Here is a 66086-nt window from a genome sequence, read left to right on the forward strand (position 1 = left end):
GAGCACAACTCAGGATCGCCGTGGTCGCTTGTTCCTAGCATTAAAATGTCTCTATGGGAGCAGCTTCACTAGTGAGCTGAAGCCACCACCGGGAAGCTCTATGTCCTACACCAAACAAAGAAGTGCCCAGGGCTTGAGCCCTCAGGACTTCCGAGGTGCTAGAGCTGATTTCCAGCGCTGCACCTTATTGACCTCCAGGGGTCGCTGTTCTTCTAACAACTCAAGGCCCCGCCCTTGAACCAAGGGCATCTCTCAGAAGACAGAGAACACACAGTACAAGCGGAGGAAGAACGCCAGGAGGTTGGCCCTGGCTGAATGCTACTTCGCGGCAGCACTTCTGGTGTTACACCTTGGGCAGTTCCAGCCTTACTCAGTAACCATCTTTGTCCCCCGACTCAGGAATCTGTCTTATTGAGACAGACCCTTCCCGACGTAGCCCATAAGAGATATTAAATGTTCTCACATCCTGACTACCACTGAGGGTCCACCTCCTCCTTACCAGCCTCTGTCTAGAAGGGGGACAGGATGGCCCTACCCACAGGTAGACACAACCACACAGCAAGCGGTGGAAAGGTGATGAGGGAGGGTTTTCTTTGCCCGCTGGTCCCCTATTTCACTCCTGCTCTTTTCTCTCCCAGTTCTTAAACAGCTTCCTCATTCTGTTGGTCTGCCAGCCTTTCATTCAACAGATGTTGCAGCTGCTCTCTGACACTTCACTTCCTGTACTGACATCTTTTTAACCCTCTATTATCAAACGCTGCCTGGGATCTCATTCTTCCTCATCTGCTCTCCAAGAGCCCAGGCTCCTTCTACGGCTCCACAATGCCCTGCCTCGAGGAGCAGAGTCAGCGAATGTGCCACGTGAAGTGGACAACAGTCTGTGGAAGGGAGGCACTAAGTATAGGCCTGGGAAGGCAGTCTCGGCAGTACCACTTAGAAACTTTCTTGGTGAGCCGGGCGTTGGTGGAGCTCGCCTTTAATCCCAGCACTCGGGAGGCAGAGGTAGGGGGATCTCTGTGAGTTCGAGACCCGCCTGGTCTACAAGAGCTAGTTCCAGGACAGCCTCCAAAGCCACAGAGAAACCCTATCTCGAAAAACCAAAGGAAAAAAAAAGAAAGAAAGAAACTCTCTTTGTGAGTCCCAGGGCCCTAGGGCCCCAGACCTTACTGGGATTAGACAGGAGGGAAGGCTGTTATTAAAATGGCTTCTTGTAGGCAGGGCATGCGTACTGGGGCTGGGGAGGGCATAGCCACTGTATTTCTTAGATCTTCTTGGTTATAAGGACTGATCAAAGTCAGTGTGAGGCCTGTCTGTGTAATCCTCAGACTCCAAGCCAGTGATTAAGGCATTGGATGGGGCGGGCATGTACGTTGGCTATCCATGCACTGTGTCTATGTGAAGATCGGGTGAGAAAGCCCAGGCTCTCTGCCAGTGTTGGGGATGGCAGCTTTTCTCTAGCCCATGGCCACCATGAGGAGTTCAGTGGGCATGGCCTTATGCGGGTGGCTTACAGTCCTCTATTTCTCAAGATTCCATGCTGCCTTCAGAGAGGGCAGGGGGATAAGAATAGGGACACTGGGATGTTGTTATTGTCATGAACTCTCTGAGGAAGGTGACAGCTGGAGGCACTGAGAACCAGAAGCCTCACTGCCCAGAGGGAAACAGAGCCTCACTGGAAGAGACTTGCTCGGTGTCATTTCTGCAGTCCTTCTCAAAAACAAACACACATTTTGGAGACAGAAGTTTGGATTGTAGTGCTGCAACTCAACTAGCTATAAGAGCTTGAAAAAAATCCCAAACCCAGATTTTGTGCAACTGTTGGGGGAAGATTGCAGTTGATGCTTCTTTGCTGTAAGGGTCAGAAGAAGGAATGGACACCATGCGTCTGTCGCTGAGTGGCAGTTCAGGCATCCAGCACCATGTCCCTGCACAAAGTGATGGTGCAGCCTCTCCCAGACAGCCTGATTGCTTAGAGGAAGTGCATGGCCATGACCCAGGTAGTAAGGCCAGTAAAGGCTTTAGGAGAGAAAGGAGGGTGGATTGTGAGGAGAAGTGGTTTAAAAAGAACGGAGATGGCAAGCTCAAAAGATCTTATTGGTCAAGGAAGTTCTTGGGCCAGGATACAGCTCAGTTGTTAGAGTGTTTGCCTTGTGTGCACAAAGCCGTGGGTTCCACCCTTGGTACTGTATAGATCAGGAGTGGTGGTGCATGCCTGCATTCTCAGAACTTAGGAGGTTAAGGCACGATTGCCAGTTCTAGTGTAAGCCTGGATTACAGAGTAATCACATAGTGAGTTCCAGAACAACCAGGGCTATGTAAAGAGTTCCTGTCCCAAAAAATCAATCAGCCAATAAATAAATGAAATAATAAAAATAAATTTAAAAATCAAACTACCTAATAATAGTAAAGTTTTTTAAAAGATCCAAAAGAGGCTCTGAATCCAAGAAAATTAATGGCTTAGGGCCTGGACCACATCTGTGTAGCTTTGGAGCCTATCCTGGCACTCGCTCTGGAGACCAGGCTGGCCTCGAACTCACAGAGATCCGTCTGCCTCTGCCTCCTGAGTGCTGGGATTAAAGGCGCATTCCCTGGTCCTTTTCATTCATTTTCTCATTTATTCCACAGAGATGGACTGAGCATCCCACACAGGGTCACATGGTGTCTTCTGGATGCCGCTTGGAGAGGACTCAGTCCCAGTTGTCACAGTAATCAGGGAAACAACACAAAAGACACCATCAGAGTGAAAAAGGCTTTGAGTGTTTGGCTGTGCTGGTCATGCTGGAGGGACCCTGAGAAGGTAGGTCTACTGAAGACATGCTTCCTTTTTATTTTTAACTGCAGACTGTGTGTTTATGGCTGAGATCAACATGCACCACACACACACACACACACACACACACACACACACACACACACACACACACACACGCGCGCGCTTTTATTTAGTGGGATGTTATGAACATCTGCACTGCACTGTCATCTTTTCATCGGCTATGATGTATTTTTGGTAGAGTGATGTCCTATCTCATTGGGTTTGCACATTTAGGTTATTTTCACCTTTTCCCCTTGTGATAAGCAATGCTGTTATGAATATAGTTGTACTTCATTGTTTCTGATCTTTCTTGCTACTTTCTTCATATAGATTGCTAGTCACAGGGCTCTAGGTCATAGTATGCTGACGTTTAAAACTTTCTCAATAATTCAGCAATACTAGATGCCCCAGGTGACTTTCTGAGATAATCTTTGGGGGTGTCTACAATAGCTGTGGCATTGTGAGTCCTTAAGTCTGTGTGGAAGTCTAGGGAAGCAAGACCAGGGTAGAATGCTTTGAATCATAAGCCTTGGGTAACCAGTCTCAGCCCCTTCAATTGTTAATCATAGCTGTGGCCGTATCAGCTTGGAGTCAGTATTTTTCTTTGGGCTGCCAGTTCACAAGTAACAACATGGAGACTTCTTATTAATTATGAAAGCTCAGACTTAGCTTAGGCTTGTTCCTAACTAGCTCTTATAACTTAAATTAACCAATTTTCTTGTCTTCTCATTCATTTTATTTTTTCATTTAAATTAAAAACAATTTTATTTTACATATCAATCCTAGTTCCCCCTCTCTCCCATTCCCCCCACCATTTCCTCATCCCACCCCCCCATCCATTCCTCAGAGAAGGTGAGGTCTCCCATGGGAAATCATCAAAGTCTGTCACATTATTTGGGGCAGGACAGAGGCCCTCCCCCTGTATCTAGGCTGAGCAAGGTATCCCTCCATAGGAAATGGGCTCCAAAAAGCCAGTTCATGCACTAGGGATAAACACTAGTTCCACTGTCAGCAGCCCCATAGACTGCTCAAACCCCCAAGCTGACACCCATGTTCAGGGGCCTCGTTCTTATGTAGGTTCTCCAGCTGTCAGTCTGGAGTTCCTGAGCTCTCACTTGCTCAGGTCAGCTGTTTCTGTGGGTTTCCCCAGCATGGTCTTGACCCCTTTGCTCAGCACTCCTCCCTCTTTACAACTGGATTCTGGGAGTTCCACTCAGTGCTTAGCTGTGATCTCTGCTTCTACTTCTGCTTCCATCAACTACTGGGTGAAGGTCTATGATGTCACTTAAGGTAGTCATCAATCTCATTATAAGGGAAGGGCACTTAAAGTACCCTCTCCTTAACCAATATTTTTAAATCTAAGTTCTGTTGCATGGCTCATTACCTCATCTCTCCATACTGCCCATGCTGCTTCCTCTGCATCTAGCTGGTGACTCCACCTCTCTTCTTCCCAGAATCCTCTCTGTGCCTGGAAGTCCCGCATATATCTCCTGCCTAGCTATTGGCCATTCAGCATTTTACTACACCAATCATAGCAATACATTTTCACACAATGTACAAATATCCTACAACATCAGCTCCCATCTTTGAAACCCAGCACTTTTCCTCCCTGATCACTCTTGTGAGGACCCAAGGCAGGGAATGTAAAGCACATACCCCACCTAGAATACAGTAGAAGCGTAATGATTGTGTGCTGTCGCAGGTGACAGCTCCTTTGTTGGCACTGGCATAGATCCCTGCCCTCTAGAAGCTGATGCTTTAAGGTGAAGCCTTAGTTTGTCTGACCCAACACTGGAACAGCAGAGACCCCAAGGAGCTCTGTAAATGATGGGGCAAAGGGCCGAGGTCACGTCCCAAAGGCAGAGAAGATAGCAGATGGTTCTGGGTGCAGAGACATGAAGAAGTGATTGCCAAGCTGTATGGGACATGGAGGAGGAGAGTGTGGAGGAAAGGGAAGATGAGGCAGAGCTGAGGATGAGAGCTAGAAGAAATGGCTGTTTCTGTAAGTATCAGAACGGAAGGTAGAGCCAGTTAGCACAGACTAGCTGGAAGTCTTCTGGTAGTTGTCCCAGCATCTGGATCTGAGACTAACTCACTGTCTGCTCCTGGACAAAAACCTCACCCTTGCTGGACACTAGTATACCCATCTGCAGAAGAGCTGGCTATATGTCCATCATAGGTGCCCGCTGGTCCGGCAATGCTCTGAAGAAATTGAATGGCTTTCTAGGCTGTTCCCCAGGGAAGTGAAAATACCTACCCAAATGGTTTCTCTTCTGGAGACATAAGACAAGATCTGCCCTGGGGTGCTTCAAATAATGGAAAACCATTTCTAGGACTTAGGGGAACAATAAATTCAGAGGGAAGGGACTTGCTTAAGGAGAGTGACCATGGGCAATGCAGGAGACAGGGGAGTGCAGAGGTGGCAGAAGTGACTTGCTTAAAGAAACTGACCATGGACCATGACCATGGGGACATGGGAGCACAGAATTGGCAAGTCCAGGACTGCTCACACTGGACCTCATCAAAAGACCAGAAAGTGTTACCTGCTCCAGCAGTTGAAATTCCTCTCACATGACTTAATGAGTAGGATCTGGTTTTCAGACCTTGTTCATCCCCATGGTTAGATGTCCTGATGTCCAGACTGGGTTCTGTAGGACCAACACTGGCAATGTTGGGAGCAGGTGATGTCTGTGAGGGGAGCATGATGTTGGCAACGCATATCTGTGAAGGGAGGATGGTGTTGGGAGGACCAGGTGCCTGTGAAGAGAGGCTGCCTTTGTAGCAAAGAAGTTCCCCATCAGCTGGTTCCTGGTTTTCTGGCCTGGTGGTTTTGAAATGCCTGTTCTCATCACTTCCCTCCCCTACTCCTGCTTCTGGTAATATGCTCTCTGCTGGGTCACAGTGACGTCTAGATTTAGTTCTATTTAAAGAAAAGGAACATAATTTCCCTTTACCACTATTTCTGTGTGATTTGGCCATAAGGCCTTTAAGTCCGGGCATAGGGAGGGAGCCCTAAAAAAGAGACATGGGCTGAGTCCTTGTAAGAAGGACCCTCTGGCCTCAGGGACTCCAGTGCCTTGCAGATGTGCAGATGCTCATCCTGCCCTTGAAGTCTGGGCTCAGCCTGGCATGACACCCAAATGACCTGTCCTTGCTCCGTGTCAGCAAACAGAAGTAAATGTATTATTATCAATAATGAAATAGCAATAGGAGTCATGCCTCTCTGGATTCTGCAAACCTTGGACCTCACAGAGGCTTGGTGTGAGGAATAGCTTAAAGATTCTTAGCTATCTTCTCACACAAACCCTTGACTCTGTCCTCAAAGTATACTCTGAACAGTTCTGGAGACAACAGACAACAGTTGGTGACTTAAGAGCAGAAGTTCTGGACTTACCCTGGAAGGAAACAAGGCTTGGTCCTCAGAGAAAGGTGATTGCAGAGCGGGGATGTGGTCAATTTACAAGATAGCTCAGAAACATCTTGGTCCAGAAAATAAACAATGGGACCAAAGCAGAAAGAAGTAGAAGTCACCCTGTGGGCCTCATAATGGCCAAATGTGTGTGTTGGGGGGAATGTGCACCACAACAAACAGTAGTAGCACTGGAACTCCCTGAGCAGGGAATGGAGATGTCGCATGTCATGCAAACGTGGGAACTGGAGTTTAGATTCTCAGCTCCCACACATGCCTGTAGCCCTGTATGGGGCAGCAGGGGTGCAGAGACAGGCAGTCCCCTGTATGGAGCAGCAGGGGTGCAGAGACAGGCAGTCCCCTGTATGGGGCAGCAGGGGTGCAGAGACAGGCAGATCTCTGGCTCATTGGCCAGCTAGTCCAGCTAGATTAATGAGGTTCAAGTTCAGTGAGACCCTGTCCCGAAAAATGTGATGGAGAGTTATTGAGGAAGGTGCCCAGTGTCGACCTCTGACCTCCACACACATGAGCACACTCATGTACCTCCACATCCCCACAGAACACACACACACACACACACACACACACACACACACACAACACACACACACACAACACACACACACACACACACACACACACACACACACACACACACACACACAGGAAACCCACCAAAGGAAATAGAAATTCCTGAGTCTACAGTAATATAGGTAAATGAGTAAACACAATGAAAGGAATAGTCTTCCTTGCCCTATCACAAATGCAGGTGGAGTGATGGAATCAGAAAAATCACTGTCTTGTGCAGAAGAAGCTGTTGTGAGGAAGAAGATCTGCATATAAGCTTCAAGGACTCTTTCTCTAAGACACTTTTTAACCACAAAGGATAGAGTAAAACTTGGTGTAAAGAAACTGATAGACATCACCTTTCTCAGCTGATCAAAGTTAACACCCGCCCCCCTCCCCCAAGTTGAAATGAGTTGACGCCATGTGTCTTGTGATCTGATGCACAGAGAAGGGCGGCTTCCTGGATGTGGTGTGCCTCCCCAAACCCACCAGCAGAGTCTAATCACAAGGAAAATACTAGACATGAATCTACAAAATAACTGACCTGCAATCTTCCAAATTATCACTGCTGTGATGTCAAAGAAGCATGGGGAGGGACTGTTGCATACTCAAGGAGACCAGAAGAAAAAAAGTATCACTAAAGACTAGAATGCTGGTAGAAATAAATTTGGCTGCAGGTTAGACACACTATAAGACTGATCTTAAACTTCTCTTAAACTTCTCTCTCTCTCTCTCTCTCTCTCTCTCTCTCTCTCTCTCTCTCCTCTCTCTTTCTGTCTCTCTCTCTCATACACACAGAGAGAGAGGAGAGAGAGAGAGAGAGAGAGAGAGAGAGAGAGAGAGAGAGAGAGAGATTTACTTGTTTCTTCTTCTCAATTTTTTTTTTTGATTACTGGGCCCTTTACATGTTAGACAAGTATTCTAACACTGAACTACAATCCTAGCTCAACAGTGAATTCCTTGATTTTGAATGTGGTTGTGTAAGAAAATGCTCTTATCTTTATAAAATGCACAACTGAAGAAATGAAGGGTGAATAGTTACTCTGTATCTAACTTATCAAATAATATAACAAGCTAATATGCATAGACAAAAACAAAGAAACAGTGATAAAGCAATAGGAGAGAATAAAACATTAATTTGGGGTAGACAGCAAAGGACTTCTTGTGTTCTTTTCTCTAGGTTTAAAGTTATATTTTTATGTAATTAAATTTACAATTACAGGGGATCTGAAGCCCTCTTCTGGCCATTGCAGACACTACATGCACATGGTGCACATACAATCAGGCATACACACACACATAAATGCAGGCAGAAGAGGCTGAAGTTACACGCAATAAAAATAAACCAAAATCTTAAAATAATTCCAAAGTAAAAATTTGCAAAGAGAACATGAAACAATGAAGCCCCTTCAAGAGCCTTGAAAAGGCTGCTGTAGGTCTGGGCTTTGAGAGGGACTGGATAGTCTGATACCAGCGTTCTTGAAGGGTGGAGTATTATGGGCCTAAATTGAGCTACTTCTGCTCTGGTTTATAGCTGCTGTCAGGGGCCTGCTATTTGGAATCCTGTAAATGAAGCTTTTCCAGAGCCTGCCTGGATGAGGCTAGTGATATTAACATTGTCATGTCTAAGGCACAGTCATGACTGTGAGCTGCCAGCCTACTGTCTGGGTTCATGTTATCAAACACGGGTATGGGCACCTTATACACTTCTTGCCTAGGTTTTGGGAAAACAAATACATGGTTGAATCACCCCATTTTCTCCATGTGAAAGTCCAGTCTCAGTCGGGTGAGGCTGGAGTTCTTTGGTTCAGTCTAGGGCTGGTCCCACTCCCAAGTTCTACCCTGATGGGCAGGCCTGGGTCTGCCCGCTCTCTCCTCTATGCTCTCCCCTTTGCCTGCCCCTATTTGGTTCTCAGCTTATTGATCTTGGGACTCAGTCAGGACTGAAGTAAAGATCTCCTGCCTCTGAATCTTGGGTTTCACTGACAACTGGACAACAGCTGGGCTGAATCCAGCTTTGCCTTACTGCGAACTGACTATTTTCTAACAAAATTAAAATGGATCCAACTGAAGAGCTGAACAATGCTCTCCCAAGAAACAGGCTTGGAGAATGGAGAACGTAAAATGGAACAGACTAGAAAGGGTGGTAGTGGCAACCAGTTATCCTTTCCTTCCCTGTCAATCAGGTCAGATCAGCTGGTATGTCTCAGTACTGGACCTCAGTTCCCCCATCTATGAAATGGATCAGTAAGGAAAGGACTGGAATTCTGACCTGAGGTCAAACATCTGAAACCTAACCTCAGTGGTTCTAGGCTGGGACATGGTCTCTTAATGTTCCACCATCTGAGAACCTTCTGTTGGTCCCCGCTGGAGCAGGTGAGTCCCGGGATTCACATTCCTCACTCCTGCCTGCATTCTAGGGCTCTGTTCCATCACCTTGCCAGCTACCAACAGTACACTTTACACATCTCTGGTGGCTTTCAAGAGCCCTAATGACAGACAATGTTTAGAAATTGAGCCATGGTCTCTGCAGATGCAAGTGGGTGGATCTGAAGGCTCCAGAGGGCTAGGGGAGAGGAAAGAAACCTTAGTTTTACAACTGGTATCCTCAAGGCAAACTGAAATCCAGTACTGATATCACAGCCTGAGGACCAAGGGTCACAGCCCACTGAGGACCCTGGGGGAGAATCTCCATCTAAGACCCCACCCCCTCACCAAAACTGTTGGCCTCCTCCCTCACTTGCTTCTCAGCTAGGGACTCCCTTACTCCTCATTGTGCCCTGCCTGGGTCCTGGCTCCTCAACACCAACCAGCTCACAACAGGGATGAAAGACCACACCTGACAAAGTGACTCAACAAGCTGACCAACCTCTCTAAGCCTTCTCTGTGGAGTAGGTGATCAGGCCTCCCAGAGTATGTGACGTGCTTAGCTCCAGGCCTGATGCAGTGAGAACTTAGCCAGCCGTCTGTTGCTGCTGAACTTCCGTCTCACCTGGTCTTGTTAGTCAAGGCCCTGCTCTCAGTCTTAGGCTTCTGCCTCTGTGCCTGTGCATTCAGCTGTCTGACACTCAGCATCGTTTCAGTCGTTCATGTCCCCAGACAGGGAGGCTCCATTATTTTCACTGGGTACACGGCAGTGGGTCTTCTTTCATTCTGGGGCAGGGCAGAGGGTTCCCCAGAACATAGAATGTAGGTCCTGCACTACCCAGAATACCACAGGCATCTCCCCAGGAACAGTGGACCACCTTGGCCAGGTACTGGAATGTTCCAGATCAGCCATTGGCAACATACCCATCTGCAGACTAAATAGCCTGCCAGAAACGCCCTGCTGGCCACAGCCTACTGGCATTTGAGGGATGCTCCACCAGAGCAGAGGGCCCCTCCTTCCAGGAGATCCATTATCAAGGCAGCATATAAGCCCTGAAAGGAATAAAAAGAATGACATTATCAATGAGGGCAGGGCAGGGACCTCCTTACTCCCTGGATGTCACTAAGGAGTTTTCAGGGGCTCCTTAGCTCTAGTCTCCTCCCCTCTTCAGGGTTCCAAGCCCTTGCTTCAGATTCTTCCACCAGCTTGGCATCAGCTCCACCACTGAGTATTGTCTCCATGACAACACCCCCTCCTCCAGCCTCTGAGCTCCTTCACACCAATACATGCCTTGTCTGCATTTTGTCTATCCAGTCCAACTCTTGGCTTTCCTGAAGAGGTGACAAGAGTAACATCTGAAGAGTAATAGTAAGTTGGGCCAAGGCAGAGGCCAGGGTGAGGAGGAAGAATCTGTCAAGAAAAGGAGAAGGCTTAGAAAAGGGACCTGGGATAGAAGAGAATGAAGCAAGATAACAAACTAAAAGAAAGTGCAGGGAAGGCGTAGTGTGAGCAAAGTTTGGAAAAGTAGGCTGAGGTTAGGTTGTGCAGGGTCTGTAGGCTATGTAATGACAATGACCACGGACCTGAGAACAACATTCCTTCATCATAGAGAAGTAACGGCCAGGGGAGGTCAGATTTCAGTGTGAAGGCATTACTCTGTTATACGGAGAGCAGACAGCAGTGAGCAGGGACAGCCTCAGGAATGCACAAACACCGCTGCATGCAGAGCTGATGCTCAGAAATGAGTTTGTCCAGGGTCTGGTGCTCTGACTCTGCTATCGTGAAATTCCAAATAATATCATATTATCTTTGTATGTATGTTTTCAGATAAATTAATTAATCATGTATAATAGTGTGTGTGTGTGTGTGTATGTGTGTGTGTGTGTGTGTGTGTGTGTGTGTGTGTGTGTGTGTGTGTGTGTATGAAGAATGTGGGCACATGCCACAGAAGACATGTGGAAGTCAGTACAGTTTGTGACAGAGGAGAGTCTCTCCTTTTACCATCCGTGTCCCAGGGATTGAGCTTAGGTTCTCAGGCTTGGTGGCACACATCTTTACCAGCTGGGCCATCTTGCTGGTCTTTGTGATTTTTCAAGAGCAGTCTGGTGTGACAGCGATGTGTGTTTCAAGGGCTGGCTTCATGTGTGGCAGCCTCCCATTGCTTCACTTCGGCTGATCCTACACCCTCCACTCCCTAGTTCTCCCTAGATTCCTTCTGCCTACAGCAGGGATCCAGCTGCAGGTTTCTAGAGAGTCAGGGTTAGGAGTATGCCCAATAGCAACTCAGGGTGGGGCATGGAAACCATCCCCGGTCCAGACTGACAACGTATGGCATATTCAACAGAAATACTTTTGTTCCATGTACCTTATGCATCCTTGTGCATTTGCAACACCCTTGGGAACTGCCTCTCCACCGCAGACTGAGGAGTCAGGTCATAATAAATGGAGATGTCTGGCTCAACTTCCCTGTCCTCAGCAGAGCACAGGCCACTCTGGTACCTGGCAGAGAACCCCTGAACTTGGTAGATTTCAGCATGCATTCTATAGATATTCATATCCAAGGCAGTGCATCTTTAAATAGTACATTAAAGCAGCACAGATATTGAGACTCCCCAAATGTCTACCAGTGGCATTGTTTTTGTTGCTTACATGGCTCAAAAATAGACAAAGTGGCTTTAAGAGCTGAATCCTGCTAGGCAGTTGACCGTGGCAATCAATGCTGTAACAACTGACTTTGTGATTTATTTTTAGTCCTTGGACCTATGACTTCTTGAAGTCTTCAAACACACACGTTCAAAATGCTATGTCTAAAAGTCTGGACTGGCCTGGGGCACAGCTGCCTAGACTTCAAGGCCAATTATGTTTGAAGCAGCAGGAATAGTGATTAAAGAGCTGTGATTTTTTTTTTCAAGCCCAGATCCCTCCCTAAGGACTGGGTTTGGTGCGGGCGGTGGCTGGTGAGGGAGGGAACCATGTTACCATACAGTACCATTTTCTGAAGGCTTCTTGCTTATCTCTGTCCTAGTCTTAACATTCCTCCACCTCCTCTATTTCAGCAGTTTCCTCGTCATCCTCCATGGTGGCACCATCCAGCCGTTACTGTCCTAGCAAATCCCCTCTCTCCTTATCACCCACCTCCTCATCACAACACTGTCTTCTGATTCCACCTAAAAGGAGACATCTTTCTGGAACCTGTCTGTTATTCCCTTAGGGGAGAAACCAGGTCTGCTTCCCCTCCTGGCAGACATGTCCCAGCAGGGTCTGATAGGAGATGGTGACCAGGAGCCTTTGTGGATCTAAGCTGAGGAGAAAATCTCATGGTCACTGTGACTTTCTCCAGCATCTGTAACAACCCCAAGGGGTCTGTTCTCATGGCAACAATGCTGAAGTACTAGCAACTCTTAACCAATGAGACACCCAGGAGATCTCCCAGGAGGCTGAGGAGCAGGACTTTGGAGAAGAAAAGAGAGTATAGGCTTCTCTTTTCTTAGTTTGATGCGGCTGCATCTGGAGGGGTAGACTAGAGGTGCTACAGCTCACAGACAGCAAGACAGACAATCAGCAGAAGAATTCAAAGAAGCAGAGCCATAACCTCAATGCACAACAGCCTGAGAACTCCCTGCTACCACACCCCAGTGCAGCTGACTGTCACGTACTCTTATTCATAGTTTGTACGGTGAAAAGCTGCCCCAGTTGACATGTATAACACTGTGAACCACGTGCTAAGCCCAACAGCCTCTTTCGGCTCAGGTTTTCCACCTATCTGCTGGGGAGAGAGGGTCTGGAGGCAGAACTGGCATAGGCATTTAAGTTGGTGTCATTCATATAGGCCTGGGATCAGACTGGCACTCAGCTTCTTGGTCCTTAGAACTTGAAGGAGTTAAGGATGAGTGTGCCAGGGATAAGGACTTAGAGACTGATTACACACCTGGCACTTAGTAAATGCCCCAGAGCCAAACTGCCTGCCCTGGCTGTTCTGTTCTGGAGCTAAAAAGGGGAAAGGGTGAAGGAAGGTCTTGTATATATGGAGGTTTGAAGGATCGAAGGATTTGCCTCAGGACTGAAGACCAAGAGAGGCAGTCCAGAAAGAGGGCTTGGATGCCAGGCCATGTTGGCACATACCACCTGCCCTCCCAGAGCTTAGGACTCCTTGTTTGCTGCTGTGTGCACCTGGCTGCCCATCTGTTCTTCTGAAGGATCAGGGTTCAATTCCCAGCACCTACATCAGGCAGCTCACAACTGCCTGTAAGCCCAGCACCAGAGGATCTGATGCCCTCTTCTGGCCTCTACAGGCATCTGTACACACATAGGAAACACAACATATACATACAAATAAAAATAAAAAATGAATCTTTTTAAAAAGATGCTTATTAGCTCAAGTCCCAGGAGTCTAGAATTAAAGGCTTCCAGCACCAGGCCCACTGTGTTTCTTCTTGGGGGGTTGTCTTAGGAAACCTGGGTGTGCCTCTCTCTAAGCCCTGGCGTGTGTAACCCATACTTGAGAGCGTAGCTGCCTGATCAAACCAGTCAGTCCTAAGGTAGGCCTGAGTGAGGGTGGTAATTTATGGACAATCCCTGACTCCCCATTTTCATCAGCCCACCCTGGGCTCAGGACTCCCAGAAGCCTCTTCTGCTGAGCGGGCAAACTCTGTCTCGGGATTATGTTCTCCAAGACCTGCCCTACAAAGAGAAATTCCAGAAATATTCTTGATACGGGATACTCTCCCACAGACTGGAGGTGGCAGATAGGGGAGGCTGAGGCTCTGAAGGTCAGTCAAGGTCCTTTAGCTACTGATGAGAAGGGCCCAAATGAAACAAGCTGAGTCAGAGCCTGGGGCTCCAGACTCCTGTCTCTCTCTGTCTCTCACAGTCATGGACTGAAGACAGAATGGGTGAAGATTTGCACAAGTACCAGGAGCCATGCCACATCAGGCTGAGCTCCCTTAGCTGGTTACCTGCTCACTTCACCGCTGAGTTCTCATAGCCTCTGGACCACAGCTGAGTGTGCCCCATACTGTGAGCAACTTAAAGGTGGGGCCTCGTCATGAACAGCTCTAAGGTTGGAATGAATTGGGGGTGTCCTAGACAAGAATCTGTCCTCCTTGGACAGATGGGCAACAGCCCCAGGATTCCTAACGTGATGGTTCTAAGACTGAACTGGGCCAGGACCTGAGCAGGCATCAGGGTGGCAGGTGGCAGGCGTGGCTACACAGGAGAACTCAGCAGCTCTACTTCCTGTGGCTTAGAGCCCTGCGCCTTCCCCGGGGGGAGGTTGCACAAATCTTCCTGTGCAGGCCCCAGGCTGCCTGCCTGCCTTCCTGGCCTGTGCACATCCTGCCTCTCTCCCACTCTCTGCCTGCCACCTGGGCTGCCTGCCCTGGGCCTCAGCCTGTGTCCTCCATCACCGGGGCTGGCGAGGGCCTGGGCTGGACATCGTGGCCCACCCTCCCATCGCTGGGCAGGGCTCCTTCCTCATTTTGCTGCTGATTCTAGCCCCAACCAAAACAGGTTGAGCCTTTTTTCCCTCTCTCCAGCAGTTGTCTCTGACTAGTGGCTGCCTTCTGAGCTTGCAGACGGCGCCGGCTGGAAGCAGGAGGGAGGGCTTGGGCCAGCCGTGCTAGGACTGGGACGAACTCCTGGCTCCTGGCCCATGTTCAGCCCTGCTTGAGACAGGAGTGCTAGCATTTGACACAACAGACGCCTGAGGATGATGGCCCAGCTGCAGTTCCGAGATGCCTTCTGGGTGAGTGGAGTCGGCTGGGGTGGTGAGCTTGTAGAACAGGTCCAGTCAGCAGAATAGGAAGGAGACATAGGGGTGCAGCTCTGTGTCATAAAAATTGTGCCTTGACTTTGGTCTTAATTATCATAGAGGTGGCCTGAGCCACAGCCTCTACTGACTTGGAAGGCAAAAAAGGGGCCCTAGCTGAGATAATGATTTCCCTACAGACACCATCCTGACAGCCCACAGAGGGATAGCCGCTGTGTTTACAGGCTGGTTCTCCTCTGGGACATGCAGTCCCAACAGCAGAGCTTACCAGGACAGCCTAATGGAGGATTTAAGGAGGACACAATGATAGGGGAGGGGGCCACAGGGAGACGTCAGCAGGCCCAGCACTATGCCACCTTCTGTTCAGTTTGGTTCTGGGCTTTGTATGGGCTATGTAGGTCACTTTTTCTCTCGGGAACTCAGTTTCCACATCTATATGATGGGCAAATAAACGTTGGACAACTGAAGGTGATCCAATGCGGTAAAGCCCTGGAGCTTTGCCAGTGTCATTTCTTTTGCTCCCTCCTCGGGTCCTTGAAGGAGGCTGCTGGACTAGGCAGCACCTTCCTAGCCTTTTCAGATTCAGCACAGGTGTAAATCAAATCTTTTTGCCCATAAAATAAGGGAACCTGGCCAGTGATAGTGGTAAAGAGGCTTGGCCTAGGTCACAGAGTTTGCTCACCCCTCTTGTTTTTCCACACCTTCAGTTTTTCCTCTACTTCTCACCCCCCCCCCGTTCCCCCCAACCACCCCCACCCCCTGACTGTCCTCTGTGGCTCTTAGAGACAAGTTGAGACCTTTTGGTTAAAAGCTAGGGGATGGGTTTCTCCTGAGGGTGACACAGCCAACCCCACAGGGCACTCTCTGGATTTCTCACTCATGTGTTTCCACCAAGCCTCAGCCTGGGCCCTTTCCTGGGGCTGCAGCCAGGAGGATGGGAGTTAAGAAGCCACCGCTTCCTTCCTTTCTGGCCAGTTTTGCTTGGGGCCCATGCTAGAGTGTGAGTGGCCTTCCTCCCTTGAAACTGACTGCGCAGAGGAGAGGGCACCTGGTGCTGCCTGGGCTTCAGTTTCCCTCTTTACAAAGAGAGGAGGACCAGTTTAGAGCCACAGATGAAGGCAGCTGCCTTGCCCGTCTCATTCTCCAGGGTGTTCATTGCTGGAGCTGACAGCTAGAATCCAGCTACTGCTTTGACTAGGAGCTCTGCAGCCAGGGAAGACCAGGGACCCTCACCATTTCACCCCTGCTATCTCTATCCCAACCCCGCATTCCTGGGTTTAGCATCCCTAGATCAAAGCTGAGGGGAGCAGCAGCCCCAGGGCAGGGTCCAGGCAAAACCGTATATATAGCATCAGGGTGTGGCTCAGTGGCAGCGGCAGCACCCAGTTCACCCAGGGCTGCTTCCTGGGTGGTGGCACACCCACCCTCTGTTCTTGCCACACCTCTGGGCTGCTGCAAGCCTCAGGGACTTCGGGTACCTTCCCATCTCCATGGCTGGCTTCCTGGACCTGGATCAGGAGAAGCCTTCCAGGGAAGGCAGAGCAGGGACAAGGAGGAAAGTGGACAGTGGGGGCCTTTCACACCGTCCTTGAAGCCTGCAGCTCAGCAGCACACTCCTTGAAAATAGTCTTAGGCCTAGAGCAGTGGGATATGCCTGTACTCTCGGCTCAGGGAGGCAGAGACAAGAGGGTCAAAGCAAGTTCAAAGCAAGCCTGGTCTCATAGCAAGAGCATGTCTCAAATAAGAGGGAGACACCAAGGCAGTGGGTGTGGTGAGGAATAAAGAAAGAAAAGAAAAAAACATTTTTTAAAGTGAAATTTTATTTTTATGTGTATGGGTGTTTTGCCTGCAAGCATGTCTATGTACCAAGTGTGCCATGCTGGTGGAGGCCAGAAGAGGGCGTCAGATCCTCTGGAACTGCAGTTAAAGATAGTTATGAGCCAGCTTATGAGAGTAGGAATTAAACAAAGGTTCTCTGGGAGAGCAGCTAATGCTCTTAGCTGTTGAGCCATCTCTCTAGCCCCAACATCTAGTTTTTAAGTAGTGGAAGGAAACCTCTGAGCTGGATGGAACGTACGTAATCTCAGAACACATCATTCATCTGGCAACTTTGTCTATCCTGACCACAGGTGGCAACCAGCCGTATTTTTTTTTAACTTTCTTATTTATTTATTCTTTGTGTCTTTCATACCATGTCTCCAGATCTTACCCACCCACCCCCACCAATAAAACAAATTAAAATTTAAGAGAAGAAGGTGGGGAGGAAGGGAGAATCTCCTCATGGAAGCTGCAGTGTGACACAGTGGGTCACAAACCCCTTCATCCTTACATTTTCACATGCAGGTGTGCATTCCAAAGAATCACTGGTCTGGTTCAAAGCCCCTGGTCTCTGCTACACCACTGATGCTGGGCCTTCACTGTGACTTTTCCTGGACATCCAGTTGTTGCCCTGAGTCCGAAGGATTGACCCCACACCCACCCCCGTGCTCCAGGAGATCACGGATGGGTGGATGTTGGGGTGGGCAAACATATTAACCTCTGGGCAGTTGCAGGATTGATCAGCCCTCCGGCTCTCCCCTGTCTTCACCACCAGGGTGAGCTCTCCAGCATTGCCCTGGCTACTTCACCTCTTGCAAAGATGAACAAGGGGTGGGGGTCATTTTTTCCACTTTACATCCTCAGGGTCAGCTCTCCCACACCTACACCTTCAGGGCCAGCTCTACTGTGTTGCCCAGGCCAGGTGTAGGGGCCACTTTCCCAAGTGCTGCAGCTGGCACAGGGCAGGGACAGCTCTCCTGCTCTTAGGACCTCAGGGCCAGCTTTCTCACCTGCCTCAGGCATTGATGGGGAGCATCTCTCCCCTCATCCATGCCACCATATGGCAGATGAGGGGTGGGGTTAGGTCTCCTGCTCACATTCTCAGAGTTGGTTCACCTGTGGCTTCACCAATAGGGTCAGCTCCACTGTGCTGCCCAGACGAGGTGCGGGGCCCACTTTCCCAAGTGTTGCATCTGGTAAAAGGGTCAGTTCCTTCGACAGCTGGAGATGATAAGGGCAAGAGGGGAGAGCATCTTTCCCTCATCCCCACCACTACACTGCAGACGAGGGAGGCGGTACCAACCAGCTGTATTTCTAACATCCATTGGTAATGTTTCCCAAGAATTAAAGATGTCATTACTAAGAGCTATCACCAGAGCCCATATACTTTACTCATAGGAGATGCCCCCAAAGCTGTGTGTGTGTGTGTGTGTGTGTGTGTGTAAGCATTTGTATGTATAATTATGGATACACATGTGCCATGGTGTGTGTGGATCAGATGATGATCTCTGGTGTTAATACCTGCTTTCACCTGTTGAGGACAGGGTCTCCTTGTTTGTTGCTGTATGCACCTGGCTACCCATCAGGCCTTTGAGCTTCCAGGAATTCTCCTGTCTCTCATTCCTATCTTGCCTTAGGCATTCTGGGATTACAGACATGAGCTGCACCTGATTTTATGTGAGTTCTGGGATTCAAACTTGAGCCTTCATACTTACATGCAAAGCAAAGCACCCCTGCTCCACCCTGAAGATTTTAACAAGTCCCACAAAGTCTATTTACCCACAATTTGAGCAAGTGGAATAGAGGACTATCCTCCCAGACAAACCGCCACAATCGTTATGAGCTCAGCTGAGGCTGTTTGCCAAAGATCATCTTTGCTGGGCTTGTTGCTATTGGTTCTCTCTTGGAAGGAAGGGCCTGGAGAGTCATGACACCCTCACCTGAATATCCAGCTGCCCCTCCCACACAGTTGCTGCAATTTTGCCCAAATTGCACGTGTGCTTGCCTCAGGTTCTGGGGAAAGGGCTAGAGCATATACGCAGGGAAGGACTAAGGGAGAGGTTCTCTCTGTGAAGCTGTAGGGAAGTTGTCATTCCTGCGGGGTGCAAATCTTCTATGGGCTGCTTTATGATCATCTATGTTCCTGCCTGTAACTTCTCACCCATTGCTCAGTAAGTAAACTCATTGGTTGCCTACTGTGGACGTCAGTGGAGTTGCGTATAAGTTGTCATTGGGACAATGACATGGGAGGTGAGGATAGACATTGTTTATGCCTCCATCTAGGGAAGGAATTTTAGCAACAAGTGTGTCCATGGGGTCCTATTTGTAGATACAGTCATTAGTAGAGGTCTGTCTGGGGCCTGATTCATAGTTGGTGGTAGATTAATGTTGGTGGACCTGAGCCGGTAGAGGCATTCTCATCTGGTAGCAATAGAGACAGAAAAATTATAGAAAACAGATATAATAGGTTGGGCATGATGGCACACATCTGTAACCTAGTATTTGGGAGGTGGAGGTGGGAGGATAGCAAGTTTAAGGACAGCCTGGCTACAAAGGAAGCTATAGGCTAGCCTGAGATACACAGCAAGGCCCTATCTCAAGTTCTTTCTCCCAGCAAAATCAGATATAATGACTTAGAAGTGGTGGGACATTTAGCATGGGAATAGCTATCCTGTCTGTCAGTAACCGTGCATTGCAGTCCATCCATAGAGCCCTACAGCACTGATGGCCTGCATTCCAAGTCTATGACGTTCTTTAAGGCAAGATAGTCTTATTCAGGTAGATGTGGAAATAAAACTCAAAAGTCTATCTTAGATTATCTAGCACAGAAGTCTACTGAGCTTGAGAGCCCTAAGTGATTGGGTTAGGCAGGGTATGTCCTCAAACAGCAGTGTCCAAGCAGTGCCTTCCGCACCCGGGCCTCTCTGCTCACTGGGACCTGTACAGCCAATGGCCTTTGCAAAGGAATTCTTGGGTATTATTTGAAGAAGGAATATCTATTTCGGAGTCAGATTTTCAAGAGCTCCATCTGATCTCTTCAGGGATAGTTGGAAAATAGTGCTGAAAGAGGTTAAGGCTCACATGCTGGCATGGGCCCTCACCAAGGGGCACGGCTGAGCTTTTCCCTTTAGTACATGGTCACATCTTATCCTTCGAGGCTGGGCCTGTCCCTTCCCCGCTGTCCCCTGAACTTCTGGCGCCTCTTCCCCTTCCCAGTCCCGAGATTCTGAGTTTCCCCATTTAGGCTGAGAGAAGAAAACCGAGGAGCCCACATCAGCATGTCCTAACGCCATCTGTCCTCTCTAGGGCCTGTCTACCAAGGTGCCAAGATAGTTTGCCACCTGCCATGCTGTTGACAGTCTTCTCTGGACTGTTGAGGACAATTAATATAAGAACCAAAAAGTAAATCAGGAATTGAGAAAAAAAAATAGGGAATAGTACCTTTACGCCTTACCGTACTATTTTGCTATATATGATTAATTTACATAGTCACAGGCATACTATGTGCATAATTTTGTATTCCCTCTTTTTTATGTTTCTACTATTTAAATTTTTATTTTAAATTGTGGTAAAATACACATATAAAATACCTCAATTGAGCCGGGCGTTGGTGGCGCATGCCTTTAGTCCCAGCAGAGGCAGGTGGATCTCTGTAAGTTCGAGACCAGCCTGGTCTACAAGAGCTAGTTCCAGGACAGCCTCCAAAACCACAGCGAAACCCTGTCTCAAAAAAAAACCTCAATTGGATACTCACCTCTCAGATATAGTCAGCTGAAGAATTTGCCCTTGGATATTTATATAAAACCACTGAAACAAAAACTCAAAACGTTGTGTTACTTAACAGGAAATTGTTCTGATATTCACAATAAAGGGAACTGAAAAGCATTATTTCCCAATCTACTGTGCCACATAGTTGGCCAAATATGAATGAAACATATCACAATCTGCTCATCTAAGAGTCTGACGTGCTCTTCACAGTGATGTACTTGGGAGGTAGAGGCAGGAGGATTGTGAGTTTGACTACTGTGGACTACAGAGTCTGGACTACATAGTGAGACCTAGCTCCAAGCTACAAAAATAAGAGGACATAAAGCAAAGACTGAGATTGCTACAACTAATCTGAACGTGTAGGAGCCAGTGGAAGGCTGAATGCTATTATACACCGCCCAGGAGCGACAGGGAATGGTAGAACCAGGCTACCAGCAGCTGGCTGAAAGGAGATAGCCATGATACCCAAAGGCTGCATTTCCCTCTAGGGATTTGACTGGCAGGGCAAGGAAAAATTCAACTGAGCCCATGTATTTGTCGTCCTAACTCTCCTTCCCCCACTTCTGTAGCCCTGGCTGTCCTGGAAGTCGCTCTGGAGACCAGGCTGGCTTCAAACTCAGAGATTGGCCTGCCTCTGCCTCCTCAGTGCTGGGATTAAAGGCATGTGCCACCACCGCCTGGATCTTCTTAACCATATTTAAATTGTACAGTTCAGTTGTGTTAGGAATATTCACACTGTGGTATGACCCTCAACTTTTTAGCATAAACCTGTGGGCACAACTGACCCTTCTTCATATTCCATAGTACCGTGGTGAATGGCAACACAGTTGTCCAGCTTTCAAATTTGGTAGACATGCTATAATTTACTTATCCAATCTGCTAGTGTTGAATTTAGGTTGCTTCGAGTTGTTATTCTGGCCACTGATACGAGGGATTGCTCTTTGAATATAAGGATTTTTCACTTGGGGATTATTTCCTGGGGATAGATGTCTGAGAGAAACCTACCTCTGCTGTAAAGAGTGGGTCAAGTACTCCTCATACTGGGTTGCCTTGCCCAGGCTTAATACATGGGGGGGGGGTGCTTAGTCTAAGTGCAAATTGATATGCCATGTTTTGTTGATATCCATGGGAGACCTGCCCTTTCCTAAATAGAAACAGAGGGGGAGTGGATTGGGGAGTGGGAACAAAGGGGGGGGGTAGAGGGTCTGGGAGGAGAGGAGTGTGGGAAAAGTGCAGCCCATAGTGTAAAAACATATAAGTATATTTAAAATAAAATAATGAGTGCATCACCCCTTGCTTTTTGGGTCAGCAGCTGCTCTTGGACCTTGTAGGACCCTCTGGCTAAGGATCTTTTTTTTTTTTTTTTTACAGTGGCAGGAGAGATCCAAGTGACTTGTAAGGGTATGGGCCCATGGGGGACAAACCAGAGCCAACAAAGCTTTGAGGAAGGACTTGGAGCAGGGCAGGACTTCATTACCTTAGTGCCAGTGGCTTCATGTGAGCCAGGGGCTGGGAAGCCACTGGGGCATGTAGAGAGTGCAGATGAACCAGAAGGCTCTAGGTGTATTAGCCTTGGCTGCCACTAGCCACCTCCCACACCTCCCTGCAGTGGCTGTAGGAAACAATGGGACAGACACTCTGAACAGGCCCATAAGATGTGATAGACACACATGCCCACACATATAACTGCATATATAGAACTATATGATATGCATATGTGTGTATACTAAATGCAGGATTCTGTGGGCCTCGTATGCAACCTGTTGGGAAAAGTTGGAGACCAGCAAACACCAGCATAAGCTTGTCTTTACAGCAAGACTCTCTGGAGGGCTACACGGGTGGTGAGTGAACGTGGTTAGCTGCTGAGAGCACAAGAGAAAAGAAACTGATGAGGGACAAGGCTAGGTGGCTGTGAGCATTTTTGTAATTTAAATGTATCTACCGCTGAGTTTCGAACCATGCTAATTTAACACTCAATGAGTTAAATAAACCAAAAGGAAAAAGAGAACATTTGTTTCTTGTTCCAAGAAGATTTTTCTTAGTCTTGGCTGCTGAAGTCAACCCCAGAGGAGCACAGCAGCGCTTCTCTTTGTGCCACTCTGGCAGCACCAGGATGGCCACTCGGCATGTGTCCCCCACTGCGGCCTGCAAGGATATGATAGTCAGTGGGAGACAGGGCACAGGCCGTCCAGCGCCCTCTGCTCCTGGATTCTAAGCTGGTTGGTTCTTTGTTCAGTTACTATCTGAGTGGGATGACCTGCTGGCCCCCACCGTGTTAATACTGGCTTCTGTGGATTTGGTAGAGGTTGGTTTTCTCTACTTTTTTCTCATTCCAATGAAGTAGGAGATGAATTAGCTTTTTGCAAGTAAATATAGATTGCATATGCCATACACACACAAAGGACGTTTTAAAACAAAACCAAGTAATTCCTGCTTTCAAGCCCAGAAGGTATTTTAAGGCCAAGTTGGTGGTTTGATAGCATTACTTCTTGCAAAAGCTGTGCACGAGAGCAGCAAGAGACCAAGAGCTTGGCATAGCTGTGCTAGTTCAGCTGGTATAGCCAGCCGTCTGCAGGGTTAGGAGACTGCAGAGGTTTGTGGCTGTGCTGGCTCTGCTGTTGTTGTGTTGTTTGTTTTTGGTTTGGTTGTTTTGTTGTTGTTGTTGTTTTGTTTTGATTTGTGCTTTTTGGTTTTGTTTTGTTGTGAGACAGGGTTTCTCTGTTTAGCTCTAGCTGTCCTGGAACTTGCTTTGTAGACCAGTCCGGCCTCCAACTCACAGAGGTCCGCCTGCCTTCACTTCCCAAATGCTGGGACTAAAGGTATGTGCCACCATGGCCCAGTTTGACTCTGCTTCTGCAATGCCTGACTATAGCCACTCCAGAGTGCACTGGCTGCAGTGTCCACTCTGTAGAAAATATGAAGGCAAGTCTTGATGACCTGCTTAGCACTTTTAGGCTCCAGAAACTCAACCGTTTCCCTGCCTCTTCTGGCATCTGCATAGAGCTAGAGCAGCTCCTGGGAGCCTTGGCACAGCGCTTGCTTGGATGTTAGAGGGTGGGGAGAATTTTGGAGCTAGGAGGAGATCAGAGATGTGGAAGAGGAGAGGGCACAGTGGATATTGTGCACAGCAGCTGGTAGGAAGGGAAGCCCCAGCTGGATTGTGAAAGGCTTCCATCCCTACCGGGTGTCAGAGACACTTCCTTCTGCCTTCTCTGCACCTTTTCTGTGGTGCCTGCTTCCTCTGCTGCCAAATGGTTTGTGGCTTCAGGCTATAGTTGGACTGCCCTCCCACCTCACCCGTGCTGGCTGGGACCACAAAGCACTCCAGGGAAGGAACTTAGTGGGGAAGCTAAAAGTGCCTTGACTTTGAGCTACCTACACCAGAGCTACTCTGAAAGCTGTGAAGGCCACTCTGTCACAGGCTCTGCTGTTTCTTCCTAATAGATTCCCAGGGGAAGGGGCTTTCTTGATGCCTGGCCTGGTATCACCCTCACTTGTTGGGTGGGTTTGGGTCTTTCTGAGTCCCACTTTGCTAGTCTGTTTTGGAGCTATGAGTTGCTATCACCTACAAACTGGCTTGGAGGAAGGGGAGGCTCCAGGCAGTGAGTGGTAGGAGACCATTGCTGGCTCTCCATAGTGAGCTGGACCAGGAAGATTAGTAACTGGATATATGCCTCTTGAATACAGATCTTTCTAGAATGCCTCTTTAACCATGTCCAACATTACATTTCACTGCCAGAGAGTTGTCTCTTCAGTTTTAAATCACAAGCTGACCCATGTCCTCTCCCTCAATTACACTAATGGTCCCATGAGATTGTTATTCTTTTTTTTTATTTCATTTTTTTGCTTATACTGATTTTTTTATTCACCATAGACATTTTTAAAATTTTTACAAAATTATAATTTCACATGTCAATCCCTTCTCCCTTTCCCTCCCCTCCCCCCAATCCCCCACCAGCCCCTCCCCCCTCCGCTCCCCATGGAGGGTAGGGCCCTCCACAGGGCTTCCCAAATTCTACATCATCATCCTGGGCCAGGCCTAGGCCCTCCCCCATGTGTCCAGGCTGAGAGAGCATCCCTTCACATGAGATGGGCTCTCAAATGTTATTACTTTTTTTAATAATTTTTTTTCATATAGGCCTGGGGGCAGCAGGGTGCATACATAAACTGTAATTCAATCACTGGGGAGACTGAGATAGGAGAATCACTAATTCAAGTCTAGTCTGGACAATAAGCAAGATTCTGTCTCAAAAAAAAAAAAAAATCTGGGTGTGGTGCATGCCTTAAATCCAATACTTCAGAAGTAGACGGATCTCTTTGAGTTTGAGGCCAGCCTGATCTACAAAGCCAGGAGAGCCAGAGTTGTTACACAGAAAAACTGTCTTGAAACAAAACAACAACAGAAAACCAAAACAAAATACATTAACTGATGCGTAACAATTGAGTTGGGGGGTGGTTCCCCTGGTCAGGTACCTGCTGTGCAAGCATGAGAACCTGAGTTCAGATCCCCAGCAACTGTGTAAAAGCCAGACCGTGTGTACCTGTGACCCCAGCACTGGGAGGGTGCAGGCAGGTGAATCCCTGAAGCTCACTGGCCAGTCAGCCCATCTGAATTGATAAGCTTCAGGTTCAGTGAGAGACCCAGTCCAAAAAAAGAAAAAAAAAAAAAAAGATGAAGAACAGCTGAGGGAGACCCCTAAAGTTGACTTCCTCAATGTACAGGAAAAAGTGCACACATGGTGAATGTACAGATTCAACCCCCTAAACACACAAGAACTGCACATTCATGGGACATTATGGAATGGTTTGATAACATGTATAATCATTTCTACTTCCTTAAATGCTATCTTTAAAGGCTATCTTTTCCTCACTGCGAAAACTTCCAGAGATCCTTACTTTCAGCTTTTTTGGAATGAGCAATACAGTATTGTTAAAGAGTCTGGTGTCCCAGTCCAGGACACCAAGGAGGAAACAGGCTGGTAGAGGGGACGTGAGAGGAGGAACTCAGACCTAGGTGGGGCTTGGCTGCTGCTAAGGTTAGAGAACCGTTTGGGATTCTGGAAGGGGTGGCGTTTGCTGTGGCCTTGTGTCCTGAGCAATGGGTGATAGAGCAGATAGGCAGGGCAGCCACCATTAGGTAATGGGAAGTAGCCTCAGAGATTTGCTACCAGCATGAGGATGGGATGCCAAATGGGACCCAGCAGCAGGGAGAGGACTGGGAAATGGAACCACAGGGTGGAGGAGAGAGTAATGTTTTGAGGCACGTGTCAGCTTGCTAGGTTCAAGGGGCCACTGGGAGGACTGTGTGTGGCCACAAGGAAGGACTGAGGCAGCCAGAGGAGATAAGGCCAGAGCTAGAGCAGGACCAGAGTTCTCAAAAACCCCAGTGCCTGGCTCCAGACAAAGTAGGTCCTATTTTCTCGGGGTGGAGCCATCCTTAAATGTGTGGCCAGGCCAGAATACCACTGGAACATGTATCTGTGGTGATGGAGAGCTCATTCGACCTTTATCGCTTGCATGGCTTCCTTGACTCACCTGAGAAGCAGGTGAGTTTGAAGATTTGGTGTATATATGTTGGGTTTTTTTGAAAATTTTATCAGTGTTAAATGTGTGAGTCCATGGTATTAAGCACATTCACTGTTTCTAGAACTGGTTATCATCTGAACAGAAACTGCTCCCCTTAAATGATGTAATTCCCTCCCACCCTGCTCTGTTTGCTTTCCAGGATTGTGGCATGATACCTGGGGAGTTGGCTTATAAAGAGGGAAGGTTTCTTTGGGTTCATGGTTTCAAACAGTTACTTGGTCCATTGCATTAGTCTGAAGTGGGGCAGAACATCATGAGATCCAGGACCTTCCTGGTGGTGGAGACAGGGAAGAAGGAAGAAGAAGGAAAGAGAGAGGAAAAGGGAAGAGAGAGAGGAAAGCTGGGTCCCTGTAACAATAAATCTGTATTCCAAGCTGCCTGAGCCCTGCCACCATGTGGGTGCTTTCCACCAGGCTGCCCGAGTTCCACCCGCCACCACGTTAAGGTCCCAAGTAACACAGAGAGACTTAATATGAGGTACAAATGCTGCTTGACCAATGACTAGGATTTCTCATCTGCTAGCTCAGTATTAATTATCATAAACCTATATATTTTATAAGGCTTATCTTATCAAGGATACCTCCTGCTGGTGCCCTTCTTACTAGTGGATCACATGGAAAGAGACCAGAAGGAAGAGCAAGAGAAAAGGGATGACTTCCTTCTTGTCCTTGCTTATATATGAGTCTGCCTGCTATGTCACTTCCTGCCTGATCCCAAGACTTTTTACTACATTTCCCAGAATCCACCTCGACTTCTAGTCCTGCCTAACTTGCTGCCTCATTGGCCAAACAGTGCTTTATTCAACAATAAGATAAACATACAAAGAAGTACATTCCCCATCAGGTCCCAGTACCTTCCTCAAGAGCAGGCCCCTGGTGACATAACTTCCTTCCATTAGGGCCCACCTTTTAAGGGTTCTGCCACTCTCTGGTGGTGCCACAGGCTGGCAGCCAATCCTTTGACATGTAGGTCTTCAGAGAATATGTATCTTCTACATTCTCTCCTCATCCCATTTCACCTCTATTCTGTGTGTGGGGGGGGAGGGGGGCTGGAGGCTCTGAGGATTAAGCCTAAGCCTTGCATGCACAAAGCAAGCACTTCTCACATATTTCTCTGTCTATCATTACTTCTTGCTCTGTTCATTTCAGTTGTGTTTGTTTGGTTTGAGACAGGGTCTTTCTGTGCAGCCCAGGCAGCCCCTGAACTTGACTGTACCTCTGCCTCTACCTCTAGAGGGTGCAATTATAGCTGCACACACCACACCCAGCTCTACTGTCTGCCTCTGTGAATTTGACTGATCTAGGTACCCACATTTATAAAGCGGAGCCCCACCATATTTATTCTCCTGTCTGGTTTAGTAGACATCTTTGAGGCTCATTCACACCGTAGTATCTGTCAGGAATTTTCCCTTGTATGGCACAGTCACATCCCATCATAGTGATGGTTTGGAGTCTCAGGAAAATCACCACACAATCCAAAGTATTTTGGTAAAGCAAAAAGTTAATTCTGCCGAAGGGCTGTGCCCAGCTGAGCAGGCAAACACACCCACAGTGGTCCTGTTGGGTGTTTACTCCTAATGCAAAGGGGTCCTGTGCCTCACTCTGAGTTGCCCAAGCTTGGACTCACATTCTTATAGGATTGGTTGATTTAAAACAATGCAGCTGTAAGCAGAATGCATTTTTTAGCAAAAATAGTAACTTGGAGCACATATTTTGACTTCAAGAAGTGCTGGCCCTGGAGGAAATTGAAATTCTGTCAAGTGACTTCTTTTTTTAAATCTTTTTAATGGCATTTTTTTATTTGACCATTTGATATAAAAGACAGCAGTTTCTTTGTAACTCATGCACAGCAAGAATGTGCCTGGTCTGTGCATGCATCCATCTGTGGAGACTTAGCTGTGTCTTCCTTTTGGCTGTCATAATTAATTCTGCTTTCAGTATGGATCTAAAATTGGGGTTTCTGGACCACATGGTAATGCCATGCTTAACTTTTCCCTCCCAATATTGGGGTCAAACTCAGGGCTTGCATGTATTAGGCAAGTGCTTTACCCCTGAACTGGACCCCAGCCACGTCATAAGCATTCTAACAAGCTGGTTTTCATGCGGGCTGACCCACTTTGTACTCCCTCAGTGATAGGGAAGGTGCTCATCTTTCCACCTCTTTGCTGAGGCTTGTCGATTTCTTTCTCTTTCTTTTTGAGTCATGGCAGTCTTTGTAGGCCTGAAGTGGTGTCTTACTGTGGTTTTGATTTGCATTTCCCTGATGACTAATGATGTAGGGCATCTTTTTCCTGTGCTTGTTGATCACTGGTACATCTTCAAAGAAATGTCTGCTCAAGACGTATTTTTTAATCATGTCATTCATCTTCTTGTTGAGTTCTTTATGTATTCTAGATGCTGCTCCTTACCAGGTATGTGGGTTTCAAGCCTTTTATTCTATTCTATAAGTTGTCTTTCTACTCTCTTGATGTTATCCTTTTATGCACAAATATTTACTCATTTGATTCAAGCCCAGCTTGCCTATTTTTTTTGTTTTGTTTTGTTTTTGTAATGTCATATTCAGGATGACATTGCCAACTTCAGTGTCGGGAAGCTTTCCTCTTAGATTTTCTTTACAGATTTTTATAACTATGGATCTTATGCTTATGTCATTGACACATTTTGTGTTGATTTTTACACATGGTATAAGATAAGGGTCTGACTTCATTCTTTTACATGTGCATATCTAGCTTTTCCAGCAGTATTTGTGAAAATGACTGTCATTTCCCAACTGAATGTTCTTGGCACCCATGCAAAATCAGTTCACCAGGGGCTCACTGGTTAATGGGACTTTTTCCTCCTCCAGAAGATCTTAGTTTAGATCCAAGCCACCATTTCAGATGACTCACAACCACCTTTAACTCCAGTTCCAAGGAACTCGACTCCCTCTTCTGTCCTCTGAGGTGACCTACACACACACACACACACACACACACACACACACACACCTTTAAAATTCAATTGATCTTAGATGTGAGGGTTTATTTCTGGGCTCATTAATTTTTTAATGTGTATGGGTGGTGTCTACATGTATGTCTGTGCATCACTTGTGTGCCTACTGCCTGCCTCTGCAGGAAGAGGTCATTGGATTCCCTAGAACTTGAGTTATGGATGGTTATGAGCTACCATGTGGGTGCTGGGCCTCAAACCTGGGTCTTCTAAAGAGCAGCCAATGCTCTTAACCACTAAACAATCCCTCCAGCTCCTATAGGAGTTCCAAAGGAGCTGTCTATCTTGTTCTGTGTGCACGAAAAAGTGTGCTCTCGTGTATAGGTGCACATGTGTGCAAATGTGCTTTCGTGTGTGTGTGTGTGTGTGTGCGTGCGTGCGTGTGTGCGTGCGTGCGTGCGTGCGTGCGTGCGTGCGTGCGTGCGTGTGTGTGTGTGTGTGTGTGTGTGTGTGTAGGCATGTGTGCATACACCTTAGGAGTTCCATAGAAATCCTGCAGGAACTGTTTGCCTTGTTTTTTTGCTTGTTTGTTTTTTTAGGTAGGGATCTTATAGCTCACTAATTAGATTAAGCTGGCTGGCTAGCAGACTATTGGGATTCATCAATCTCCAGTTCTCCAGTGCTTAGATTACAAGTGCACTTTGCTGAACTATCTCCCTAGCATGAGAAGGTTCTGTTAAACAGCAAATGTACAGGGACCTTCAGCCTGCCCAGCTTCCTGAGGCCCAGAGGAAGGAAGCTCTTGCTGGTTAGAGGCAACTTTTCCCAAGGTGTGACTCTATGCAAATGCTCACTGGCTCTGTTTGGCAGGGCAGACTGAAGTCCTAGTTCTGTCAGGGAGTCCTTTCTCTGAGAGGGCTGTCTTTCTCCTCTCACTCTGACCTTAAAACCCAATAACTGCCTTGTTTCACATCTATGTTCTTGGGTGGCTCTGGGAGCCCTTCAACTTTCTGCATCTCTGGTTTCTTGTCTAGAAAGGATATGAAATAAATCAATTTCTGTGGCTAGAAGATTGAGACTGAAGGCATGCAAACCTTAACAAGGAAAGGAGTCTCACGCACAATCATGGATGGTGCAGAGCCTGGCTAGCTCTGAGCCTCGGGATGGCTCAGCCAGAACGGGGATGCACTCTGAATCCAGACCCTACTGAGGCTGCAGAAGAGCCTCAAAGGCTTTCCCCAGAGGTAGTGGGACAGGCATGGACTCCCCTACAGCTCCAGTAGCTCATTTCTGTCTTTTGAGAAAACTCAACGCCCCTCTTGCAATTCACAGCCACAGAACAGGATATCCCACACCAGCCTTGCAGAGCACGAGGCATATGAATTCACCCCAGTTTCCAGATGGAAATATTGAGACCCAGAGAAGTGTCACTGTGAGGTTCCAACCCCAGTTCTCCTTTTCAATTTCCTTATTGGTTGTCTTTTAGTCAGTATGTGCTAACCACAATAGGCACCATTTTCCAGAAGTCACTGAGTGTCCGTGTTCCTTCATGAGTCATTCCATCCAGTTCTCAGAGCCCCTGGAAGGGACAATGATATTTGCCCTACTTTACCCAGGCAGTGGTTTCAGCACTAGGGTTAAGTGACTAACCCAAGGTTCTGTCTTCGTGAGTGGGACTGATCAGGGCCAGAAACCAGTGCTCAGCTCTGCTGTGTCCATTGCTGGAACTCCCTCAGGACAGTGCTCTCCTGAGACATCCCCTGGCAGTAAAGGGGAGGGGCTGTGATAGCTGGGGATGGCATTTGTAGGGACAATGCCTGAGCCTTTGCTGCCTGGTTCCAGGTGGAGGAGTCCTTCACAGACTACAGGAAGAAGTCCTGTGTGGGCCAGCTAAGGGCATGCTGTGAGCTGTGTCTGTCCTTTGGAGACAGCCTGGGACCCTTCAGGTTTCCTATGGGGGTCTGTGTCTCCTCCTGGTCTCAGGGTCGGGGAGGCTTCATTCCCTCCTGTGCATTCATCACCCCAGCTCCTACTTCCTCCTCTAGTCACTTCCCCTCACCCAAGGCATCCTACCTTATTCTCTGCCTGGTGAGCCCTGGACTGACTGCTGAATCAACATGACAGGGGCTCCATGGATGGTATGTCATTAGCCTTGTTGACCCTCAGATCCACTGCCCTATAATGGGGATAGTCACAGCATAGCAGTGACCTTGCAGATTCTATGAGGAAGGAGAGGATCCTATAGCAAGAACATCCAACTGGTCTACACCCCCCCCAGATCCCCCATGTTACTAGCTTCCTCCTTCTGAATTTGGAAACGGCCTCTTTGTGTTCCTTGGGATGCTTTGGTTCCTCGCTTTGCCTGACACGATTCTGCCCTGACCAGTTGCATAACACTTCTTCACACTCTGTCTGTCTGTCCCACCCTCTCTCCTCCTCCTCCTTCCCCTCCTCCTCCTCCTTCCTGGCTCTGTTGGCTGCTAACTTGAAAGTGGACATAAGAACTACAGAGTTCACCACCCAAGGGATTCATTTCCATCTTGGGCTCTGCCTGCAAGGTATTCTCTCCCCAACCCCCAACACTTCCCCATTTCTAACATTTTGGTTTCATAAATCAGGAGACAGAAGTAGAGGTTGAGTTGAGCCTTTAGACAAAACAGAGTATGGGAACCAGCAGGACCTCACAGAAGGGGGTCTCCCACGGACCATGGTAGGGTACCTTCCCTTCCTCACAACTGAGACCCATTTGTTTTTTTTTTTTTGTTTTTTTTTGTTTTTTTTTGTTTTTTTGAGACAGGATCTCACTATGTAGCCCTGGCTGTCCTGGAACTTGCTATGTAAACAAGGTTGACCTTGAACACAAGAGGTCTGTCTGCTTCTGCCTCTTAAAGGTTGGCATTAAAGGTGTGTGCCACCATGCCCTGGCCACTGAGGCCCATCTAAAAGCATAAAGCTTGCCAACCAGCTAGACTTTATTCAAAAGCATGTGGGCTCCCCAACAGAGTGTGACCTTTTTTATAGCCATTTCCCACATCCTTGGGACCACTGCCACACCCTGTGCTCAGTGTGACCAATTCATGTGCAGTAGGCCCAATTCCGCACTCATATTGTCTCCTCAGGTAGTTCCTGGAAAGGCCTGAAAACTCACAGCTTCCTCTCTGTTGGGCTCCCAGAAGCTACAAGGTAGCCATCAGCCACAGCCCTGTGGCTCCCCTGTACTTTGGAGCCCAGTGTGGACCCACACATCCCAGGATTCTGGCAGATTAGCCATGCAAGGGAAGGGCCCTGCGAGGCCAGAGGAGGCCATCAGACTGCAACTTGTGGGAGGTTCTGAAAACTACTTTCCAGCCTTAAGCTCTAGTTGGCCCAGCCGGACACAAGGCAGCTCTCACCACAGAGGGAGTAAAAGTTTATTCTTTAGTTAAATATGAATGACAATGGCCCCAGGACAAGTTGCCTCAAAAGATATGGTCCATGTGGAAGTGTTTCATACCTCAAACTATGCTGGGAGAGTGCGCGTGCACGCACAAACACACACACACACACACACACACACACACACACACACACACACACACAAGTTCTAGAACAAAGGATTCATAAATCAAGGCATTTACCAGATATATTGGTGGTGACCACAGGTAGGTGAGTCCCAGCAAAGGGAAGCTGACATAGGTTTTAGATGTTATCTGATGGCATTCTTAGCTTTGGAATTGGTGGAAACTAGTGGCCTGCCAGGAGTCATAGTCACATGGGTAATGAATAGCTTTCAGAGAAACTAAAAGTAGCCCAGGGCGATTTGACTTTGGTCTGTAACATTTTAACTCTCCATCATTATGAAGTTCAGTCACTTGGCCTTGTAGATGTTTTAATGCATGGGCAGCCTTTCCTTTTGTCTGACAACTTCAGTGTATACTCATCTGCCCCCACTAGTGTGCCATGTCCTGTAAAAAGTAAGTCTGCCTTTGCTTTATTGACCCTTTCTCCAACTCCTAGCCTGAGCCATCTCAGAAAAGTCACAAAGGCACTGTTCTCCAATACATGTATGTGTTTGTACAGGGCCCTTCTGGCCCCTGGGCCGGAGGTACCTGGTCACAAACCATCTAAAATGAACAGGTGATCTGAGGCGCGAGTCTGGCCTGCTTACATCACCAGCAATGGGCACTCTCCACCTCTGCCCTGCTCTGTATTTCCAAGACTACTCTCTCCTGGAAATTCTTCCATGAACTTAACTGGAATTGGCTCTCCTGTCTCTGGCTCAGTGATCAAGGCTTGGGCATCTGGAAATGGCAACCACTGATATTCCTCTTGTCCCTGATGGCCCCACAAAGTTGTAATTAGGACAGCATTCCTCAGGGTCTTGAGTTTAGGAACCTCTCCCTACATATCCTCCCTCCAGGCTCTCCAGGATAGCAATTGGCATACTTACTGAAGCCTCTGTCCATCCATTGTCCATCAATCCATCTGTCTATCCATCCAAGTCATACCTGAGTATTTCAGCCTTTACCTTCCTTAATTAACCAGTAAGTGTGGGGGTGAGCCCCATCTCAGGGCAATTGCTGGGGCAATGGAAAAGCTTGCTTACTGCCCATTGAATTATCCTTCCTATGTATACAGTGGATGTCACAATACCAGCCTCAGAACACTGTTGTCAAAAAGAGAGGGGACTAGTCTGGCTAGCTGTTTAAGGGTGGTGAGTAATGACTCATTAAATCCACAAGCAAGTGGGCTGATCCCCTCCTGGGGCCCCAGCACCAGCAGCAGTCACAGAGTTACATCCTCTGGAAGGGTCTCTAGGTGCTTCTCTGATCCTTCATTTGTGCATGGCCGAGCACTGCCGACACAGACTCTGAGTACCAGTTCCTGCAAGGAGCCAAGCAGCATGCCCGCCACCTTCCTGGAGTTCACAGTCTCTAGGGCATTGTGTTTACTATGTCAGGTTCCCCAATAGCCTTTGTGGTTGGGTTTCTCAGACCACAGGGGACCAGCAACAGGAAAGCAGTTGCTAGTGGTGGAGCAATAGCAGGCACAGTAGCTGCAGGGTCCCTGCTGTCCTGTGGCTGGAGGAGGACAGGCGGGAGCAGCCAGCCACATTGGCTTGCTGGTGAATGTGCAGAATGCTGGCCGGAGCTTTGTCATTAGAGGCAGAGGACTAATTGCTCAGCTTTAACTCCACTCCCATCAATACAGGCTGATTTTTTTTTTAAGGCACTAAAAAATAGAGAGTCCATGAGAGACCAGAAAGGGTTTCCCTTGTAGGTAAGGCACAGTGGGAAACCTGTCCTTTTGCCAACTTGCAGATCTCATTGACTTGCACTCAGATACCTGCTGGGACCTTTCTAGCCATTTTCAAATAGAACCCAGGCGGGTCCAACCTAGTATAGAAATCTTACTGTCTAATGTAGTCTGAAGTTCCTGCTCTCCCAGCTTCACACAGGGAGACTCTGGTGGAAGAGGGGACAGATCCCCTGGAATTCGAGTTATGGGTGGCTGTGAACTGCTGTGTGGGTGCTGGAAACTGAACCCAGGTCCTCTGGAGGAGCAGCCGGTGCTCTTAACTACTGACCCATCTCTCTAGCCCCTCCCACTGGTAAAATTCCAATGCAATTCTTAGACATGCTTGACACTCCCACCCCAGGCTCCACTCTGTAAGCAGCCGTAGCCATACCCTGCCCTGAATTGCTAGGGATGATGAAAGCACTGGTCTACATGATGCCAAAGCTCAGACTCACGTCAGCACCACAGTCTATAGAGTACACAGACTGTGTGCCCTTCACAGTCTGGAAGGCGAGAAATTGGTGACTTCAGTTTGACTGCCCAGTTTCATTCCTGGCACATAAAAACTGAGACCAAAACCCAGGCCTCCCCCAAAGGCTAGAAGTTTATCTGTCCTCCATATTCTTTGTTCTGGAATTCTATTCAAGGGAAGCTTTGAAAAGGCTCTCCCCTGCTTCAAGTGAATCTAGGATGGAGGAAGGGAAGAATGATTCATTTTCCCCAGCCAGGCCACACGGCTATGGTAGCTGAAAGTTTCTCTCTAGTGGAGGGGGACAGGGTGTTGGCTAACTAGTAGGGGCAGGCCGAGGACGCTAGCATTGTGTGGTAGGTCCTGAGAATTGGGTCTGGGAAAGAGATGGAGTAAAGGAGACTTAGGACCAGGCTCCTGGTCTGGGCCATCTGAGCTCAAGTTCTGGCTATGTCCTGCGGGTCATGCAGCCTGTCTTGGTCCCATTTTCCTTATCTGTAAATGGCGGAGGGAGTCATTACCTGGGTTCCTGGGCCTGCCTCAGGACGAGCTCTGATCTGGGTTTGCTGTCCACCCTCATTCATGTGTTTCTCAGATCGACTATGTAGTGAGACCTGTGAGGTCATTCCCACAGGAGAGGAAGTGGAGGCTGGGGATAGCCAGGGCCATGGCCTGCATGTGTGTGGGGTGAGCCACATCTAGGCTGGAATTCCTTCCATCTTCTCGAGCAGGATTGGTTACCTGGTACTGACCTCCAGCACCCTGAGTGGGTCTAGCCCACAGAAAGCTTCCTGACCACACATCCTGGGCAGGCCCAAGAAGGGGGAACTTTCTTGCTCAGAGGGCCTGGTCTGTGTGGCCAACCCTCATAGCCACTAAGGCTGATATGAGCAGGGAAAGGAGGAAGTGGTAGTGGGATGGAGGCCGCTTCTCCAAGTCAGTGGGGCATGTAGGGCAAGGTTCACTGGTGCTCAAAGTGGTCCCCTGCCACATGGCAAAGCTGATCCCACATCTGGCTCATGTGGGCCTCCCAGGTGAAGGGACTGTGTCTACTAACCACCCAGGACCCTGGCCCGACATGAATTATTCCCAGGCCACCAGGCTGGATGTGACTTCTAGTGGCTTTTCTGGTGTTTTTTTCTCTAGACAGTGTTGCTCTGACCACCTGGCACACCTGTGAGTCCAGGGCACCTGGATTAAATCCTAAAATGTGGCCTTGTTTTAAGGTGGAGACAATTTGACTAATCATTTTCCAAAGATATCTTTCGTTTTGACTTGGGTTCTGGGGGTTGGTTTGCTAATATTTTGTTGTAGTTTGTTTCGTTTTTTTGAGACAGGCTGTCACTCCACGGCCCAGGTCAGACTTGAATTCATATTTCTCTTACACTAGTCTCCCAAGTACTGGTATTACAGGCATGTGCGGCCTCAAAGCTATCCTATGTGTGTGGGTGCATGAGAGAGAGGGGGAGAGGAGAGAGAGAGAGAGAGAGAGAGAGAGAGAGAGAGAGAGAGAGAGGCCAGAGTACTACTTCAGGTGTCCTTCCTCAGGAGTCAGTTACCTTGTTTATTGAGACAGTCTCTTTCTGGAACTTGGAGCTCACTAATTCAGCTAGGCTGTGGCCAGCAAGCCCCAGGGATCTGCCTGTCTCTGCCTCCTGCAAGCCAGGGTTACAAACGCATGCCACTATACTCAGCTTTCTTCGTGTGGTTGCTAGAGATCAAACTCAGGTCCTCATCTTTGCAAAGCAAGTACTTTACCAGGTGACCCAACTCTCAAGCCCCAAAAGCTATCCCCTCCCCCAACCTTCTACACAAGGGTTTGATTTGAGCCACACCAAAAGCTATCTTTTTTAAATTAAATTTTTGAATGCTTCAAAGTGATATCATTTTGGGGGCTGAATGGCTCAGTAGCCTTGATCTACTGAATGTCTGTGGGGCTGTGGCTTTGGGGCCCAGCCAACCTAGAATACTCCAAGTTCTGTTGAATTGCCTTGGGCAGTCCCCTGCCCTCTTTGGGGCCTCATTTCCATTGCTCCCTTGCTGAGTCTTGGTGTTTTCAGCAGTGCAAAGGCTGGAATGTTCTGGAACAGTGTGTGGTACACACTCACAAACAGAGAGCTTGCTACTGCCAGGCTGTTTCCCCCCCTGTCCAGTATCCCAGCCACTGAAACCTTCGTAAGAGTAAATCCACAGGGAGACAGAGCTCCAAGTCTAAGATCCACTTGCCCAAAGAATAGGACTGGGGGCTATTTATAGGGCCAGGAAGCAGGACGGTCCAATGTATAGAGAGCAAGACTGGAAGCAAAGCAATCTGTGGCCTGCATGTGTGCAAACTTTACAACTCTTCTTGGTTAGGAAGTGGGGGTAATAGCTTATCTGAGGAGAATTTTTGCTTCTTCAGGTAAAAAGTCATCCAAATAATATCTATGAAGACTAGGGTGAAAACAGTGGTGTTTTGCAGTAAAGGCCTTCAGGTTTATGAATAATGAATGGCCTAGACAAACATAGTTTTCATGCCCCTCCCCCAAATCAGTGGTTTCAGCATAGCCAAGCTAGCAGGGAACTGATAATACACAGTTATGTAGCCTCCAGAATCAGTGACTTCTAAAGAAAACTAAAAGTAAGTGACTAGGGAGAGCATGGGGGCTCAGCCAGAGCAGGGAATGGTACAAAGGGCTGGTGAGGGTAATGAGGCTAGGCCTCAGTGTTGGCTGGCTGCTGGCAACCAAAGCCTGGCTGTCCTCCATGGTGTCCCTGGGTGGCTGTGTCCTGGGAATGGCTCAGCTCCTGGAGTGCTGCCTAGGCTGCAGAAGATCCCCATTCACTGCTGCAAAGCCCTTCTCAGGGCAAATGCCTAGCAGGTTGTAGTGGATCCAGTAAGGGCTTCGTTGTCTTAAAAGATTTGTCTTGTTATTTATGTGTATGTGTGCATGTACATGTGGGTGCCTGCAGAGGCCCAAAGAGGGAGTTAGATCCCCTGGAGCTGAAGTTGCAGGAGGCTGTGAGCCACGGGACCTCTGCAAGAGTAGTAAGTGCTCCTAACTTCTGAGCCTTCGCTCAAGGCCCAGGCAGGGCTCTATTTTCATGCTTTAGGGTAACATCATGGGCAGGATTTGATTGACAGGCTAATGGTGGACAGGAAGAGGTGAGAAAGGGGGGGGAAGAGAGAGCGAGCTGGGGTAGCCCTGGGGAGTCTGCCGTGGATAGATGGTGGACTTCTGATTGGGAGGTTCTTTCCCACAATCCCCTTCCTTCTTCCCTTGGCAGTGAATCAGTCTGTCTGCTGAGAAGGTGGTGGTGTGGGGGTGAAGGAGGAGGAGAATGAGGGGGCAGGGATGGAAGCAAGGCAGGCAGCCCTGAGGGACTAGACACTCCCTTAGAACAGCTGGATCACTTGTGACTGTGGCTCATTGTGCCTGACGCCACCACAGCGGCAGCACACAAGGGCTGGATGGGAGTCTCTAGCCTGCTGCAGGTGCCGAGGACACTAGCTCCTGAAGACCTGGGCTGCAGGGCCCCTTGCTGCCTTTCATGTCCTCCAGTATGGCCGGTGTGAGTCTGGTTGGCTTTCCTTTTTCTACCCTGGGACTCAGAGGACAGAAAGAGCCCCTTGGAGATTCAGGACTGGGCATGGGGGAGGAAGCATAGACCGTTAGCCCTCCCTGCAAAAATTCCTCAGAGGAGAAAGTCTCCTGAGGGGCTAGGTTCTAGTTTGTAATAAAGCTCCAGGCAGGCCCTTCCCTTCTCTGGGGCTCAGTTTCTTAAGGGCTGAGGGGCACTGGACAGATTCTTCACAGTTCTGGGGTCTGTGGTTTTGTGCCCTGAATGTTAACACAAGCTCAGTGACCCCCACAGGGAAGGGGGGTATCTGTAGCTTCTGACTCACTTTTTCCTCATGCTGCTACAGACTTTGACCTGGGAGTCCCCAGGGAGGGCAGAGGTCAAGAGTGGGAAGCTGTGCTCTAAACTCGGAAAGAAAGGGGGGGGAGGGGAGGGAGGGAGGGAGAGAAAGAGAAAGAAAGAAAGAAAGAAAGAAAGAAAGAAAGGAAGGAAGGAAGGAAGGAGGAAGGAAGGAAGGGAAGAAGGAAGGAAGGGAAGAAGGAAGGAAGGGAGGAAGGAAGGAAGGGAGGAAGGAAAGAAAGCTGACCTTTAAAGACATAAAAAATGAGAGCCTGGCTCCGGATGGTACAGCCTAGACTTGGAAGGGAGATGCCTGCCCCTAATGGGCCTGCAGCAAGTTGCAGGGGCAACTGTCTCAGGTTGGGGTATCACATAGCCAGCTAAGGCTATTATTAAAAATCAAGAAAAGGACTGAGGGTATGGCTTAGGGTTAGGGCAATTGCCTAGAAGACCTGGGTTATACCTCCAGTAAGTTTCTTACAGGGGGATTTGGTGGACCTCAAGATCTACAGAGAATCAGATATTGGGAAGAGTACAGGGGGCATAAGTGCCCCCCACCCCTGTCTACATTCAGCCAACTTGAAGTGTTGCATCTCTCTGTAGAATTTCAGCCTGTAAGCTCATATCCCCTTTTCTGAGCAGTGCTGAGCCTAGGGTCAGCTGTCCATTGGCCACTAAGCTGTGGATCTAGGCCTTAGCTGGCTCCACAAGGCTTACGCACAAGGTCAGCTGCTTCCCAGAATCCCCTAGTTAAGAGATGACTCCAGCAGGGGATGCAACAGAACTTGAGCCAGGCCAGGTGTTCTATGACCAGTCACCACTTTTACCTCCTGAACATGCTTCCTTACTTAGCTCAAGTCATGAGGTCATAGGGCACAAGCCACACCAGGCATTTAATTAGAAAGAATCTGGGGCCTGGCTGTCATCACGGAGCCTCAGTAGGGCCATTCTCATCTACCCACTGTCTTGTGTTAAAGCTGCTGTATCAGACTCTTGAGGCCTGACAGCTGTGGTCCTGGAACCTCCATGTATGGGGTGGTACTGTGTACCAGCATGAGGCTGGCCCTAACCTGTAGGTGCTTGACCAGGGACATGGAGGCCAGAAAGAGGCTGTTCTCCAGAGGTTGTCAGCAAGGTCCTTGCTGTCCTACTGGGGTCCTCATGAATGTCCAATGTTACAGTGCAGGGACTTCACGGCCCACACGGGATATGAGGTACTGCTACAGCGGCTGCTGGATGGCAGGAAGATGTGCAAAGATGTGGAGGAGCTGCTCAGGCAGAGGTAAGCAGGGCTGGGCTTGGGTGGTCAGAGCAGACAGGGAAGGGAGTGGTTACGCCCCCTAGAGCCCAGCTGCTCTCAGTATGGGTCTGCTTTCAAAAGCTAAGAGCTAAAACTCCTCAGATGGTTCAGTGGGTCGATCACTTGCTAAACAAGAATAGGGACATGAGTTCAAATCCCCTTCAAAACAAGAGGGGATGCAGTGACAAGATCCCCAGAGGCCTCCTTGGTATCTCTGCAGGATATAGTATACGAACATATGAAATCTTAAAGGGGGTGGAGAGGGTGGGGAAGTTGTCCTTTGACTTCCACAGGTACGTTGTGGTACCTATACACCTGGACTCACACACACACACACACACACACACACACACACACACACACACACTCATACATTCACACACGAGCCAGAGCTCTCTGTTGTCTCCTGCGGCTCCTGGGCCTGGGCCTCCTCCAAGGGGCATACCATGTAGCAGCCCTTTGGACAGGCCTGTTTTCAACTAACATTTATCCTCAGAAGGAAACAGCTCAACTTTTTCAGTAGCCATTTTGCCAACAAAATATGATGGGAGAATATGGGTCCTGTACATATTTTGGGGCCATAGCCAGCCAATAGTGGTGGAAGGGACACAGTGCTTGCTCTGTCCTTGCAGGGCCCAGGCGGAAGAGAGGTACGGGAAGGAGCTGGTGCAGATTGCGCGCAAGGCTGGTGGCCAGACAGAGATCAAGTAAGAGTGCTGGTGGCTCCCCCTGCTTCTCTGAGGAATCTTCTGGACTTTACTCGGGGCTTGGGGCTTTCTGATTGGGGTAAACTGGACAGCAGCATCTGGACCCCATGTGGTGCCTGTTACCAGGCATCCTGAGGCCATCATCTTGTATGAGTTTGTGCTCTGGGAAGACCAGGGTTCATGGCACCACCAGCCTCACCATCACCAAGTCAGGAGGGCAGGTGACAGGTCTGTATGCAGCATGCTCAGTGGGCTATGAGTCACCCATGGCTGTCAGCAGGGTGGGAGATGCCACCAACTGACAGCATGATGTGGGTTTGAGCTTGGCATCCTGTGAATGGGGGAGGGGTGGCGCCAATCTCCTGCCCACTGGAGAAGAGTGGTTGTGGGAGTTGAGGTTCTGGGTGGGTCTTGCTTCTTGCTTATAGAAGGCTAGAGGGATGACAGTGTCTGCTTGCCTTGTTTTGTGTATGACCCCAGGAAAGTCACTCTCTGTCTGAATGCCAGGTCCCTGTCTGTGAAAGCAGACAGCTTGCAGTGACAAGCAAGATGAGCTCAGTGAGCAGTGGGGTCTCTGTAGACTCGCCCCTGACCCCTGCACCTGCCCCTCCACACTGCAGGTGAACTCAATGCTTCTTACTTGGGCAGAAGTACCCAATGGCTGGGCTTCCTAAGCCGTTGCTCAGGCTGGCCCTAGTCCAGTGCCGAGACCGGGAGAGATGCTGCACGGTGATCTGGGAGGCAGGCTTCTAGGAGTAGCCTTCATGCAAAGGGATTCCCCAGGGGCAAATGAACCCACAGGGGGCTCTAGCAAGATAAGAAAGTGACCAGAGCAGGCCTAAGTTGGGGCAGGAGAGGAACTGACTAGGGCACTCCTATCATGACTACTTGTGGACAAAGGCTCAAAGATGTGACGATACCTGCATACATAGAGCCCTTGCACAATGGGGTGAAGCCTACCCCCTTCCTCAGAGCTGTGCCACCTGCAGGCCCTGCTGATCCCCACAAGTGATGTTGCTGTCCCATGTGGCACTGTTTCTTTAACTGTGGACCAAGTGTCTGTCGTCTTCCGTGTCCTCAGCATTTATGGAGTATCTGCCATATGTCCTGACCCAAACTGCCAAGGAAGTTCAAGAACTCAAACCCTGAGATGATCTCCTCATTTTCTTTAGCACTTTGCAGCAGACCTTCCCCACAGATACCTCCTCCAAGAGGACCTCTAGATTGCTTCACTGTCAACACAGAGCTTGGTTCAAACAGGGTCATCCCCTCCATTCCAACCTGGAGGGCTCTTGGCAGTGTTGCTAGTCTTAGGGGTCTAGGTCAGGTTCATTTTTCTGGCATATAAGGACTTAAAAGGCAGGTAGAATCTGGACATGACAGGTAGCAGCAGGAAAAATCTTAGACCTGGCAGACAGAATCATCTGCTACAGGAAGGCTTTGGTTAAAGGCACATACCTTTAATCCCAGCACTGAGTTCAAGGCCAGCCTGGCCTTACAGAGCAAGGTCCAGGACAGCCAAGGCTACACAGAGAGGCCCTGTCTTGAAAAAACAAACAGAAGTACACACAGCAAGGCAAACAGAGAAAGAACCCTGTAGTGCAGAGGGGGTACTCAGGAACCCTAAGCCAGGCTAGGGGCCTTGGGGGACCTTTGTGGGGGTAATTTTAAACAAAGGGATGGCTGATCGAACCACAACATGTCCTGATCCAGCCTTGAACTTGTTAACTGGTCTTCTAGCAGGGGTTGGGGGCACAAAGGGGAAGGCAAAGCCCCATGTCGTCCTTATTACCTACCTTGGCCCCTCCCCCTATCTAGTCCTTCCGCAGGGAATGTGAGTGGGTCCACATTACTTGTTATAGACACTTGTGGGTGGGAAGTGTTGGTCTTTAAAAGGGCCTGGATGGTGGCCATCCTCCAACACCAGTCCCCTCTGCCTGTAAGATAGGAGCAGAGTTGAGTAGATGGAAGGACAAGGGCCTGGGGTGAAGTAACTTCACCAATAGTCCACACTAAGAGAACTCTACTGGTTGCCTCCACTTCTGAGGTCCCCAAACCAGTATTCTTGCCTGGGCTCCTGGCTCACACTAGCTTGGATCTCACAGGAGGAGGGGCTCAGGCCCCCGGTAATAGCACATGAAATGATAATAAAGAAAATACTAAGTGAAAGGCAGTTCTAGTCGCATCTTAAAATGAGTTTTCTCACACCTCATTCACATGCTACACCAGTGAACCTGCCAAGCTCCTACGTGTTAAAGGACAGCCTAGCTACTGCAGGATCTTATTGTCACTGTCCACACCCCATGACCAGCCTTGCAGAAGGGTTGGCTTGGTTCTCTGACCACTATCACCCTTCCTTTCTCTCTACCTATCCCTATTTGGTCCTCTGGATCTGCCCAAACCCCTACCTTGCCCAGGAAGTGGTCATCTCCTCCCCCTCTTCCTCTTGTTGCCCCAGGAAGGGCACCTCAGAGGATGGAGTGGAGCCACGCTAGTGCTCTGTGAACTCCTCTGTGGTTACAGATGAGCAATGATAGATCAGAGGCATCTTAAGGCCCACCCCACCTTCATCCTCAGAAACCTAAATGCTGAGATTCTCGGGCCAGGGGACATGTGTGTGTGTGTGTGTGTGTGTGTGTGTGTGTGTTGTGTGTTGTGTGTGTTGTGTGTGTGTTTGAGCTTAGCTCCACTAAACTCAAAGATGTCATTGAGAAGGGTGGCAACTCTGTTCCCAACAGCTCCCTGTAGGCACAAGGCCTGCTTCCAACTGGGAGAAGGCCAAGGATTGGGGTGCTAAGACGAAGAGACGTAGTGTGGTGAACGCTCTGTGAGGGACACTTATACTATGAATCTAGACTCAAGCCTAGATTTTCTGAGAGCCAAGCCAAATAGCCAGCAGGAAGCCTGTGTGGACACTGGTGGTAGATGACAAAAGCCAGAATCATCCTAACTCCTATCACTCTAGAGAAAGCAGGTCACCACAGCAGACATCCCCTGCCTTCCTCTGCAAAGTGGAAGGGCTGGCCTTGACATTTTGTGCTTTTTTTGGTATTTTTTAATTTACTTTTTATTTTATGTGCATTGATGTTTTGCCTGCATTTATGTCTGTGTGAGGATGCCGGATCTGCTGGACCTGGAGCTACAGACAGCTGTGAGCTGCCATGTGGGTGCTGGGAATTGAACTCGGGTACTCTGGAAGAGCAGCCAGTGCTCTTAACCACTGAGCCATCTCTCCAGCCCTGACATTTTGCTTTTAAGATTTGTTACAAACGTGTTTGTCAGTATATCTGTGTGGATGTGTGCAGATGTCCATGGAGGCCAGAGGTATCAGGTCTTTCCTGGAGCTGGAGTCACAGGGGTGTGAGCTGCCTGGTGTGGGTGCTGGGAAACAAACTTGGGTCCTCTGCAAGAGCAGAATGCACTCTTAACCCCTGAGCTCCTGAGCCGTCGCTCCAGGCCTTGGCCTTCAGGTTTTGCTTCTTACCAGCTGCATGGCTGTGGGGTGTCTTTTTGCCTCTGTCACTCAGTTTCCTTACCTGTAAATGTCAGTCATCAGGGTATCTTGGCTTGTGGGTTTGAGGCAGGCTAGCCATTCTCATTCTGTGTCAGCAGCCCCTGGAAAGTAGACTGAGTGGTCAGTGTCAGGTCAGAGGCCTGCACATCTGTGTGGCTGATGGCTCTCAGGCTGCTGGGACTGCTCTGTGGCTTTGTCATTCGGGGGAAGAGGCCTGACAGTAACTAGGATCTCATCTTCCTTCAGGCCTGGATCCCCAGGGGTCCTTGGCCTCTGTTTCCTCAACTGTCCAAGAAGAGGAAGCATCTGAGGAACATTATTTGTTCTACCCCAAAGCACAGGCAGGTGGGGCTCTATGAAAGGACACCAGGAGAATTGGTTATGAGATGGGTGTCATATGACAACTGTACCACCAGAGGGCGGGAGAGCACTCTGCAGAGAGGCAGTGAAAGACCGTAACAAAGGGCTAATAGGCTGCTGACTGGGATATTTAGTGACCTTGCCATACTCTAGCCTCAGTTTCCACAGCAGCCCGACTGATTGGTTCCTCAGGCATCCTGGTGATAAGGAAGCCATGGCATTTTTATTTTCCTTAGCTAGGGGCTACAGATGGTGTCTAAATACCTTGGGGCAAGCTGTGCCACCATGCATTTTTTTGTGTCCTTAAGAGATTCAGTACACTAAACCCAAGCTGGGAGCACAGACGTGCAGACCTCCCTCACCATCCACAGCCTGATGTGAATCTGCTCCCATGCCACTCACCTGGGGAAGGGCTCTGGGAAAGGACTCAAGCTGGGGTAGCCAGGCAGACTCCTACCTGAGGTCAAGGCAGCAACTTCTGGGAAGGGGGGCACTGGAAAACTCTTAGAAGGGGCAGTATGGGGTTGGGAGCAGGCCAGGTGGGCTGCTGGTGCCTGGAGGATGTCCCCAGGACTGGCAGAGTTTGCATATGTGTGAGTGTGACAGGCAGAGCTCCTACCTTGTACCAAGCCTCCATGGTACCTTTCGCTGGACTCACATTCTCACTACCACTTTGTGTTTCCCTAGAGAAGGGAAGTGAAGATGCAGGGCCAGGCGGCTCGCCTAGGGTCACACAGTGGATAAGTGGAAGAGCCTGGTCATCTGGCTCCAGGGTCTACAGCTGTTGTGTATGGAAACCCACAGTAGGAGACGCCCTGATCTCCACACCATCATCTGAACACAGCTCATGCCCTTCAAAGACCCTGCTCCGTGGGTCTCTCTCTCTTGTAGTTCCTGTATCTGCCCCAGGACTCCTATACCCACCCATAAACAGCAGTGTGTCTGGGGTGGGAGTGCTGGAGCCTCAGCTCAACCCTCAGTGTCACCATGCTCTGGGGCAAACAAGGCTGCCAGACAGAATACAGGGCATTTGATTCTGCCCCTCCCAGTACACAGTGACAGCTCTTTACTCCAGTGTTCATCATTTGTTATTCGGGGCATTCAGGAAGCCATCTGAAAATAAAGTTCAAGTAAACTGAGCCCTGTGGAGATGTCTGAGAAAGGGAGTGGGGTGTTTGAGACAGAGGCTTATTGTGAAGTTCAGGATGGCCTTGAACTTGTGGCCTTCTCCCTCTGCTGTCTGAGTGCTGGGACTCCAGGTGGTGCACTGCCCCCCCCCCACTCCCAAGGTGCTTGCAGTTCCTCCACATAGCACCCCCTCCCGTTTGAGCACTGTCTGGGCTCCTGTGCCCTGTGGAGCCTCTTCCTTTCCTTCCCTCCCTGGAACAGTCCAAATAGCTCTCCCTGTTGTGACCCTTTCTATTCGCCTTCCAGGCCACCTGCTGGAAGGAGCTGTCAAAGGTCATTCCCCTGCTTCAGACTCTTGCTATCAGCATTGGATTACAGAAGCACTAGGCTAGGTGCCTGCCCTGGTGGGGAGGTCTCAGAGAGGGCAGGGAGCTTCCCGGGACCCACCTCTCTTCTCTAAGTGTGCAAACAGAAGCAGGGAGTGAGGGAATGGAGGGTGGATGACTTCCTTTCCTGCCATAGCAAGGTCTGATTGCTTTGTAATTTACAAAGGAAACTTGGTTTACTAGAATGCCAGTTTGGGGATCACATTAACGATGAACATAGCCAAAGGGTCCCTTGCATCCAGAGGTAGTGTATATATGGCTTAGGACCCTCCCTCCAAAATAAAAGTGCCATGGGCCAGGCAGGACATCAGGTTTTTTGCAGCATGCCTGCCTGCAGACCTGCATTTCTGTTTTGCAGTTCCCTGAGGACCTCCTTTGACTCCCTGAAGCAGCGTAAGTTCCAACCATCCCCTATAGCAGCAGGGCTATAGGGCACAGCTCTCACAGGGGTGACTGGGGTGTGTGCTTCGGCTGTGGTCCAGATTTAGATGGAAGATGTGAGGGCTGGGAGGTGAAGTGTGAGGGTGCCGGACTGATCCAGGCAGAGGCCACGCTGTCACCCTAGAGACAGAGAACGTGGGCAGCGCACACATCCAGCTGGCCCTGGCCCTCCGTGAGGAGCTGCGGAGCCTGGAGGAGTTCCGTGAGAGGCAGAAAGAGCAGCGGAAGAAGGTAAGAAGGGATGGGAGGCCAGAGGAGGAAGATTGCGGGACCAAGGAGGGGATGGTGGCTAAGGTCACTCCCGTTCTGGGGGCCAGTTGGGAAGTATGGCTTGATGACAGGGAGAAGGTGAGTGCTCCAGTTTGCTAGCCTGTGCTGTGATAAAACACTGACTTGGGAAGAAAGGTTTATTTGGCTTACACTTCCCATGTCACAATCTGTCACTGAGGGCAACTAGGGTGGGGACTGAAGCAGGGATTACAAGAAATGCTCACTGGTTTTGCTTCCAGGCTCATGTTCAGATACATTTTTTATATAACCCAGGGCCACCTGCCTAGGGATAGTACTGCCCACAGTGGGCTGGCCCTCCTATTAACAGTCAAGAAAATGGTCTACAGACACACTCATGCGTCAATCCAATGGAATCGATTCCTCAGCTGAGGGTCTCTGTCTTCCTAGGGATATAAAGTTGACAATGGAAACCAACCATGACAATGAGGTTTCCATAAAGGGTTAGCTCTGGGACAGAATGCCCCATGGAGGCTGCCATGCCAGGAGGAAGAAAAGATGTAGGGCTTGACTATCCTACTTCCTAGACTGCGGAGGGTCAGCAACAGTGCCAGCTGTCCACAGGCGCCAACTCGTGTTGAGTGGCCCCTGGAAGCTGGTCCTGAACATGAGGATTACTGCTGTTGGTTCTGAAGACAGGTGGACTTGGGGCCAGTACTCTACAGGGTGGCTCAGCAGGGAGGGGAAAGACACTGTTTAGGGGTGCAGCACAGGCTTCAGGCTCAGCTAAGCATTTGAAGGCACTTGTGCCCACAAGGAGTGGCTACACTGGAAGGAAGTGAGTGCCTCATCGCGGGCAGTGTGTGAGTTCAGGCTTTGTTGCAGGCAGGCAGTAAGAGCAGACAGGCTTGGGGTTGCTTTGCAGGGAGGCTTCAAGGCTGGGGTAGGGAACAACTCTCCAAAGTCTGTTGCTCTGATTGGCTGAGCACCTGGCCCACCTGGAGGGTAAGTGGCTAAATCTCAGAGCTGGGGCCAAGCAGCGTCTGGAGATCCAGGAAAGGTCCTTCCCCTTCCTGTGCCTCAGTTTCTCTCTTGTATGAGATACTCTTACTGACATCCCTTGCCTTGGGAACTTTACTCTTACTGGCATCCCTTGCCTTGGGAACTTGACCCTTCACAAACAGGGCTCTAAGGCAGAAACTTAGTTCATTGTAAACCCTGTGTCTTAGGGTTTCTATTGCTGTGGAGACACACCATGACCACAGCAACTCATATAAAGGAAACATTTAATTGGGGTGACTCACTTAGTTTCAGATGTTCCGTCCATCATCATGGTGGGAAGCAAGTCGGCACTCAGATGTGGTACTGGCTAGATCTTGATAGGCAGACCACAGGGAGTTGACTGAGCCACTGGGCAGTACCCTGAACATAGGGAACTTCAAAGCCCACCCCACAGTGGCACACTACCTCCAACAAGCCCATACCTACTCCAACAAAGCCACACCTCCCAATAGTGTCACTCCCTATGAGATATCATAGGGACCAATTATATTCAAACTACTACACCTTGTCTGCCCATCTGGACAGCCTCAAGCTTACAGGGATCTCTACTGGCTTTCCCAAGCACATGAGTCCCCAGAACTATCTCCAGAAACTGCCTGGACTTGAGTGTTTGAACAGGTGAGCCCTCTGATTAGAGGCTTGTCACAGAGCAGGTGGAAACCCTGCTGTGACAGAGACCTGGCTGGGCTACTGTGAGTTTTATGGTCAGAACAGCTCCTTTCCTAGAGAGGTCAGGACCTGCCATCAGAACTGTGATGCAATGAGCCTGACTGGGTCTATATATGCCCTCGGTGAAGAGAGAGATACATGGTGTCCTTGACGGGCCAGGTGCACAGGCAGGTTCCTGTTGACTGCTGTTGCTGCTGTAACCTGGTGGCTTGCCAGAGCCTCCTCAGGACCCCAGGGCACAAACTGTCTCCAATTGTATAGCCAGAGGCATTTTACTTCTAATTCTCCTGACTCTCAGCCTCAGTCCTGGCTGTTCTACTCCATCCAAGAAGCCCACGGTGAATGTTGTGCTGTGGCGTGGCTATATGTGTACTGCATGCATGGATGCTCAGCCTAGGGCCATGAATGGGTGGATACTGGAGTGTGTGGGATGCTCAGCCTAAGGTCACAAAGGGGTAGATACTTGAGTGTGTGGGATGCTCAGCCGAGGGTCATGAATGGATGGACAATGGAATGTGTGGTGTATGCCATGCAAGCAGTTGGGAGATGGTGGCTGAGTATAGACTAGGTATTCATGTGTATGCCAGTGTACACTCAGTGTGAGCAAGTGGTGGCCTGTGAATGAAAGACTCAGGACTGGTGTGAGTATATGTGTATAGGTGAGGATGCTCTCTCCAGCTGGAGACCAAGTCAGGTTGAGGCCTCCAGTAAGGAAACAGTAGGCAAATCCACAGCCTAAGCTGTTCCGTTCTATTCTGAGTATATTGTGATTTTGTTTGAGAGAGGGTCTCCCTATATAACCTTGGCTGGCCTGGAGCTTGCTATATAAATCAGACTGACCCCACACTCATATCCTCCTGCCTCAGCCTCCCAAATACTGGGATTAAAGGTGTTCAATACCACACCTGAGTGGTATTGCTTTGAAGGAGGTAACTCTAGGAGAGAGAGGATATGGACACACATGCACTGGTGTACACAAGTTTGGAGGGGTGTTATGGCCCAGGGACAAGGACAACCATCCTCTTGGCCTAGGGGAGCGTCTTGAGGCCAGAGCCCCCAGCTCAGAGCCTCATGTCTCCTGCAGTATGAGGCTGTCATGGACCGTGTCCAGAAGAGCAAGCTGTCACTCTACAAGAAGACCATGGAGGTAAATGGGAGGGCTCTGGGACAGGCTTGCCTCAGACCTTGGTCCACTATGCATATAGGCCTGCTGGGGGATGTGCTGGATGCCCAAGTCCTTCAGGGTCTTGCATGAAAGATAGAGGGGCAGTCATACACATAGTCCATGAGTGTGACCCACACTGTCAGCTGAGGAGTCCAGAAGTAGCAGAGAGAAGGGACATCTGAGAGGGCAGAAGGTGTAAGGGCCTGGATGATGGGGCCTGAAGTCTCCATGGCAACAGGCTTCAGCCCTTACATCTCTATCCCTGGGAAGGAAACCTCTTCTACCAGAGCCCCTCACAGGAAGGGAGTCTAGGCTTACGAAGCCTCACCCTGAGGCCCCACATAGGGCACTCAGCCCCCAGACATACCTCTCTGCACCTTCAGTCCAAGAAGGCATATGACCAGAAGTGCCGGGATGCAGATGATGCTGAACAGGCCTTTGAGCGCATGAGTGCCAACGGCCATCAGAAGCAAGTAGAAAAGGTATGTCGCGTACTAGGGGTGTGGCGTGGGGTGATGAATGTTGTGACCCCCAAAGCAGGGTAGAGTCAGTAGGCAGGAAGGAGCTGTCATCCCTGGGCTCAATTTGCATATCTGGGGCACGCTAGCTGCTCACCCCTTTCCACTGTGTCCACTCTGCGATGGGTGTCCTCCAGAAACATTCTTGAGCATAGGTCCTCTGCAGCACAGGCAACCTCCGGACAGGGTAGGGGTGACTGAGCTATTGGGGACCCAGAAAGCTGAGCCCCACACAGAGCAGTGGGTTGACGAGTTGAATCCCAGTTGACCAGAGCCAGGGTTCTGAGCAGCAATGCAGCAGAGGCCACGTGGGTCTTGGCATCTGCATTTTTCAAGTTTCCAGGTGGCTGCGGGTTTCTTCTTTTATTTATTTCCCTTCCATGGAACTAGCCTGGTCCCCTCTGTAGCAAGGCTGCAGATGAATGGTAGAATTCACCCACCCACTCTCCTGTCTCCTCAGAGCCAGAATAAAGCCAAGCAGTGCAAGGAGTCCGCCACCGAGGCAGGTACGAGGCCCTGGCCACTCGTCTACCCTCAGCTGGTGCTCTCCAGAGTACAGAGCTACTCGTCACTCTGTATGCGGCCATGGTGACTGTTTCCTCTTATAAGGAAGCGGAGGCACAAAGTGGTGGTCAGCATTCCAACCCAAGCCATTGGGTTTCAGAGTCTGAGATCCATAGGGCCACATCCCTTTATCTCACACGCACAGTGACAAATGCTCCTGTTCAGCCATCCTCCCATCCCAGGGATGGATCCTCCCTTCTGTTCACCTCTCCAACACCTGCTGCTCCCTCAGCAGGTGCCAGATGACCATATTCATGACTCAGCTTGCTGTAGTGCAACAGCTTGCAGAGACGCTCCTTGAGCCTCAGTTTGCCATCTGTAAAGTGAGGGGATGGGACACGGGGAATGGAGCAGAACTCTGGGTGCAGAACTTCTGCTCCAGCCCTTGGCGCTCAGGGCATGGAGCATAGTGGGGAAGTGGAGAGTCACCCTGCAAAGAGCAGAATGGCAGCTGTGTGTGTTGACCAGCAGCGAGCCAGGCCCCTTGGGGAGGGGGCTCCCAGGACTTGAGGGAGCTTGTGCTGGGTGGGTATCTTCAGGAGTGAAGGACAGAGGAGATTCTGTCATGGGAACCTTCAGGGGAGGTCCAGGCTACCAGGCCTGCCTAAGGGTCCCCTGTGCTTGTAGAGCGAGTATACAGGCAAAATATTGAACAGCTGGAGAGAGCGAGGACTGAATGGGAGCAGGAACACCGGACCACCTGTGAGGCAAGTGACCCAGGCAAACAGCCTGTTCCTCCACATACAACCTGCTCTATCTGTGGGAAGCTGGGGCTGGAATGACAGTACTCTTTCATTCCACTTATAAATCATCTGCTTGGCTGGTGCCTAGGGTCTGTCCCCAACACTATCTGGCCTGTGCCCTGGATCCCTTTCCTGCAGGGATTTATTCTTCATAAGCCTACACTGGGCTCAAAGCCCACCCTACACCCTACTGATGGACAGAACCAGGAGAGTCCTGTGCCTCTCACTAGGCTCCCCCAGCCTCCTCTCGAGCACAGGGGACCTACAGGGTTGTCTTTGCTAGACTTGACTGCAGCAAAGTGGTCTGTACTGGTCTCCTAGCTGAGCTGTGGTGGCGCTGGCCCCACAATCCTCTTTCCTCCCCTACAGGCCTTCCAGCTGCAGGAGTTTGACCGACTGACCATCCTCCGAAATGCCCTGTGGGTGCACTGTAACCAGCTCTCCATGCAATGTGTCAAGGATGATGAGGTGTGTGGGCTGGGAGAGGGCATCTTGGTGAGCTCGGGTCTTCTGGGGCCCTGCCAGCATCTCCCCAGACCTCTGCGGTTCACATGAGTCTGACAGGGCCCCTGGCCTACTCTCCAAACCTTGAACATTGTACTCCTGTGGTTCCCTGCATCTGCTTCTCCTCCCTGCTCCTACACTCAGGGCACCTGCCCCTTCAGGGCTGTGTCCATCCACTCTCGGCAACACAGCAGAGACTTGCTGAGGGCTGGAGGGGCTGGTGGGAACCTGGTCTAGGTTCTCTCACACTCCTTCCCCGTAGCTCCTTCAGGGTCTCTGTCACCTTACAGAGCCCAACACTCAGGGCTGGCCAGGGGGCTACCACCTACACCAGGGCAGCTCTTGACCACTCCTGCCTATGAGCCACCTGATCCTAGTGGTAGCAACAGGTGTGGGCTCTGATACCCTGGCATGCCACTTCCCTTTTCGTGCGTTCTCCCATCTTAAAACAGGTTATACCTTGGGCCTCAGAGGACTACAGTGAGCCGGGCCTCTTCCCGGGACTCTGAGCTTGGTGTTCAGGAAACTTCGGAACATCAGTCAGGTCACTAATTTCTCTGGCAGGCCTGACATCCCAGCACTGAGCCTGAATTATATAGCAAGACTAGGTATCAAGGTGACTGGCAAGGGCAGATATTGGGGTGAAGCCTGGACACAGCCTTTGTTCATTCCCTACCCACAGCTCTATGAAGAGGTACGGCTGACACTTGAAGGCTGTAATGTGGACGGTGACATCAATGGCTTCATCCAGTCCAAGAGCACTGGCAGAGAGCCCCCAGGTAAGACCCAGCCTGTGGGCGGCTTAGCTCCCGGAGCCAGGCCTGGCTAGCCCACACTTCCCGATTGAGTTCAGTTGACCACACGTAGGCTGGGGGACAGTACATTCTGGGACTGGGCTCTTGGCTTATTTCCCTTAAGGTTTAAAAGGAACAGAGCTGAGTGCTCTAGTGTTCTCAGGAGCAAGAGAGGAGGATGGGAAATTTTAAGGAGGTCACAGTAGAACGGTCTGCACCAATCCCGACCTGTTGTATAAAATCACAAATGCAGAATTCTGGGCTGGAGAGACAGCTCAGTGGCTAAGAGCGTCTGCTGCTCTTGCAGAGGAGCCATTCAGTTCAGCATCCACATCAGGCAACTCACGACGGCAGCTCCAGGGAATCCACACCTCTGGCTTCCACATGAATGCATACACATCTACACATAATTAAAATTAACAAAAATCTTTAAAAACAAAAGCCTGGCATAGTGAAATATGCCTTTAATCCCGACGCTTGGGAGGCAGAGGCAGAGGCAGGTGGATCTCTGTGAATTTGAGGTCAACCTGAGTTACATAGAGGGACCCTGTCTCAAAAAACCAAAACAACAAAAAAAATTCTGGTCCAGAGCCATAAGGGGTAAGTGGGGCCAGGTACAGTCCGCAGGCCGCGCTACTCTAGGCCTTGTGCATTTTCTCTCTTCAGCTCCGGTGCCGTATCAGAATTACTATGACCGGGAAGTCACCCCACTAATTTGCAGCCCTAGTGTCCAGCCATCCTGTGGTGTGATAAAGAGGTGAGACACGGATGGACTGAACAGCTCCCTGTAGGTCTGGTGCCCTGTCCAGGTACAGGGTACTCCACGGAGATATCCCATGATCAAACTACCCTCAGGGAGCCCTCAGTCCAAGAGGAACCAAGTACTAATCACTCACATTGCAATTACTGACCAGTGGCTATGCTGAGACCTGGGCAAGTGCCTCATCTGGCTCCCTTGGCCTCACCGTGAGGGGGGATATAGTGTCTTAACTGTCAGGCAGCAATGATGGCACTCTCCAGGTGGTTTAAAAGTGGCCCAGAGCCCAGGCATTTGGAGAATTCACCAGGTTTTTACAGGGCCACCTCCTTAGCCTGGTTGTCATCAGGTGCCAGGATCCTTGTTTTGTGCCCTGTGAGTGACCGGGTCTAGTCACCATGGGCCAAAGGAAGGAAGACTTGCTTGGTTCAAACTGGCTGGGCCTGGTAAAATGTGTGGGAGAAGAACTTTAAGCGCAGCTTCTTCCCATGCAGGGCAGGGTGGGGGTGTGTATGTCGTGTCTCTCCCGGGGTTAGGGCCCTGCTGGTTGCAGGTGCTGAGATGACCAGGAGTGTATGGGAGGGGGGTGCTGAGGATGAAGGCACTGCCAGAAATGGCCTGTGGGGTGGCCCGGAGATGTGGCCACAGGCTGGCAGAGGTCCCTGAGTGCTGAGAATTTCAACAAGTCCCTCTGCTTCCCATGAGGTTCCGCCAGGCCTTCCCCTCTTCCTCCAGGTTCTCTGGGCTGCTGCATGGAAGTCCCAAGATCACATCTTCTCAACTACCTGCTGGTAAATGAGGGGGGAGGGGATAATGGGACAGGGGACATGTCACCTAAGACTCCAGAGGAGGAGAGAACTCCTACATAGCAGCATAGGTGGAGCATTAACACCCCAAAGGGAAAGGTATACTGTCCAAGAGCGGGAATGGCGTTGGGATCAAGCCCGCCCCCAGCAGTCTCCAGGGACCACTGTCCTCAGGGAGGGGGCTAATTCCAGTCTCATCTTGCTCTCAGCTTCCACAGATTCTCTGGCTCCTACTCCTGAGCACAAAGAGTTGGTCTATGCAGCCATCGACGTGCAGGCAACACAGGGGAACCATGACACATCAGCCCAGAACTACCGGGCGCTCTATGACTACACAGCACAGGTGAGGCATTTGCCCTTTGGCTAGAGGGTACCCATGCCTAGGCATGAGCACTTAGACCAGCACCAGAGTTTAGTGAACATCTGCTGGGCTGCTAGCTGCACAAATCTGCACGCATGGAGACCATAAGGCTGACAGCTCAGGGCTGCTGTGGACCCAGAGACCCACAATGGCCAAAATGAGGCCCTGGAACTGACATCCTTGGAGAAAGGCGATCAGGGCAGCCACAGAACGACTGCTGAGATGGATTCCAACTCGAGCAGTGGCTGAAGTGAGGGTGAAGACCTGGAAGGCATGCAGGCTGGACGTGGGCTGCACTAACCGAGGTCACATTCAGGGATTCAGGCCTGTGGAGTAATGGGGTACTCAGGTGACAGTAGATGGCTGCATAGTTAAGTCTAAGAGAGCTTGCTCTTGGGGTGTGACAAATGCCTTTGAGATGCTGCAGTGGTTGGAGCAGTGAGAAAAGCCCAGGATAGGAGGTCTCCATGACAACCTGAGCAAGTTAGGAGGCCAAGTCTCTCGGGGAACCTCACAGCCTGTCTGTCTCCAAAGGAACTACCCTAGAGGCCTGAGCATGACTCAGCAGACTATTCACCCTGGGAGCCCAACATGCGTGGATTGCCAAGGTGGAGTGTCAGATTACAGCCCACCCAGGAGACCCTCCAATCTCATACACTTGCCATTTCTTGCCCAGAATTCCGATGAGCTGGACATTTCTGCAGGAGACATTCTGGTGGTCATCTTGGAAGGAGAGGATGGCTGGTGGACAGTGGAACGGAATGGACAGCGTGGCTTTGTCCCTGGGTCCTACTTGGAGAAGCTCTGAGGAAAGACTTGTGCTCACACCTCTGCCCTCACAGTGAGGTTAGGACTGTTCTCACCACTGCCCAGGCCTCATGGGGCCAGAACCAAACTTGGCTGCCCTGGGATGAGATGGATACTGGCTACTCCCAGTGACTTTCTTCCAGGAGGAATAAAGGGGAACATTCTTTCTTTGCTCTTACTGCAGTGTCCAGGGGCTCAATTCAGAAGCCAGAGTATGGGGAGTCTGGGAGAACAGAGCTCTGCCACTTACAGACAAGCCTTCAGAGGTAGTCAGTCTCAGCTAGGGACAGAGGAGAGGCCTGGCCCCAGGTGTCTGAGCTACACTGATACTGGAGACAGCCAGTTAGATGCAGGTAGGCTCAGCAAGGATAAGGCAAACGTGTGAACACAGGGCATTGGCATACTTAGGGGACTAGAAATAACTGGTGGGTCTGGAGGCAGCTCACTGGGAAGACACTCAGGTTCATGGTATACAGCCCTCAGTGGCCCCCCACCAAGGAAACTACTTCCCTCAGTGCCCCTTCCCGACATGCACTATCACAGAAGCCAGCCATGGGCCTGTGGCTTACTCATTGACACTGCCTGCCTACCCATGTACCTAGGCAAATGTCAGATGCCAGAGATAAAACTGTGAGCAAACTGGTCTAGAGAGGAGTAGGGGGTTGCTGGCTCCTCTGTGTTTACCACCAATGCCTGTCTCCATTCTCCAATCTTCCTCACTGGAGCAGAAAGGCGGGCTTACTTAAGCAAGCATGCCTGTGACAAGGCTGGGCCTATTTGGGGTTGTGGTTTCTCATCCATCTCAGGTACAAAGACCCCAAGCAGTTCTCTGGAACCAGGGCTCTGATCTGAGGACAGGCTGTTCTGGAGGAAGGGACTGGCGGTCAGCCTTCTTTGGCCGGTATGGGAAAGGGCTCTGAGCCATGGAAAGAACCAAGTGACGTTGACATCCTTCTGGAAATGTTATTTTCCTCATCATGAACACCCTGTGGGGTGACCAGACACCACACCCACCTGTGACACATCAGATATGCACATAGGAATGTTTGGAGAATGACTTAATCCAGGGCTTGGTCTCCTCCCATGAAGGAAGCAAAACTAGCAAATGAAGACTTGTCAATGACAAGTCCACTTGGGCCAGAAAAACAGGAAGGTACCCTGTTCACCCTTTTCCTACTGGTCGGTGCTTGCCAAGGTGCCCTGACAGAGCACACTCCTCCAGAGGGGCACACAGCTGCTGTTTTTCCAAGGCAGTCAGGGGGTGGTCCCATATACAGGGTGAAGGCTGCTCGACAAAGTGACCTAGAGAATTCTGGTGGATATAGAAATGGATGGGAACCGTAGTTCATGGGTGTGAGAAAGGATAGGAAGAGTGGGAGAGAGCTGTGAACTCTGACCTAATCTGAACTAAGCCTTTCAAGGTGGGCAGGTGGAAGCGGGGAGGGGGTTGGGACAGGCAGAGCAGAGACTGACTTCTGGGGTAGCTATATCACAGCTTTCTTTATTCCTTGAAAATACCTTGTCATCTTGATTGATCATCCCATTCCACTGCAAAGATTTTTTTAAAAAACCTTTGGCCCAGATATTTATCACCATCTCTGACAGGTACTGCAGTGTCGGTGGGCCCCACTGAGTGATGGGTGAGCAGCCTGCTTACTGGGCATCCAGGGAAAATGAGAAGCAATGCTTGGATCTCAATTTATACCAGAGGGAAATAAACCCACAGATGAATTCTAGTCAGCTTCACTGCATCCTACAGCTTCCCTGTTCTCCTGTGGATCAGGTCACATCAGTGGCTGAGAACCAACTACACAGGGAGACAGTGCCAGATGAAGAAGGAGCTGGCATAACTGTACATGAAAAACTGCAGCCTCTCCCTGTCAGAGAGCAGCTCAAAGACAGCAGTAGACGGGAGACCGTGGCCTCTTGTGTCAGAGCATCAGGGTCTGACTACACTTGGGCTGACTCAGGCAAGCCTCAGTAATATCCATCACCAGCAGGAGGGGTGCAGCTGGCCTTATGCAAGCTGCTACCTTAAAGAGTCACTAGTTGAACACTAATTAAAAGCAAGGGGGTTGCCACTTTTAACAGCCAGGCCTACAGCCTCTGGATCTTGGCTGTAGGCAGCATCACCTCATTCAGTATGCTTGTTAGGGCAACCATGGTTGCCACTGAGTCCTTCCCAGTAGGGACCAGAAACCACTCACCATTTGACCAGACAACTTCAGCACCACTGGTACCCAGCAGCGAACTCCAACCACTTTCCCTTAGCTGCTCCTGGACCAAGCCAGCTCAGCATGACCCATTCCATGGTCTGGCTACTTCCCATTGTGGCTCCTAAAAGGTCACCACATACAGGGAACTCACTCCCCTCATCAGCCTCAGGCTGTTGGGATCTCAGGGATAGGCTTGACAACTATGTTCAGCAGAGCTCACTATAGGGCCAAGGAAGGAGAAAGCCCTGCCCACCTATCTCCAGCTGCACTCAAGGTTTACAGGCTGGACTAGCTATGCTGCTCAACCAGCCACTGAGCCCTGATCTATGCAGCATAGCCTATGTTCCCAATGTTCTGGTGATTCCTAAGTGGAGTAGGAGTCAGGCAACTCTTGAGCCCTTTGGTCATACTTCTTACTCAAGGTTTGAAAAACATCCTCTATGGTACCACATTGACTTGCCTCCGACCTTGAGTGTCCACTAGGTGTTAGATCCTGAGGATACCTCTCCTGTGTTATAATCATCACGCCTCTGTCCTTACTGGATACACTCATAGCAGGGCCTGTATGAGTCACCTTCCCCACAGTTAGCACAGCCCTAATCCCCTCTAAAAGTGGTAAACTTGGTGGTTCCTCTGGAGCACTCTGGACCCCAAAGAAACCACAACAGAAAGCCACAGAGAACAGACCAATTGTTTTCAAGATTGGCAAGGATGCTGGATACAGGTACTCCTCCTTAGCAACCACCCACTCTAGTAAATAAAGCCACTGGGGATCAAAATGCAAAGCTAGCCACAGCCATAGAGGCCAGGTGGTGGTAGTACACACCTTTAATCCCAGGACTTGGGAGACAGAGGTAGGTGGATCTCTGTTAGTACAAGGCCACCCTGGGCTACACAAAATTGACCCAATCTAAAAGAGAAACAGCTCCCACAAAGGTGATGTGAGCACTGGGATCACATGCCTTTAATCCCAGCACTAGGGAGGTGGAGACAGGAGTGATATGGCTGGGCAGAGAGAGGAATCTAAGGTGGAGACATGATTGCCATTTCAGCTTGGTAGAGGGAAGAGCTACTGGCTCACTGCTTTGCTTTTCTCATCTTCAGTGGCTTTATTTGATCATAAACAATATATCACCACAACCCACTAAGAGTGTTGGCAAGCCACAGAGGTCTCACAGAAAAGTTACCTAATACTGCTAAGATCTATAGAAAACAAACCTTGTCAAATAAAGTGAAGGACAATGCTGGAAATTCAGGGGACAGGAATGCTTAACCACTTTTAAAAGATCCTAGGACTGGCTAACAGCCAGACACATTTTTACCTACCAGAAGAGAAGGCAAAGGCAGGCAACACTCCGAGGATCAACAAGGGTATGCGGATTTTCACGCCTGGCTGGTGAAAACATAAATTGATAGTCTTTTTTTTTTTTTTTTTTTTTTTTTTTGAAAAGCAATGGGAAACATTCATGAAAACTCAAGGTGACCTTTTTGGGTACAGGATACACTACTACCATCATTTACATGCGAAAAAGGGCTGATATGTAATGATGAAAACTGCTCTGAAACTAGGCTCATGGCTGTACAGCGCTGCTGTGGACTGTTTAAACTGGTTCATTTTATGCCATGTGAGTACGGCTTCCAAAGGCCTGCCAGCCGTCAGTACATCACAGGCTTCTTTCTGTCAACAACAGAGGGCACGTACAAGATTACAAAGGAGCTGAAACCCTCCCATCACCCTGTGATGTAACAACAGTTCTACATGGTGGCACCATGTCCTACTACTGTTTGTGATCAAATATCAATCAGGCCAAAGTTGGAAATATTTGCTGAATCTGGGGCAGCTAGTTCTATCTCTAGAGATTGTTGTTTTCAGTCAGGAGGCACAAAAGAGTTAACTATATCCTAGAGAAAGAGGTGGTCAACACTGACTAGGTGCCCCAAGTTACTTATTTTTCCCTACCTTTTCTTGTCACACTGACCCAGGCTCTGCAGACAGCACTTTTTCACAGCTGAAAATGGCATCTCTGAAGGGGCCACCAGGGCAGGATGAGGGGCTTGTCTTCTGGCATGGGTCCAGCAGCCTTCTCCACAGGGATGGCACCCCAGTGTCCCTGCGGCAGTCACTCCACAGAAGCCTAGCGAGAACCTCTCATGGGTGTCTAGTTCCTTGGGGGCCTTCCTTTCCCTCGAAGGGCCCTGAGGGTCGAAGCTACTTTCTGCTGGGCTGTTTCAGTCCTCTCTTTATTCCTGCCAGTAGGTAAACCACCTTCGGTTTAAAACGTTCTGTTCACACCGCCTCCTTGCCAGACCGGGGGGCTCACAATGAACATCACAAGCAGTGGGGGCAGGTGGACATTGTGCCCCCTCCATGTGATGCCCTGGGTGAACCTGGGACACAGGTGGTCTTCTTCCTGGAATTCAAGCTCCTCAACAGGAGGCACATCAGATAAGCTCACATTGAACAGCACCATCTGACTGGGACTGCAGTCTTCTATAATGTCAATGTCACTTGAGACAAAACTATGGGATTAGTCCAGATAAGAACGACAGCTCCACAGAACTGCTGATCCCAGCTGGCTCTGGACCTGCAGAGGGACCAACACTGCAGAGAATATCATGAGGCCAGCTGGTATGAATGGTAGATATTTCATAGACATTAAAGGTAATAAATTTGGCACCTGTATTGTGATTATCGGAGACTATTTTGGGGAAACACCTGCTCAAGTACTTGAGGGACAGGCCATGGTGTCTGTGGAAAGAGTGAATAAGCACATTTGAGGACAGGAATGACTCATTAAATAGGGCAGAGGTCAATAGGCACATCTGGGTAGAAGAAGATAGGAGTTTCACATACAATTTTTACTCTTGCAACTTTCTATGACCTTTGAAGTTACTTCCAAATAAAAATTTAAGTACAATAATAGGATGGAGCAGTGGTTCTCAACCACAGCTAGCCCTAGAAGTGCCTAGCCCTGCCACTCTTGGTTGCATCAGGTGCTTCCATTGTGCAAACAGGTGGGAGACACTGGCCCCCCAGGAGAGCTCATTCTCTACTGAACAGCAGCCCCTCTTCCCTCTGAAAAGCAAACACCAACCTCTGCTACAGAAGGGACCACAATGACTGCAGGCAGACATTTAATTTGTAGGGCACTGGCCAACAGAGATTTTCCTTTCTATTGATTCTTAGGCCACGAAAAAAACACATGTAAAGCTGTCAGGGGCAAGAATGCATTACCCAGTGTTTCCCAAGCTCCCAGCTCCCCTATTAATATGGCTTTAGTGGGTTACCACTGGCACACTATCAAAGCCATTTCCTACTCTAGAGCTAGATGTACAGAAAAAGGTCAACTAAGGCTGCTGACTACATATTACTGGGATTGGTCTAAACCTGTTGATAGAAGAGCCATAGAATGGTTGGTGGCCATGCTGGGGAAGGCAGCTGCAGCGAAGGGTCACAAGGGAGAGGGACCAGAGCAGAGGTGGCTCTGAAATGCTTCCACAGGACTTAGATTTAACGCATCTTCTTTGCACATTTCCACTTTCAGAAGACTTAAGTCATATTCAGGCAACTCAAATTAAAAGGCCCACACTCAACACAAACTCAGCCCTAGACATGGTTCCTATTTGTCCTCTATTTCTGTGACTGGCTGGTTCTCCAGATGACTGAGCCAGAAATCTGAGATTTGTCTTTAGAGTGCGCTCTTCTCCTGTGTCCCACATCCAGTCAGTGTAGACTCTGTCATTTCCTCCTCCTGGTAGTCCCCAGTAGTACTCTACAGTATCATCCTATTGGAAGCCTCATCACACTCCCTCCAATCCATCCTCTGAATTGCCATAGGGACCATGCAGAGCAGGCCTGCTGCCATCAGCGGTATCTTCAGATTTCTCCTGCACATGTCCTATTAAGACCAGAGGACCTAGGCTTTGTCACAGGACCTATTTCTTTCCCTAGCCTTGTTTTAAGGCCAGGCTGAAGGAAGTACACAGCCTATGCACCTCCCCAGAGCCCTGTAGAGCCTCTCCATCTTCTAGGCTTGACCACAATTTTTCCATGAGTTTGTAAGTGACGTCACTAAACCCTGATCTCTGGGTGCCTCCTCCCATCACTGCACTGACAGAAATTACCTGCTTCTGTATGTCTCCTGTGCTAGGATCTCAAACTCCTTGGGACAAGGACACCACCACCACTGTGTCTATCCCCTAGGCCTTGCACACAGATGTTCTGAAAAACTCTAAAATCACCTGTGGTTTGCCGAGTACCACGCCTTTAGAATCTGGCCGCATACAATGAAAACTATGCAATCCATGAGGAACTGCAGGCAACAGCAGCATTTGAAACATTATACTGCTGCTCTGGAACTGAAATATCCCCCAAATAATTAAAAACTACATGGTGAGGGCTGATACAGAGTTTATTGAATTAAATTTTTCTATTTACAGCTGAGATCACATCTACATACTATTTTGCTAGTCTACATGGGTACATTATCTCTAATGAGTTTAAGACTGATGATGAATGGGTTCAATCACACAGAAACTCACACATTCACACTAATTGCTTTAAAACAGTAGTGCATACATTATAGTCCTCCTATAAAGCCGGCTTTGATTAAAAACCACTAGTTTCAAAGATCAGTCTCTGATTTTGAAGATGAACAAAGACACACTGTGTGATTCTAAAATCTATGTTAGCCATTTTGTACAATTGCTATGTTATTGTACTATAGTATATATTCTTTAAAAGGACACTGATGAGGGGCACCAGACAGCTGGCTTCCACCCTCTCACCCCCAAGAGTTCTCTTGTAAAGACAAAAAGGGCCCAGTGATACAACATTGTCCCATTACTCCTCAGAGGCGACAGAAACAGGCCCACACCCTCCTTTAGTTCTACCGCACTACAAAAATGGTTCTGAGATTAAGGGCAGAGAGTCAGCAACAACAAGGGTAAGAAAGCCATAGGTGGGTACATGAACTGCCAAGCTGCTGTCCAACACCAGTGTATGTGTGCTTTGACTAGATGAACTCAGGAGCCAACTGCTGTAGGCCTGCTCAATTCACCTTCCAAATCAGAACAAGGACACTAAAAATCAGCTCAGGCTTGCGCTGTCCGCTACGCGTAGGTTCCACCTGTGATGAGGAGCTCATAGGCAGGGTCTCTACTCCGTCTGCACAACACGATGCATGCACACAGCATGCCCAGCAGCTGCAGGAAGAAAATAATGTGAAATGGCTAATGACCACTTGGCAAATGTGTATCTCTTTATTGGCAATCAAGTTATTTCAAGTTCTAATGATCCCCAAATTGTAAAAAGAAACAACAAAAGAGGAAATTTCTTACGAACATATAATATTTAACGGAAGTGGCTAAGTACTAAGCATCCGTCAGCTTCCCTGCTTCCTATCCAGGAACTGAGCAGCTGGCACAACCCAGGGCTCTTCTTACTGAGATTCCCCACTAACAATGCCCAGCTGTGCTTCCCAAAGCAGCTTCTGTGGTGACAGTCTGGGACTGCACATGTGGCTGTGGCTCCCCTGCCAGACAGCACAAGACTAGAGAAACCTGTTGGACAGTGTCTTTTTAGACATCTGGATTTGAGGGAGAGAGGCTTCCTCAACAACCCACAAAAACTCATTACGGTAGAAAGGCAGCCTCAGTGCCAAAAATGTATTTTGAAGGCTTCTGTTTATTATTTACAACTTTTGATTCTGTGGCATTATTGACACATTACTTGTCAAGGGACACTGCTACTCCATCATTTCCATTTTAGTTACATTCTTCTGGAGTAGCATACTGAAATAGAGACATGTTACATTATTAAACTATAATATTACAGTGATTCCAGCTGGGCAGTAATGGTGTACGAATTTAATTCAGCACTTGGGAGTCAGAGACAGGCAGACCTGAGTTCGAGGCCAGCCTGGTTTATAGAATGAGTTCCAGGACAGCCAGGGCTACACAGAGAAACCCTGCCTCAAAAAACCAAAAAGAAAAAAAATGATTCTAAAATTCTTGACCCAGTTTCTCACAAAATACAAATAGTACCAATGTTACTTTGCTGTTTCAATTTCTCAAAGACAGTGAAGGGCCTAGATTATTGGATTTTAAAAGGCAAGGTTCTCTGTACATACAGGGCAATCTAATTTTAGCAAATGTACCTGGATCATAAAGTCGAAGTACGAGACACAGAGGATGCGGTTGTCCCTAATCTGAACCCTCCATGTTTAGAGCCACATGTGGATTCTGGCTTCCATTAGCCACTATTTCACCCGTTCAGATCCGTCAGCACCATCCCATTAATATTTACCATGTGGCTGCTGGTCTACGGCACCATGCACACTTTGGAAGCAGAGTCTGTTGAACATTTGCTTAGATATTCTCCAACTCTAGGCACATTTACTATCAATTCTTAGAGAAATATATTTCTGGCCATTAGACAACAAAGCATTCTTAGAATAGCTATAAAAACACACACTTATGTTTTCAGATTATGTTAAACTAAGCAATAAAATACTAACCTCAAGAATCACTGACTGTCTAGGAGGGGAAAAACAATCTCCCTTCCCACCCCCATCTATCTCACATTCCTCTCAGCTGGGGAACTTCTGCTGAGGAGGTCTGAAATACATTTTATTTCTTTCCTCTTTTATTTCACTTAAGTCAACTTGTTACTGGCATTAAAGTAACTTAAAAGGCATAACAAAACTCTACTGATTAGAAATGAGTCCATTTAGCAGCATTAAGCTCTACCCAGAAACATCTTCTCACCATTAAGTGTTACAGAACCACTTCCAACATTCTGCTATACTAACACTACATTAATTACTGAAAATTTGCAACAACAGACTTGGAAATATTATAGGAATATTTATATATATATATACTTAAAATGAAAATGTCCCCTTGTACTATTCAAGTCATGGGAAGCAATCTTTACCTAGACCAAATAAAACACCAAATATAAAATCTGTAAAAATAAATAAAAAGGGAATAAAAGAGAAAAGAAAAAGGCATGCTTACCGTACCAAGACAACTGGTATACTAAAAACAACTACCAGCTGGGTGGTAGTGGCGCACGCCTTTCATCCCAGGCACTTGGGAGGTAGAAGCAGGCAGATCTCTGTGAATTTGAAGCCAACCTGTCCTAAAGGGCAAGTTTCAGGATAGCCAGGGCTACACAGAGAAACAAAATCCAAAAAATAAAAAAAAACTATCAAATACGATGTTCTAAGCCGGGCGTTGGTGGCGCACGCCGTTAATCCCAGCACTCGGGAGGCAGAGGCAGGCAGATCTCTGTGAGTTCGAGACCATCCTGGTCTACAAGAGCTAGTTCTAGGACAGCCTCTAAAGCCACAGAGAAACGCTGTCTCGAAAAAACAACAATAACAAAAAAGTCAAATACGATGTTCTATGATATTCTATGTAGGTGGAGGTGTGTAGAAATATTCTCGTACAAAATTTAGAAATCTTTTCTACTGGAAGCACCCTTTTCTGAGAAATGACAGCCAAGTACCTACCAAAACTCATTATATATCCTTAACTCTTCAGTTTCACAGCCACACACACTTACTATAAATAGACTGACACACAAAAGCAGAGAACCACTACTTGCATTTTAACAGGATTTACAGAAGTGCCTATTAACATCAATTAAAGTATTCCCCCCAAATGGGATAATAGACAGCCATGAAACAAGGTAGATCTAGAAAAAGCCCATATGGATGTGATTCTCTTTATACTTTATTTTGAACTGACAAATATTAGAAATCAAGGCCCGTTTATTAGTAGGTATGTGGTGGGCAGGACAGTTATAAGAAGCAAACAGGAAGGAATGCTGTGGTACTGAGATCACTTGTTTTTTGTTTTGGTGCTGGAGAGATGACTCGGTGATTAGGAGCACTTACTGCTGCTGCAGAGGAAATGAGATGGGGTCTAGCAGGGGACCCAGCATGCCAAATGTTGACTCACAACCATCTGTAGCCCAGTGTGAGGGGAACCAACAAGAACAAACATGAATGCATACAAAAGATTCATACACTAATGCAAATAAAACTTTTTTGTTTTGCCTGTCTGTATGTGAACCACATGTATGTCTGATGCCCACTGATTCATCTCTGGAACTGGTTTTGGATGGTTGTGAATCAGCATATGGGCACTGGGTACTGTACTGAGTCCAAGCCAAGAATAGCAAGTGCTCTTAACTGCTGAGTCATCTCTCCAGCTCTTGATATCTTGACTGTGGTGGTAGATATAGACACCTACTGTGTAGAATAACTGTGTAGAACTAACTAAACACAAATGAAAAACCTGGAAGGGATTAGACACTATCAATACTATTAGCTGGTATGTTATACTCTGCAAGCTGATCACTGAAGGTGGTCAAAGCAG

The 66086-nt window shown here is 49.0% G+C and overlaps 2 protein-coding genes across 3 annotated transcripts in view; one reads left to right on the plus strand and one right to left on the minus strand.

Annotated features, from left to right (window-relative positions):
* Window positions 1–38091: 38091 nt before the first annotated feature.
* Pstpip1 (proline-serine-threonine phosphatase interacting protein 1) lies at window positions 38092–55660 on the plus strand. Of its 2 annotated transcripts, none has more exons than XM_027415027.2 (15): window positions 38092–38318; window positions 39850–39950; window positions 40601–40675; window positions 46422–46456; window positions 46629–46735; window positions 49548–49610; window positions 50012–50110; window positions 50607–50652; window positions 51338–51417; window positions 51823–51921; window positions 52640–52736; window positions 53418–53508; window positions 54244–54299; window positions 54524–54657; window positions 55352–55660. In XM_027415027.2, the coding sequence occupies exons 1-15, from the start codon at window positions 38220–38222 to the stop codon at window positions 55481–55483; spliced, it is 1314 nt and encodes a 437-aa protein (XP_027270828.1). In that variant the 5' UTR covers window positions 38092–38219; the 3' UTR covers window positions 55484–55660. The 2 variants fall into 2 exon arrangements, with proteins under 2 accessions (XP_027270828.1, XP_027270830.1); XM_027415029.2 differs by having other exon boundaries at window positions 38163–38320; window positions 54214–54299.
* Window positions 55661–62092: 6432 nt separating this feature from the next.
* The window catches only part of Tspan3 (tetraspanin 3), a 25917-nt gene continuing 21923 nt past the window's right edge, over window positions 62093–66086 (minus strand). Inside the window, exon 7 of the mRNA XM_027415026.2 lies at window positions 62093–62903. Coding sequence (XP_027270827.1) covers window positions 62811–62903 — 93 coding nt within the window. The 3' untranslated portion in view covers window positions 62093–62810. The remainder of the gene's footprint in view (window positions 62904–66086) is intronic.

Source organism: Cricetulus griseus, chromosome 4 (assembly GCF_003668045.3).
Source record: "Cricetulus griseus strain 17A/GY chromosome 4, alternate assembly CriGri-PICRH-1.0, whole genome shotgun sequence".
NCBI lineage: Eukaryota > Metazoa > Chordata > Mammalia > Rodentia > Cricetidae > Cricetulus > Cricetulus griseus.

Excerpts from the sequence above, each read along its gene's own strand:
- Pstpip1 (XM_027415027.2), top strand. The coding sequence starts at position 38,220 with ATGGGAGTCTCTAGCCTGCTGCAGGTGCCGAGGACACTAGCTCCTGAA. Across the intron at positions 50,111-50,606 it reads ATCAGAAGCAAGTAGAAAAG|AGCCAGAATAAAGCCAAGCA; the intron begins GTATGTCGCGTA and ends CTGTCTCCTCAG. Across the intron at positions 52,737-53,417 it reads CACTGGCAGAGAGCCCCCAG|CTCCGGTGCCGTATCAGAAT; the intron begins GTAAGACCCAGC and ends TTCTCTCTTCAG.